Raw genomic sequence first — 71267 nt, 5'->3', positions numbered from 1 at the left:
CTGATGATTTGGTCTCAGTCATCGGGGGAAGAGAACGGGTCTTACCTAGACGTGTTTATTATCAACTGCTTTGAAAGTGCTTGAGTTCCCACAGAAGTTTTTGTACAGGCTGTAAATTCCTTCTAAAATAAGTAGTGAAATTCCTCACCTACCTTTTAATACTAGAACTTGAAAATGGAGGAAGACGTAGAGGTACTAGCTACTTCAGACACCTTTTGATAGAGAAATAAAAACTCAGCAAAAAGCCCTCACTTGTCTGCTGAAGCCTGTCTCTTCCCTCTATAGCCATAAAGGTTCTAAGTAAAGGCTGCAGCAAGGCAAGTAAATACAAAGGAGGCGCTGTTGGATGTGGTGAAAGCCATTACTTTACCAGTGTAGTGTACAATCCCTTCAGCGAGCTTTAATTCTACAGGTGATTCTTAAAGGTGATATTTGAATTTGCCGTGCCAGCCTGTGAAAATGTAGCGTTTTAAGGCCAGGAAGATAACTTTTTTCAGTTTGTGTTCTTCAGGTTATTCTTAATTTGAAAAGGTACTCTTCTTTTTGGAATAGAAGATGAATTTTTGTGGCCTTAAATCTGAAATGTCTCTCCTCCTTCTGCTTTAGATGCAAAAATGATTTAATACGGAATTTGGAGAAGTGTGCAATATTGAGTTGCCTGGTAGGGCAGAGAGAGCAGCCTTTTTTTGAGGACCTAATTCTAAATGAAGTGGCTAAGCCTCCTGTAAAGAAAAGAGGTGAGGAGGATATGAGAAGTACATCTAAAACTTTCCTATCGAAGTTACTAGCTCTTTGGGCTTTGCTTTGTTGGTCATTTTCTGTCAGTAATTTGTCATATGCTTGTATTTGAGTACTGATTAATTGAAGTTGATTGGACATTGGAAGTCGTGCCTGTAGCACCACCAGCTGAGCCTCAGAAGCCACAAGAGGAAGAAGTAGGGATGCTGGAGGAGGAAGTGGAGGATACCTTGCGTGACCTTTGAATTTTCTTGAGGGACGTTACTCGCAGACTTGCCACTGACAGACGTTTCAGGGAATTTGCAAAGCCCGTTGACCCACAGAAGGTAAAGTAGTGCTGATCCGTGTGTGTCTGTAACTTGTCAGTGTTCGTATTTCTCAGCGTTTTGGGGAAGGTTCAACTTTGTTTTTAGGGCTGCACTGTAAGGATTTTGCAAGAAGCAGAGGCAGTGCTTTTACTTCTGCTGACTCTCAAATGTCTCTTATGGGATTATTCGCTGAAAGCCCTGGTTTCATTCTAAAAAGCCAGTCCAAATGCCAACACAGTTTGCTCGTGAAAAGGCTTTGATATGTAGGCATGTCACAGCACTGAAAAGCACAGAGATCTTTCCTTATAATTACAAACAGTATTTACAGGACTACTTGAGTGAAGTCTGAAGCCCTTTCTTGGACTGTCAGTTCCTGTGGGAACAGGAATAGGAGCAGCAGTTTGTAAAAATAAGTTTTGAGATCCTGTTCTCTGTTTCATCTGGAACTCCTCAATAGGAATCAACCATAAGTGCAGTGTGTTTTCTTTTTCCTCCAATTGGCTGCTTAGATGCCTTTTTCTCCTTAATTTATGAGATAAGCCTAAACTAGGGGCGTATATTTCAAAGACAGGTGTAACTTGAATATACCTGGGGATCAGCAAAGTCGTCTTCATGTGGGCCTCCACTGGCTTTTCTTCCCCTTTTCTCCTAGGTTCTTGAGCTGTGAAAAATCTAGACAGATACATATGTCCTCATCTGAACTGGTCATTAGGCTCCTCTTCTGCTCTGAGGGAAGAAATGAGCACCTCAGGGCCCAGTTATCTCATTCTAAAGTAGATGCCTGCAATAGGTACTTCACAGGTGCAATTCATGCACCTTTTCCTCAATGTCGACAACAAAGAGAATGCCGGATGGCTTGCTCAGCTTTCACTGTTGTGATTTTCTGAAGCAAAGTGAAATGAATCTCCCACCCTCAGTGTTTCTTCTCTACCATGCACGTGCTTCTGACCTCCCTACTTCTTGTTGTCCTCTTGTGGCCGCTCTAATGAAAAATGAAAAAGCCCTTCCATTTTTGAGAAGCAAACTGGTTAATTTCAGCATCTTCTGATGCATCGCAAATGTTCAGAGTTTTTAGGAAGTCGTTTATTTAAAGTCTTCAGAATAATTTTGGTAGACAGTGTGCAAGGTTAAGAAAACCTCTGAATGCTTGTATTTGATCTGCAGGTACCTGACTATGCCACAAGGATTAAAGAGCCGATGGATCTTTCAACAGTTCTGACTCAAATTGACTCGCGCCAGTACCTCGCTGCAGGAGACTAGCTGAAGGACATCGATCTAATCTGTAACAATGCCTTAGAGTACTACCCGGATCAAAGATCTACAGGTGAGGACGTGCTTTTTAGCCCTAGTTTAAAAAATCTGTCGAACGTATAGATGGATAAATGCTGTGTGCGCACAATAGACTTCGGATGGATTAGATGATTTTGGACATCCACAGAGAACATCTCTTACCAAATTGTAAATATTTTATCATTTTGCTACTTGGGCATGGAATTGTGATATAAGTGTTCCCAAGGAACTTGTGCTTTTGTTTTAATTAACTTCGATGTTGTTATGCTGAAAATATTCACTGAGAGAACCTTTCGGAACCAACCTATAAAGAAAGCAATTTTCTTCTGTGATCAAAACAGTTTCATTGGTTGGTAGACAACATTCAGGTAAAGTGTGTAAAATTTCAGATCATCACAGCGCCTATGTTTTGCAAGACACTGCATATTCAATGGTGAGGAACGAAATGGATACAGAGTTTAGACGACTTTGTGAACAAATTAAAGAATCTCGTGAGAAAAGAGGTACGTGCTTTAACGCTAAGGATTTGAAGACTTGTCTCTGCATTTGTAACTGAAAATGCACGACGAAGATCTTTGGTATCTATTCTTTCTTGCAAGGTCGCACATCTGCAGCGTGTGCTCCATGCGACAACTCCAAGTCACCACAGCAGAACCCTGCTACTGAAGACGAGAAACCAGATGAAGAGAGTAATGAAAATGAGGAGATGCCAGCGGCACCTGTAGATGCCAGTACACCCATTTCTAATGGCAAGTTGCATTTTATTCAGCTGCTCTTGTCGTTCATACCTTCTCTGTTCTTGAGGCGCAACAGGTGTCTCTGATGCCTGGCTCTTTATGGCAGAGGTATTTTGTTTTCAAATTGACTTCCAAATGGGAGAGAGAAATCCAGAGGTCATTCATTCAATATAGTGATGAATTAAAGTTCAAAGAAAGTTGGTTCATTTGATGTACTCTTACTGGAACTTCATTTTGTAAACAGAACGACCCCTCACTCAAGGATATCACAGCTTCCCTCCCGTACTAAAAATGATAGTACTCACCCTTGTAGGAGCAGCAATGTGAAGAAGGTCAAGGGCAGTAAGAAGGGTTCGAAGCTTTGATATAACAAGCCTTACACTTTTTTTGACAGAGCTCCTAATAAGGATCTTTAGCAAGGTCTGGAGATGGGAGAAAAACTCAAACTAGGTTTTAATTCTAGGATGTAGAATGTCAAGCTTGACTGTTCCTCTGAACAGTCAATTGAATTTAATTTTTTTTAATTTAAATTAATTAGTTTAGTTTTTTTAATTTAAATTCAATTGAATTTAAAGTTTTGAATTTAAATTCCAATTGAATTTATTGAAAAAAATTCCAAATGAATGTAAAGGTTTTTTTGTTGTTGTTGTTTTTCACGAAACACTAAGTTTATGTGAAAGGTTTTGCTGCAATATCTTTTTTCCAAGGATATTAAGCTTAAGTTATCCACAAGAAAACGGTGGGGAAAGGGAAGCTTTAGTTTTGAAAGCTTTTTTTTTTTTTCTCTCCCGGTTTTTCTTGAGCACAGCAGCGTTTCAGTGTCTGCCTGCCATTAGTTGCCCCACTACCAAGTCAGGAGGGTCAATTAAACTTGCGTGAGGCAGAATTTCTTTATCTGAATCTACGTGGTTCACATAAATATATTTTTGTTTCCTTCTTTCCCTAGGATTATTCTTCTCCCAGTATTGAATGTTTCAACGGACACCGTTTAAGATCAATGAGCAAAAGCATCCTGCGGTGTTCAGTCTCCAGCTTTGAAGAAAGTATGGCGATACTGAGGGGAAATGTCAAGAGAAGATGCTTTTCAAGGTACTGTATTTCTATATGTTCAATCTCTGTTCGATTTGTAGATTGAAAAGCAAGAGAGAAAGCATGTGCAGTGAGTTGTGGCCTGATAAACCTCCGGCTAAAATCAGCAGAGGCCTATGAGCATGCTGATGGCGTACCAGTACCTTAAAACTAGCATCCCTCTTCTCAGTGAAAGTCTTCCGCTTTTCTAAAAAAACCTGTTTTTTTCCCCAACTCCTTTGAGGTGTTGTTGTGGTTTAACCCGGCCGGCAGCTAAACACCACACAGCCCTTCTGCAACCCTCCCACCTCCCTCTCTGGGATGGGGGAGAGAAACGGGACAGTGAAGCCCGCGAGTTGAGATAAAGACAGTTTATTAAGACAGGAAAATAATAATGATAATGATGATGATGATGATAGTACTGCTACTAGTAATGTGTACAAAACAAGTGATGTACAATGCAGTTGCTCACTACCCGCTGACCAGTGCCCAGCGTAACCCCTAGCAGCCCGGCTGCCCCGCCCTATCCATGGTGCAGCGTGTTGCCATAAGGCATAGAATTCTTTGGCCAGTTGGGGTCGGCCATCCTGAGTCTGTCCCCTCGCAGCTGTTGCTGTGCGCCGATTCTGATCGCCAGTAGGACAGTGAGACACCGAAAGGTCCTTGGCTTGTTGTAAGTACTGCTCTGCAGCAATTGAAACATCGGGGTGGTATCAGCACTCTTCTAAACATCCTTTCACACATTCTAAGCCAAAACATAGCAACCTACCTGCTACTAGGAGGAGAACTAACGCTGTCCTAACTGAAACCAGGACATGTATCTTTTCCACTTGGGTGCTATTGCTCATAATTTTGAGAATTCAACATGAGCAAGCTAGGAAATGTGGGTACATACAGAACCGCGTGTATATGGCACGCAACAGACTTGGGATGTGGATCCTGCGTGAGGCCTACAGGCTTCTCTTTGTATACCATGGAGCACTGGCTTGTAAACATGGTGAAATTTCCCATCCTTGATGGGTCTAATACAACAAGTCTTTTCTCCCTTCTCTGCCGTGTCCTCTTTCTTAATGTAGGCAGTTGAGAAAGCCAAAATTGGAACGAAAAAAAGAATATAGCACAGGTAAGTGGCTGTAAGTCCCCGGGATACCTATTTGCGCAGGTTACTGAAGAGGATGGCACTTGGTCACTCCATGGCTTTCATTTGGCCCCAAAGCCTTCTGTAGTCAGCTGAATTCACTCCTCAGTGACTTTTCTGTGAAGAGAGGTAGGTGCAAATAGGAGATTTTATGAATTCCTTGGGGAGGGAGCAGTGTGAATTGCAGCTTGGTAGGCACAAAGCAAACTGTTCTAATTGTGCAAAGTAAATCGACACTTGATAAGTTCAAACTCAGTTTTATAGCTGGCAAGCACAAAAGTAAACCTTAGCTGTGATCCTAGCAGCACAGCGGTGTAGCTCTTCCCTTCCCCTTGTCCTCTTGGCTCTTTTAATGACAGTGCAAGCAACCAACCTGTGCCAAAGGGTGCTGTATGGCAAACAATGGGCAGGCTTTTTTCTAAAAAGCACGAGTTTGAGTTATGTGGTGTTTGGGTGTTTCTCTTGAAACGATTCTTCCCTCCTTGAGCTGTTAGATCCTAATGCAGGAAATGGAAGTGCTGCATGCATAAACAGAGTAATCAAACATACACCTCTTAGGAAGAGGCTTGCAATGTCCTAGTGTTTGTTTTGAGCACTGTTAGATACAGTTTGACATGAATGGAGTGAAAACACCTTAGAGAAAGGTGTTGATTGTTCTCACTTTTCCAAGACAGAAATAAGTGGAGTAGATTTCCCTCCTGCATGGAACAAAAGTTGCACGTTTGTTTTTGTCTGTCTAGCTTTCAGTCTCTTTAAAAATTTCCCTACAGGTCCCAGTTTTAAGTAGACAGTTTAAACGTGCAGAGCGATAAAGAAGTGGAATGCAGTGGTTGTGACACCAACTTCTGACCTGAAATGTAAAGAAAACTCAATCCACTTCAGGGTGCCTTTTTTGTCTGTCTGTTTCCATTTTACAAGAGCAACGGTGAAATAAGGAGAATCCCATCTTCACTGTTTCAAAATCCTTTGTTTCTGCGTTTCAGTCACCAGAACATTGAGGAGTAGAGCTGGTGCAAAAACTGTGAGACGAGTCCACGGAGAAAACAGGGACTTGGAGCTGCGCTGCAGCTGTAGAGTCGGACACAGTCGGTACTCGACTACTAACTCGTCCATTCTATTTGACAAACTTATGACAAAGTAAGTCATCTTTTCTTGCAGACCTCTTAGAATGATCTTTCTTAGCAAGCCTTTGCACTATGGCATGATGTTGGCCTCGACTTGCTCTTTATTTTGACAGCAAAGAGGTATGGCTGCTCCTGGCATTTCCTTCCTGTTTACAGGGAGACACCGTTACCTGGCTAGATAAACAGATTTTCTTGAAGGTGCTATTTCAGCATATAAGAATTGATTTAAAAAACAACCAACAACAACAACAAAAGTGCTTCATGGCTTGCTAGTTTTGTAATCTCACATTTCTCCAGGAATACTTGATTTGCTGCATTTCACCATTACACTCGTCAGCGCCGCTGATTCTGGTTTATCACTATTTGCATTGCAAATCTCCTTGTCCAAAGCTTAAACTGATGTATGCACTTCTTGAAAACAAAACCTGAAGTTGCAGAGCAGAAGACTCAAGTCATTATGTTAGCCGCTGTGTAACCATACTGCTTTCCAAGCATAAGATGTCCAGCTTATTTTGTTTCTATGAAGAGTTTAAATGGCTCCCGTTAAGCAAAGATGTCCCCACACTGATACTTACTATTAAGCAAGGATTCCACCTCCTTTGGCTGAGGTCTGCTCCCTTACTCACATTGGAACATTCATCCAAGTAGCCTGCAATTCCACACTCTCGGGGGAAAGTCCATAGAATAGAAAAGGTTCCTCCAGTCTCTTCCTCAGCCTTTTTTTGAAGCATGCAATAAAGCAAAACATTCACAGGCTGCCCTTCCATGCAAAACAAGGCAAATTAGTAAGACAGGAGCCACAAAACTGATTGTCCTTTAAAGTTAAAATGAGATTTGAAATAGATCGAGTTAGCAAGTGTTGTAAGTCTGTAGCTAAGTCTGGTTTTGCCAATGCAGCACAATTCGCTATCACGTAGCCAGAGCTGCTTCTGTAGCTCCAAGAAGCAAAACTGCTTTGACAAAATACTGTGTCATCAAAGCATTCGTTGGCTCAGTAGGCACGGCTCAGGTTCAACAAGTTTGTGAAAAAATGAGTACTAACAGAAGCAGCAGGGTCCAAAGAAACACTTTATGTCCCCACTGCGAAATGAGGGGCTTTACCTTGAGTGTTAGGCACACTGTCAATAGAAAAGCACTGTAACAGAATCTGCCACGGCAGTTTGCATGTTATTGAAAGACCATCAGAGTGGGACTGCAGCAAGATCATTGCGAAGTTACAAAAAAAACCATGTGGGGGTGGGAGTTTAGTTGCGTTCGATAACACAATCTTAGATAAAGATTTTGGTCTTAACGTAAAAGTAAGGATGTCTACTGATCTCTTCAACTCCAACAACTGAAGCCCAAGTCTGAAAAATTGCCTTTAAGAACGCAAAGAAAATATTTAACTCTTCTGTATGTTCATACTTTGCTATCAAGCAAAGGAATGAATGCTGATGCCTTAACTATGTAGGGCTGTAGCTTACAGAGAGACTACACCTTCCTGTTTTTTTCCCTTTAAAAACGTTAAATGTACGTGAAATTATTTGGGGGTGTTTTCACATGCAAAGCCTAATGCAGTGCATGCAAGCCCTGTCATCTTCTTCGTCTAGTAGTGTCGCGTTAAGGGGTGTAGCCGATTGACCGTCATGGGTCCCGTCGGATTCAGGGTGCTGAACTATCACGGTCACGGATTCACCAACAACGCAGTACGGCCTCGCTCTAGTCGCATTCAAGGAGAACTCTCACAGCTAGGAAGAATGCAATTAAGTGCAATTTCTTACGGCGACAGGTACACAGGTTCTTTGGATTGTCAGTGATAAATTCACTGTCTGCAAAAGCAAGCTAGCATGCATGAAATGCACAGGTACACAGCCTAGGTATTAAGACATTAAAAAGCATCAAAACTCTAGAGATTTCTAAGATTCCACAGAGACGCCTGGTATAAGCAAGCGTTCAGATCTTACCCCACGGCGTCCCAATGGAGTGGGGGTGGGGGAGTGAGAGGCTCAGCCTGTCGAGTGATGTCAGAAGGAATCCTTCCTGATAGTATCTTCCCTAACATCCCCTTTCTCTTAAACCAATTGGTATTATTTTCTATCTTTAAGGTGGAGCTTGAGTGACTCTAGTCATGCATATCTTGGTTGTGCTTGGTAGAAATGATCTCACTTGCGTTTAAAGGTACAGGCTCTGAGAAATTCCAAGGGCGTGCTCAGTGAGGGGTGGTTGCACCTTGGAGGCGGGTAGCTTTTGGGATGGAGGTGTGCTTATGATGCCTAGTCGCTTAAGGCGATTACTCCACAAGTAGTAACTTAGTGTTGATTTAACTACAGCATATCTAAAACATAAGAAGGATGTTAGTATGGAAGAAGCCGATGAAACCAGTCCTTAAATCTTACTACTTACTGTGCGTGAGCAGACTGGCGTGAGTTTTAGCTATACTGGCAAATATCAAACCACACCTGTGTCGTCCAAAAGCTGGGAAAAAAACAAAAACAAAACCAAGGAAATGTTGAAGCAAATAGGGAGGCGTGTAGCTTGTGCAGTCTTTTAGCTGAGAAAATAAAGAAGGAGAGAGACAGGTAGCCTTGAGCTAGCAGAAGCAAGGAAGAGAAGGGCTAAAAGGGAAAAAACAGGAAGGAGAACACCAGCTCCAGACTGACCTATAGTAACCTTTTTCTCATTAAGGGTCATTAGCACATTAAAAATCACACCTGTCAAAATGCTAATCTATGCTAATGTGGGATTCGGTGTGTGTCCCCCCTCTCCTGTTCCCCCTCCCCCCCGGTATTCCTCTGTAATGCACAAGCTCAGTGGAGATAAGTTAGGTGAGCTGTAATAACCAATCCAAAGGAGCCAAAGAGAGAGTTTTCACAAGTTTCCTGTGTATAAATGACGGTGATTCGAGTCAGAGGTGTGCTTGCTTTGCGAAAGATGGCCAAGTACCTGACTCTGCAGAGTTCTATAAGTAATTATATAATTAAAAGACCTTCGTGTGCATTCCGACTCTGGGTGCTTATTGGCGCGGTGCACTCTGCACGAACCTGCAGACAACATCTGTACTCGGTGTCATGCCTACAGACAACCCTCTGCTGTTTATTTATTCCTGCATATTTTTCTGTGCATTCAACACAACCCCTTTGGCACAACTAGTTAACCACGTAGCTGCCAGTCCACCACTCAGTTGCACTTGTGAAGAGGAAAAGCTATTTCCGTCTACTGGAGGAGCACATCCTCTAAATGCAAGCTTCACTCAGCTGGTCATTTACTGCAGGACAAGATTTGAAAAGTGTTGTTGAGTTCTGGGTTTCCTGCTTACAGGAAAAATTAAGTGCTAGATCGCCCTCTACTCCGCTTTGTCTGCTGCATTTAATGGAGATTAAACTGATTTCATTTGCTCCTCCGTTTATGGACAATGAGCTGAAGGAACAGGTACAGCACATTAGCCTGGAATGCCTTCCCTCCCAACCAAAGTAAACTGGAGCTGTAACTAACACAAGCAGAAGCAAGGCTTCCGTGTTTTCAGCTGAATAAAGTTCCAACAAAATCATCCTCTGGGATTTGAAGCTTACTTCACATGACATGCCAACGACTCTTTTCCCTCCATTGTAAAGCGGATCCCTGCTGTTAGTTGCTCTAGAAGCAAAGGAATCATCGGTTTGGTTACCAAATAGCCGCTTCTGCAAACGAGAAGTGTTGTGCTCTCTCTTCCCTTTGAATGACTCCACACTTCTCATCAGCTACTGGATTGCTGACCTAGAATCAGAGAACATCCCAAGGTGGAAAGGACTCCCAATAATCACCAAGTCCAACTCGTGGCTCCACACAGGACCACCCCAAAGTGAGACCCGATGTCTGAGAGCATTGTTCAACACTTGTTGACCTCCGTCAGGCTCGGTGCCATGAGCAGTGCCCTGGGCAGCTGTCTCAGTAGCCAGCCACCCCCTCAGCGCAGCGCCTGAGGCGCACGGGGCTCGGCGGGGCGGCCCGGGAGGGGAGGACGGCGGGGCGAAGTGGCAGCTCCCTCAGAGCCGTCTCCCCGCCGCCTCGGCCGCATGTCGTGGCTTTTTCGTGTCGGGGCTTTTTCATGTCGTGCCCTCGGTCTCTCGCCGTGGGTGAGATGCTGCTCCCCAGCGCGGACCCCTTGCGCGCGGGGCCTGCCCGCGGCGGCGGCGGGAGGGAAACCCCAACCCCAAAGCCCTCCCGGCAGGGAGAGCTCGGGGTGAGGGCCGATCCGGCACCGACAGTAAACACACGCCGGAGGAAACGCTCTGGTTTTAGCCATGAGCAGCGCGGCCAGGTTCACAAGGCGTCACGCTGGAGCTCCGAGTTCGGCGGCGTTCCGAGGCCGTTGTGGCGGTTGTGGAGACGGCCCCGGCTGAGGTGGCTGCTGCTGTCGCTGCTGTCCCCTCTGTCCCTGCTGTTGCCGCTGTTGCCGCTGTTCCCGGACCTTGGAGACCCCCGGCGGCTCCCTGTGCCAGGCCCTGTGGCCCCGGGGAGCTGCCCGCCGCCTCGTCGGCCAGCCCGGCAGCAATCCTGCCAGCACAGAATAGCCCACTGCGTTTCAGGGTAAAGTGACGATTAATTTCTATTTCCTGGCCTGGGTGCTGCTTTCTTCTTTAAGGAAGCTTCAAGGTTAAAGGTTCAACTCAGTTATGTCAGGGTTCAACTCCGTTTCGTGAAGGGGCTCTTGTACGAAAGCTTAAGCTGGGATTGACTCTCTGCTAAGCGGAGGCCAAACGTGGACCTACTGAGAAGCAGGTCCTAAGTGATAACATTTTCTAAAGAGACTGCTAAACACATCTGAAGAGTGCTGCTGCAGAACTCTGAATGGGGGCATAGCAACTGTCTTAAGTGATCTGGAATCTTGAATTTACTTTTCAATGGACAAGAGGTGTGTCTCTCAAGGCAAACAAAGAGAGGAGTAACACCCTCTCTTGTCACTCATGTCAACATAAATTTATGCTCAGAACGTAGGTGTAGGAACAGCATCGGTATGTATATGGAACATCGGGAGAGGAAGCTCTATCGGTATTTACAGTTTTTCTACTACCTTGCCAGAGAGACGTCATCTCCAAATGAGAAATGGATGTATTTTGAAACAGTGGTGGTGGATCGGATTTCTTCTTTCTAGTGTTAATATTTGCTCTTGAATCGTACTTAATAGCTGGTAACACCTCAATCAGTTGTCAAAAATAAACTTAAAAATGTGTAAGGCTTATCTCATTGGTCAGTATAAAGATCAAGGTCTTCCCTTCCCTTCCCTTCCCTTCCCTTCCCTTCCCTTCCCTTCCCTTCCCTTCCCTTCCCTTCCCTTCCCTTCCCTTCCCTTCCCTTCCCTTCCCTTCCCTTCCCTTCCCTTCCCTTCCCTTCCCTTCCCTTCCCTTCCCTTCCCTTCCCTTCCCTTCCCTTCCCTTCCCTTCCCTTCCCTTCCCTTCCCTTCCCTTCCCATTTTCCCCAGTATTGTTTTTCTGTTCTCCTTCTCACTGCAGTCTTGATTTTGTTTCTTGTCCCTTAAGTATGTTTCCAATGTGTTGCTGAAACATTTTCCCTTTCAATCCTAAAAAAGGAGCTGTCACTGGTGAAGATCGGAGCTTATCCCTGAGCCCAGGAGCTGTCACCTTAGTCTTCCAATCGGACAAGGACGACTTCATTTCTCATGTAAATGCATTTGTCAGGTTTGCGTATTGTTTTTTCAGGAATGGAAAGTGTGTATAGAATGGATTTAAAATCAATTTTAAATGTAAAACGTCAAGGCAAAAAAGTTCTAATTACAACCTCTGCACACAATTTGCCAGCTGTGGGACTAGGAGTTTTCTTATTTACTGTGTTTTGTTTAACGTGTCTGAAGTTTAATGGACAGCAATCAAGGCGTGCTAGAAATCTGAAAGCACTTTATGCTTTGTTCTCTCCGTCATTTTGGTATAACAAACTAGCTTATGTTTTAAACCCTCCATGAGGTTAGTGGTTTCCCTAAAGGTAACAAGTCCCTGTGTGCTACAGTAAAACAGTAACAAAACATGAAGTATAGAAGTTCATCCTGTCATTATTCAGCTTCTGCCTATGGACACACAACTACGCTTATTTAAAGCGGTATCACCTTGAAACCTAATCAGCATTTTAAAAAGGACTTTGTAGCAGTTATTGGCTTTTGTCCTGGAGGGCTGAGGTTTGTTTTGTTTTGTTTTACATTCAGCATTTCCGTTTCTAGCTTACATTCCCCTGTTGTTTTGCATGAGGAAAGCGTGCAACTTTAGAAAGGAGAACGGAAAGAGCTGCTTTTTAGTCTAACTTTTCAGTTTGTCGTAGGAGTTTTAAATGTGGTAGGAGTAAAACACCAGAAGTACTGCTGCCAAAGTTATATTCAAACTCGTCTTTCTTGGAGAAGCAGAAGAAGCCCAGGGAGAAATAAATTTGCAAACATGCTCTTCATGCTCTCCTTTCCGAAGATTTCTCTGAGATATAGCCCATCCTCTGTGGGTTTTGAGGTATATGGTTCCCAGGAGTGAAAAGGAGGGCCAAACATCTCTCCTCTTGGATCTCAGCATGCCAGGGCTTTGGTGTACTGCCACTTACAGCTCCGCTTTTTCACCTGGAAAAAGCGACCGCATGATGTAGACTGAGGAGCCCTCACAGATTAACTTGCTATCACCAAGTGACGCCCAGAAAAGGTGTATTTAAAAGCTAGGCTCATTATAGAATCACAACAAACCCCTCATGACTGGTGCAGTAGACAGTGAGGTAGAGGGCGAGCCCTGGAAAGACAGAAGAAAAGTAGCAGTGAGTTCTGGGTACCTTTGTGCAGACGAAACAGAAAAACGCAGGCAGTGAAGTAATAGTGTTCCGTTACTAATGCCAGCAATAGATAATTGCAACAATTATCTATTAGATCATAGGTACTAATTAACAGATAATTGCGCAACTCCGGAAATCAATAAATAACTGATTCCCCTCAGAGAATGTCTTCTACATTTTTATATTAAAAAGACTCCAGAGTTGTAATGGATTAAAATCCTACGGAAGGGAAAGAAATGGCATCAGCCACTAGTTCTGCAGAAGCGAAAAGTAATACTGATAGAGTTTAGATGGAAATTTTCACTTTGTGTGTTTAGTTTGGGGATTCTTTTTAAATCATTCATACCAGCGATTTAGTTCTTAAGGCTGTTTCTTTGAGATTAAGTGACAGGACTTCTGTTACTCTTTTCTTCTTGGAGTGCTTCTTGATAGTCTTACGTCAACCAGAACTTCTGTCTCTGTCGCAGATGTGAACAATGACCGTAGCTAAGAAGCCCAAATCTTCAAAGCCTAAAAAGCCCTCTTCAAGGCGGTCTGGCAAATCCAAGAAACCAAGTCCTAAAATACTGATGTCACGCACCGCCAACTGGGGCCGGATAGTGCCTGCAGAAGATTCAAGCCAAGTCTCTGTGGCCCAAGGACGTGGAGGTGCTATTTACTGTAGATCATCTGAAAAATCTAAGGCTTTTGCCCCAAGAGATCTAAGTAAGTGTGCGTTCTATCCTGCCTCCATTGTCTTCAAAGCAAAAGTAGAAAATGCAGTTCTTACTTGTTGCACTGATAGAGAAGGGGACTACTGTGAAGAAAGACTTCAAAAGCGAATCCCCTAAGGCAACTGAAGTGACTGATGTTACAGAAATTAATTTTGATATATTTACAGTCAACAGAGAAATACGGGGAGCTTTTTGTAATGCACAGATTCCTCCATGTCTTTTCTGTTTTGCAGAGAAAAGTGTTTGATTGTTGCTATTCACAGCTTCCATTTTTCACAGGTTTTTTGAAGGATAACATTGCTCAGGAAAAGATCTGGTATCTGTAGGGGTACCGTCATTCCTAGTTCCTAGTTTTTACGTTTTTACCGTATAATTTCAAGTCTAAGTTTGTGGTTTAAGTTATAATAAGGAAAAAAACAGTAGTTGAGTTAATCAGGTTAAAGATTATAGATGGAGAGGAACTTGGCATTAGGTGCTACAAACAGAATGGCAGTTAGCCTTGCCTTAGAAAAATTAAAATGGTTGACTAAAGTTGTTTTTGTTTTTGTTTTTTTTTTCCCCAAAACATTGTGTTGACCAGCCAATTTGAATTTGGTGGTATTAAAGCTGTCTGCAATAAGTTTTTCTGGTTTGGATTGTAGCTAGCTCCTCTAGGTGCTCCTGCAGAATAGTATTTTTTTAAATACCTTTCTTCGAAACAAACAAACAAGATCTCTTTTTAAATTTAACTTTCTTGCAGTCGTTAATGATGGAATTGCTCCGCCACAGAGCATTCTTTTTCCACCTGAGAAGATTTGTATGGATTGGCGAGAAACACAAAGTGTTGGAGTTGGCCTGTACAATCTTGGCAACACATGTTTTCTTAATGCTACTCTACAGTGTTTGACCTACACACCCCCACTTGCCAATTACATGCTTTCTCTTGAGCACAGCCAGTCATGTGAGTACTTTCTAACAGTATTTTGAATCTGTTGGATAGCTCTGAAGGTGAAAGAACAGCAGTGATTCTGTGAGATAAGCTTATTTGCCTGATTTTACCTGTAGCAGCTGGCTTTGAGCACTGTATTAGCAGTGGGCTCCGAATAGCATATGGAGTGCAATTAATGCACCATGTTTTATTTATTTAGTTAGTTATTTGTTTGTTTGTTTGTTTGTTTATTAAAGGATTATTTATTGCTTCATGGGAATAATGAAGTGCATTGGACAGTAATGCATTTGGTAGTAATTTTAGAGAGTAATACATTTTGCAGCCTGTGGAGTTCACATTCCTGTCAGCCTTTACAACTGCGACTTTGCAGTAGTCTTTTAGATTTCTCATCACAACATGCATTTGAATACAGGCTTAGTGGATATTTTTCTTCTGTCAAGTTGTGTGAAATGAAATGTTACAAGACTGTTGGGACATTGGCATCTTGGGAGAATAGAATGTAGCAAGGAGAGTGGATATTGTATCTATAGTTTAAATTGTACTTAGATGTTTGTAGTTCTGGATATTTCGCTGGACTGGGATGCTTTGCTCTTTCACTCTTCAGGTCGTGAACAAGATTTTTGCATGATGTGCACGATGGAGACTCACATTAACCAGGCCCTGCGTTGCACTGTTGATGCCATCGAGCCTACGCATGTTATCAGTAATCTCAGTCGTAAGTGGCTTCAGATGTGTTTCTTTTCGATAGCTTGTAATCTTCAAATAATTATTTGATGTGTCTAAGTGGTTTTAACACTCCAATGAAGAGAGATTTTAGAAATACAAGAATGATTTCATTTTTAAATGAGGTCAATACTATCATCTTCTTATTTAGGAATAGGACAACATTTCCGTTTTGGCAGTCAAGAAGACGCACACGAGTTCTTGCGCTATACTGTTGATGCTATGCAGGAAGCGTGCTTGAACGGAAGCACCGAGTAAGCATAAACAAGTTCACTTTCATACATTCTCTAGCACCTTCTAGTCCTTTATTTACTCTCAGAAATGATCTCTAGCACCTTTTAGTGCCTTATTTACTATCAGCAACGCAAGTCTACATCATCCTTGGTTTTCATCAAACTCTTTGAAGAGTTAATTCTGTGCCTTAAATCTTCTGAGGTCTGATTATAATTTATTTCCAGATTGGACAGATCTTCTCAAGCTACCACCATCATTCATCAAATATTTGGAGGATTTCTAAGATCGAGAGGTACTTGAAAAAATATTCCTGTCCTTAGAACTGATCTGTGTCTTTTGTCGGTAGTAAAGCAGTCTGTAGTTTGTCTAAAGTAGTATCTGTCAACAACTTGAATTTGGACAGTTAGTCTCCTTCACATAATGTTAAGCATTTATATTTTGTTTCCAGTGAAGTGCTTGAATTGCAAAGCAGTTTCGGATACGTATGAGGCATTTCTTGATATCACTTTGGATATAAAGGTAAGATGTTTTCTAAATATAATTCATGATGTTTAAGTACATGCATAACTTTCTAAATTAAACTTGTTTAACTTAAAAAACCAAACCACATATAATGTTAAAACGTAAGAGCTTGGTGGTGCTAAGGAAGTGGATTGGACTTTGTCCTTCCGTGGAACCCATGTAAATAGTCTCCACATTTGCATTGGGTTTAAGGGGAAAGAATTCTCTTTCTGCAAAAATTATAATGCTGTCATACTTCTTTGTTGTTCTACCTCAATATCCATCTAATTGTTAGACTGATGAATTTGTCCCCAGTATTGATGACAAAGCACACTGTAGATGCTGTCTAGGCTACTGGAAAAGTATTTGTTCCAAAGTCAAATGCCTTCCAGGTGAGGTCAATGCTGAGCATGCTCTTTCTGCCTCCTTCTTCACAGTGCTCCTAGTAGATCGCTTGAGTATGTTAGTAAGATTCTCTTATAAACTACTAGTATGTCTCTGGAATTTTGAATTACGGTGACTTTGCGCTCTTCTTTCTCGCTGCTCTAGGCGGTTTCGTCTGTTAGCAGAGCTCTGGAACTCTTTGTGAAACCTGAAGAGCTGGATGGAGAGAATTGCTATAAATGTAGCGAGTAAGATTTTGACGTCAGTTTTCTATGTTGCATGACTCTGTTGGACTACCTCTAAACTTTGGATCTACTTACAAGTTTTGTGGAAGTTTATAAAAGACTTGGATTTTTGTTTCCTTGGAGGGGGGAAGTCTTGTTCATAGGCATTCCCTATGGGTTTGCAATTCTCTGGCTTGTATTTTGCCATCAGAATTCAAAAAGAGCTACTTTTGTTCTTTCTATTTATTAGCTCTCGACAGTACTTTTCTTGATGTAAACTGCCCAGTTTCCGTTGTTCTCTGGGCTAGTGGCTAATTTTCACTGCTTACACCGTAGGTCCTACCTTGGAGCGGGCAATGTGTCAAACTGAACTATTTTGTTTCAAAGGATGGCAGATGGTTTCAGTGTCTTTCCAGACAAGCTCAGTACATGAAGACTTCCTACTGTTAAATGTCTCCCTCCTGTAGAATGACCATGTGCTTCTGTTGTATTTTTGATGTTGATAGTCGACCTATGTTGGAGATTATTTGCAATTTCTAGCCCTGGGGACCAAGGCTCTCTCGTTCCGCTTTCAGTATTTGTATTCCCCTTGAAAGCTGAAAGAATGTTTCCAGGATTGGAGTTCAAATAGCCACTTTTGTAGACCAAGAAATGGTACCTTGCCATCCAACCTGGTCATACCCTTTTGTGAGAGATTCCTGTTCCCGCTATGCTCTGAGTTGTTGGGAAAATTGACCTTCTTCTGTGTATTAACAAACCTGACACGCAGTGCATGGGTTTATGAAAAGAAAAAAGACCAACCTATTATGCAAGTAAATATCATTCAAATAGCATAGGCATGCGTGAGACATTAAAAGGAGTTTGTTTTGGGGGCGAAAAAAGAAGATGCCTTCAAACACTTATCTCTGCTTGGTTTTAAGGTGTAAAAAGATGGTTCCTGCATCCAAGAGATTTACCATACACCGTTCTTCCAAGGTTCTCACAATATCACTGAAAAGATTTGCAGATTTCACAGGTGGAAAGATCAACAAGGTATATTTACCACTGTAATGCAACTATATCATTGTGTAATGGGACATCCCCCAAAGCTGAAAGTTGTTAATATTTTCAGACAATAATTGTAGACTAACGACTATGGCTTATTCTTTCTCTTAATATCAACAAAGTTCCCGCTTGACAAGAAGCATATGCTTTCCTCTGAGAAGGCTGATTCATCAGGAAACAGTTCTCTGCAACTTCTAGTCTTAACCGTTGTTTATGGGAAGACTTATTTGTAGTGAATCAGAAATATATTCTAGAAATATATTCTAGAAATCAATTCTAGTCTGTGTTTTTTGGAAGTGTTTTTCTCTGGCTAGTCCACGAAGTACTCTGGGATAATTTTTCTATCTTCTTGATGTCTCTTTAGGAGGTGAAATATCCGGAGTATTTGGACCTGAGAGCCTACATGTCGCAGTCAATGGGAGAACCACTGCTCTATGCCTTATACGCGGTGCTGGTACATCACGGTGTCAGCTGTCACTCAGGACACTATATATGCTATGTAAAGGTAGAAGTCAACAGCATTTCTAACAGGGTAAAGGTTGTGCTGGCAAACCAATTAAAGCATGACTAGCAGCTACTGTTTCTAGGGAAAAAGATTTCATTATATTTTTATTTGACATGTGTGTATTTTGTTCCTATCCGTGATTTCAAGTGGAAAACGTGCAATTCACCTAAAGAAATCGTTGTCTTTATTTGCAGGCTGGTAATGGACTTTGGTATCAGATGAATGATGCTAAAGTAGTGCGTACTGACATTAAAAGAGTTCTTGGTCAGCAAGCTTACATACTTTTTTATATCAGGTAATAACAAATCTTAAAATGTGTTCAGAAGAGATTTCCTTTCCTGTTATTGATATTTTTCTGTTTTGCAAGTGTTTTTCTTGCTATCCCGGGAGAAGATTATTATTTGTCTAATTCAGTTCTGTCTAACCTGAAATTCTCTGTGTCGTTTATTATCTTTTGTTGCTTGGCCTTAAACTGCAGCACTTGTGTAAATTGCTATCTATGTGTTATCTGTAGCTGGCTACTTTAGAGAAGGAGAGAAATGAAGGTCATCTGTGGTGTAAGAATGAATTATTGCTCTGCAAGTGATAGTCTTAGTAGGAAGACTGTTCTCTACTTTTCAGTCTGTAGTCTTGGCGAAGCCTTCTGTAGAGAAGGCTTCCATATCGTATGAGCTGTTCCTCTAAAATGATAGGATGGGATTTAATCCAAGAGTAGGCTGAAAGAAAAACTAAACTACGATCACTGCTCTTTTCTGAAGGCGCTATGATTTGACACTTGGAGAACGTGCGTTTTACTTGCCAGCACCATCTTATCCCTGTTCATTCCCTCCTGGTCAGCAGGGGGCTAATAGTAAGCAGGCTGGATTTCTGGGACCACGACTTCTTCCTCATATGATTAAGGTAATTCAGGGAAGCGGGAGGGCAGATAACGGCACCAAACTGCTAGTGGGTTTGGGGTTTGGTGTGGGGTTTTTTGTTTGGTTTTAAGCATCTTTTTAGGTGTTAAGACCATTTGTAGAAACACTCAGTAGGAGAGTTTTGTGTTTCAAAATGTTACATGCAGTGTTTGCGTTAATCCATCTTGCAATTTCTTCTTTTTAAATACAGAATTCAAGCCGTTTAAATGGAAATGGATCCATAAAAGAGGACACAAAGACCACTGGTGTCACCCTAAAAAGGCCATCTTCAGCACCACCAATGGCCTGTGTTCAAAACCAGGCAATTACCAGGCCTTCAATGACTGATACGTCAAGAAAACAGAAGATCACCATCAGTATTCACAATAAATTGCCTGCTCGTCAGACTGTGTCACAGCCTGACTTTCTTAGCAGTGCTGTGGAGGATGAAGATCTCTACCAGGCTGTTCCTTCATCCACAATTACAAATTCGGTAATGCAAATGAAGCAAATGCAAACAAACAAAAAAGTTTCTGATGAAATTTTTGTGGAGCCAACAGTGAATGAAAATCCTAAACTCAGCTCTGATAACACAGTCCCTTATGGTGCAGAATCTTCAGGAAAATCTGAGGAGGAGTCAAAGGGCTTATTTCAAAGGAATTTGAAATGCAATGCAATGTCCTCTAATGGAATTTTGGTTGGAAAGGTAGTCCGTACATTGCAGCATTCCGATTCTTCCTGTCAGAATGCTGACAAAGGAAGATCCCAGCATGAGCTGCCAAAAACAGATTCACTAAATGGTGCTATTAGGTTAGTTAATGAATCTAAAGAAAACGGACTGAAACTTGATGATTCCACTTGCCGAGTTGAACCTGATAAACCTTCTGAGATGTTCTTTTCTAAAACAAATGGATCGCTTGAAACATAGATTTGCTCCATCGAGAATTTCTCACCTACGATGTATTCGGGAGTGTTTATTGTGTTCCTAATTCAGGTGAAATACTGAGAAAACACAGCACACATGTGATCGTAAGGCTTTGTGGTATTATCCCCTTAGAATTTGCAGACCTGAGCTTACATTAGAACTTGTCAACTTAAGCTCAGCTGAGATAAAAATTCCTAAGTTTCATAAAGTAGATTTTGGGGGGTGAGTTGGGGTTATCTTTGAAGTGTAGATAATGCATACAACTCACAGCGGTCTTGCTTACCATTTAATGGAGACATTCTGACAAGACTAGTCCTCAGTACTACTACAAATAGTATTTTTTTGTCTGCTGACTTGTGCGTTTTAATTGCAGATGCCTGGAGCTATGCCTTCAGTCAATCGAGAAGTCATCACGGAGTCCTTCAGAGCCAGCCAGCTGAACAGCTTGTCAGAGGAAATGAGGTAAAATGAGCACAGTCTGATTAAGACAAGACTTTATGGAAGTTCGTTACAGTTTTATCTGTCTACTAATAGTATTTAATGGAAGGATTTAAATTAGTACAATTCCATACTGTGTGTCCAGTGTCACGAACAGAACTAATGATCAGCACTGAGCATATCACTCTGATGCAGGTTGGTGCCTCAAGGAGAACTTGTGTTCCTTTATAGAATGTTTTTCCATTTTTCTCCACTGTCTGGAGAAACACTGGCTGTTCCCCGCTCGCCCCTATGCCTTTTTTCTCAGAGCAGCAGGTGGAAGGAGACAGATGCGTTTGCTTTTTTAGTGCAATGGCTTCAGAAGCAAGAGGGGAAAAAGCACTTTCTCTGGGAGCTGAAGAAGGTGTCCTAATCACAGGAGAGGTTTCTAAATGGCATATCTTTGCGAGCGTTCCTGTAGTCCGGAGGTTTTTGTTTGTTTGTTTGCCTTTGGAAGGTTTTACTCTTAATATTCACGTCCTTCAGCAGAAGTGAGAAATGGGTTTTTATTTTATGCAGTGTTGCGGAACCTCCGAAATCTCCTGGGAATGATGAATACCTTGCCCAGTACCAATGTGATGACCGTGGAGACAAGGAGAAACCAAGAAGATCAAAAGAACGTGACCTCATTTCAAAAGAAAATGTTTTGTACGGCAAAGAGTCTTGTGAGCCTGGTGAGAAATTGCGGCAAACTTCCTCTCTCGAGTCTGACACTGAATGTAGCTCTAACAATCTTTCTTCCTTAGCTATTGCAGATAGACGCCAAGATACAAAGGACAAGACTAAAACCACTGAGAAAGAGCATTACCGAAGCAAGAGGGAACATGCTCCTAGTGAAGAGAAGGAGAGTCAAAAAGCAGGTCCTTCCAGCAAGAGGAGGTGTTCTCAGAGCGTGGAATTTGTTGAGCAAAAGAGTCACAAGCAGGAGTACTGGGAGGGAAGCAGGTACAGATCTTTCCCTCGTGAAAGAAACAGCCCTGAGAATGGCAGAAGAGCAGTCAAATATTCAAAGTACAGATCTGGCAGCGGAGGAAGATCAGAACAAGGTAGCAATAGGTACAACCGATCCAAAGGGGAAAGAAGTTGGAGCAGAGAAAGATACTATCGAGACGAAGCACGGAGATGGGAAAGATGTGGCTATTACAAGGATTACTATTCACCTCATGCGACAGGAGACAGTAGAGAGAGAAAGTTCTCTCACGGCGATTCAGCCTTTGACAGATCGACTGCAACTTACTACAGCAGGTCACATAAGCATTATCATTACAAAAGCGGATGGCCTCACGGTTCCCTCTTGAGAGAGGAAGATGTACGTCGCTTTGGCACACCCCGAGCAGACTTGCATCGTTGCTCGGTACCTCAGCAACATTCCAGAAGACATTCTCGTGAAAGACATGCGCTTCCACCTGTGTCAGCTCATTTGGAGAACTGTCGCCAGAAAACTGAAACAGAAGGAAACAGAAAAAGAAAATATACCCGTGCAGAAGGTAGTGAAAGTGAAATAGAAAGGAAAGACAGAAAGATAGAAAAGGAGCTTGTAGGTGGTGAAAAAAATGCAAAAATATCACAAGTTCTGGAAGAAAAAGAAGTCTAAGGATAAAGATGGAGAGAAGGATTCCAAGTAAGCAAGGATTCCAGCATACTCCGCATTTTTTATCCTAATTCTTTTCTGGGTGCTTCTCATGTCTTCCTTTTATTTTATTTATTTTTTTTTTTTTTTCTGGTAGTTTCTAAGTTCTTCAGATAGCACCAGCTGGCTGGGGATCATGTTGTTAGGTTGATCAGTGAAGACAGGAAAGCTCTTGCTGAATTGTGTCAGAGCACTAGCTTTGGACCACATAGTTCGAATCACATCCGTACACCATTCCAGATTAGGTTAAAAGATTTTTTCTGCTTGCACGTATTCCAGAGCTAGCCGTTGTTAATGATCTGTGTACAAACCAGGACCTATGGTCCTTCAATCTGACGGCTTAAGTTTGCTGCATCTAAAGTAAGTTGCGTGTGCACAAAGCACCACAAAATAGCTGACATGCTGCAAATCATCACCTGTGGTAAAATAAATCAGGTTTCATATAGGCAACAAGTGCCACATCTTTTTTTCCCTTTTTAACTTGCATGTTTCTTTCAGACTTCATGATTTGTGTTTCTGTGCGCTCCGCTTTGACAATGCCAATCGCAAGCGTAAGAAAAAGAAGAAAAAGGAGAAGAAAAAGAAGAAAAAGGAGAAACACCAGGAAAGCGAAAGGCTCCTTGGAACACTTAGATCCTCGTTTCCAGAAGATAACGCGGGAGAAGAAGGAAGAATGCCATCCTCCAGATGGCTCTTCATGTCAGTAATGCAGAAGTGAGAGCAGTAAACAACCTTACAAGGAAGGGAAGACTTCCAGTGCAGGCGAAAGCAAGAAATACTGCTCCATCGCATCCAACGACTATACTAAAGGTAAGCGGCCGCAGCGTGTGTGAGGAATTCCTTTTATATTAATCTCGAGATTATTTCAAACAGTCTTGAAGTGCTTGATGACTTAACAGTCTGCAGATTTATTATCAAATCAAAAAAAAACCCCACTTGGTAGACTATTTTTTTCCCAGTTTTGAATGGCCACTAGGAAAGAAGGCCTGAAATAAAGAGGTTAAAGGCAAATGGTTTTGCATTCATGCAATCTGTCCCATTATCAAGAACAAAATTAGGGACTGAACGGAGGTCTTTCAAATTCCAGTGTTGCAAAAATGGACTTTTTACGATACTAATGTCAAAAGAATCCTGATTGTACTAGACTGGAAGTATCTCTTCTAGCTGAAAAATCAGGAAGAGCACAGAAGAAAATGCCTCTGCTCTACTGCTCTTCGGGCTTCAGTGAATTCTCTGGCCAGCAGATGGCGAACTCGTTCTCTCTAAACCAGTCCAAAGTAGAGGAAGAAAGTCAACGTCTTGCATGCATTACACAAGTGCGGGGCATGGGGATCCCTGGGCTATATACGTGAAAGAGATGTTCGTTGATAAATACAGCAGTACCCGCCCCACTTGGATACACTGCTTGCAAGGTAAGCAGGATAGGAGGGCTGTGCAAAGCAATTCTGTTAAATTGAGGAATTCAAGTATTTCGTCAAGCCTGAAGATACTAATTAGTTTCCTTTTGGGGAAGGTCAGTCTTTCAAAGCAAAGAAAAAATGTCTCTTAAGCAGGATTTTCTGAATGGTGGAATCTAATCTGAAAAAAGACCACTTCCACACGTTAATTATTTGCTGGTTTATTATTTTTAATTTTCTACTGTATTGAACCTCTTAAAGAAGCTAGGGACAGACTAGGAGCAACGGAGGACTTGTTAGAGTGCCTTTTAAACCGGAATCATGTTCCTTTGAATAAATGAACAAGGATAGCTAGTGACAATTTGTGATTTAAGGAAATTGCAGATACGTGAGAGAAAGAGCAGCATTAAAGCAGTTAAATTCCTGCATTCCTAAGTGCTCTCTCTAGCAAGTTAGTGAACGCTTCTGTTCTGTGGCTAGGATTTGGTCAGCTTTGATCACTAGTAAACCAAGGATGCCGTCCAGTCAAACCTTCATATGACTGTAACTTACCTAAGGTCAACCGTTTGCTATCAAAGCAGGTAGCTTGGTCCTACTATTCTGTACAGCTCACCAATTTTAGCATAGAATTCAAATGTAGTCCGTTTAATGGGAGGACTTTGGAAGCCGCCTTCTCCAGTCAGTTCAGATGTCGGCGAGGGGCTGGTGAGCCGCTGGGACGGAACCCCCGTTGCCCGGGTTCCCCAAGCAACCGCCCCACTCTCCAGCCACCATGGCAGGTCCAGCAGCCGGCTCCCGCTCCTCCCGGGGCTGCGGCCCTGCTGGCGAGCCCAGCGCCCCAGAGCTCAGCCCAGCGCCCTTTTTCCCACAGAGGGTTTCCCCAGACGGCTTCCGCGGCTTGCGCAGACGCAAAACTCCCCCTTCGTCGTCCCAGCCGTGCCGCCAACGGTGGCTGCCTGGCTGCTGCCCTCCCTCCCCGGAGCGACGGCGCTGCCCTTGCAGCCCCCGCAGGTACCCACCCTCCCCTCCGCGCTGCCCCAGGCCACCGTCTGGCACGTGGTGCCGGGGGTCCAGGGGCAGGTGCTGCAGCTCCCCGCCGGGGTGCAGCTGCCACCTGGGGGGCACCTCCCAGCCCAGGGGCACCACCTGCAGCTTGGGCAGCTCCCCGCCGGGGGGCAGCTCCCTGCTGTGGGGCAGCTCCCCGCCGGGGGGCACCAGCTGCAGCTGGTGCAGCTCCCCGCTGTGGGGCAAAACCTGCAGCTGGTGCAGCTCCCAACCATGGGGCACCAGCTGCAGCTGGTGCAGCTCCCCGCCGGGGGGCAGCTCCCCCACACCGCTCCTCCCTGTGCCCCCGTCCATCAGTGGGGACAGCCCATGGTGACGGGGACACTGGTACCTCACCATGCGCTGGGGCTGGGGCCCAGGGCCGTGCTCCATGGGGAGCTCCTGCACCCCACAGGCACCTGCCTGTTGCAGGCCCCCGCCCAGCGCAACCCCCCGCCACCCCTCGTCCCGGGGCCTCCGCTGCGGGGGCAGGCGCTCCCCACGCCCCGCACCCTGAGCAGCAGCCGGGGGCAGCTGCCGGAGCCCTGCTTGCACGCCGTGGGGCTCAGCGAGGACCAGGGGCCCCCGCTGCCCGGCCCCACTGCCCCCAAGCCTGCCCAGGCTCCAAGGACCGCCAGCACCCAGACGGCGACGCCTGACGGTGAGTTTGGGGCTGGCACAGCCGGCCGCTGGGCGCCCCACACCCAGGGGCCATGGGAAAGCTGACATCGCCCGTCTTGGGGGATTTTCTTGCTTCGTCCTCAGCGGCGACAGCCCCGCAGGTGCCTGAGGAGCCCCCGCAGCTGCCCGAGCTGGGCCCTGATGCCTTTGCCGAGGCCTTTCCAGAGCTGGCAGGGGACAGCCAGCAGCTGCAGCACATGCAGGACGAGCTCCTGGCCGACCTGGACATCCCCATCCCCGGCATGGAGGAGCTGCTCAGCTGGCTCGATGCCGTGGAGCCCCAGGACGCCTTCCCCGATTTGCCCAGCAGTCCTGCCCTCAGCCGCTTCCTCTCGCAGCTGCCCGACCTCTGCGAGGACATCGAGGAGCCGAGCACGCAGGGACTGGAAGCCACAGGAGCCCTCGGTGAGGTCCCCTCAACCCCTGGGCTGCACCCCGAGAAGCTTGAGGGTGGGCTGTCGCTGCAGTCCCCCGTCGTGCCAGCAGTGAGCCCCCCGCTCAGCCCTGCAGCCAGTCCCCTGCCCAGTGCGCTTAGGAGCCCCCTACCCAGTCCACCCCTGAGTCCCCCCAGGAGCCTCCCTGACACCCAGCTCCTCAGTGCCCTTAGTAGACCCCTGCCCCAACCCCCCCAGCGTTCCCTCAAGACCCGCCCCAACCCCAAGGTCCCCAGTGCCCTTAGTAGACCCCAGCCCAAATCCCCCCCGAGTTCCCCCAAGAAACACCCCAACCCCAAGGGCCGCACTGACCATAGGAGACCCCTGCCCAAACGCCCCCTGGGTCCCCTCAAGAGCCCCCCGCCTGCCCCTGCGTCCACCGGCACCAAGCGGGGGGCCAAGCGCCCTGCGCCCAGCAGCACCCCCGGGACAGCGCAGAGCTGCCAGCACAGGAGGCCGACGACAGAGAACCCCCCCGGCAAGGAGAGGAAGACGCTGCTGGGCCAGGCTGGCCAAGGCCGCAAGAGACCGTGCCAGGGGAAGACGGGTGGCAGCAGCACGGTGGCTGGCAGCAGCAGGGAAGCAGGCAGCAGCGGGCAGCAGCTGGCGATCAACAGCACCACGGCACCCAGCAAGAGAGCGCGAAGCCCGGGGGCTGCAGGGGGGCAAGGAGCAGCGGCGCCACCTCCCCGCAGAGCGCGGCTGCTGCCGGAGACTCCGAGTGGGGAGCCCCGTGCCGTGCGGCCCCAGGACAGGCTCTGTCCCCAGGCCAGCGGGGCCAGGACGCTGCAGCGCCAGCAGCCGGGGACAAAGACTCCCAGCGAGACTTTGCAGCCGCTGGGGGCCAGGGCCAAGGCGCTGGGGCCAGCGTGCCAGCTGGCCTGTGTGCAGCCGCAGCCCACCTCCAGCAGCCCCAGCAGCATGCCCAGCGCCCCGCCGACAGTGCCAGGCTCCAGCTACCCGTGACCGACCTCGGGCTTCTCCTCGACGGCCCCCGCAGCACCCAGGCAGGCACAGAGACCTCTGCAGGCACCTGCTCCAGCTTCAGCCACGCTCCTCAGCCCTTGCCCCTCTCGCTTGCCCTCTCCCCTCTCTCGTGCTGGAGCTAGGGGATGGGCTTGCCACTCACAGGGATGGCAACAGCGCCAATGGCAAATGCGCGCGCGCCTCACCCAGGAAGGTGGCAATGGCAAGCTGGGGAGATGCTGGCAGCAGCTGGGCTGGGAAAGCTTGGCCATGGCAACTGCTGCTTGGGACACCAAAGGGCTGAGAGACAAGACTTGCTTCTTCTTTCGGGGCATTGCTCTTCTTTCCTGCCTTCTGGATTAAATTCCTCTCCTTAGGTGGTCACTCAGCAAGGCCTCTGCCTGCAGAGCACTTCTTCTTGCACTGGCATGCCAAGGGGATAAGAACTGGGAGGTCTTTGGGATAGCAAATGATCAGTGGGATGGGAAGTGATGATGGGGATAGCAATTCATTGGAATGGGACAAATGGGTTTTATTTGTATTAAATTTAAATTTTAAAATTTTCATTTAATTTATTGGTTTTCTTATTTATTTAATTAAATCCACTTTATTGACTGTGTTGTACAGTATGGCATTGTTTTATTATTATAAAATTATAAGTATTTAATAGCATTAAATATTTTTATATATTAATATCTTATAAACTGTAAGTATCATTATTTATTATTTTGTTGGTTTTTATTCCTTTTCTACCCTATTAAACTCTCTTTATCACAACGCACTGGTTTGGATTTTATTTTTCCTTCCGAGTCGTTCTGGATTCACTCCGGATGGGGGGACACTAGCGAACGCCTGTGTGCTTCAGATCCAAGGTCACCTTTGCCCTCATTCAAGATACATATTTGCATCTGTTGTTGTGAAACAAAATTAACAACAGGAACAATAAAGTTACCTACTTGCTAGCAGCAGCTCTACATTTGCTGGGGTCTGCTCTGTGCATTTTGAAGACCATTCCATGCTCTTCAGCCCCTTCAGGAGGAAATGTATGGTTCTAGGAAAATGCGTCTTGACCTGATGCAAAGCTGTGACGCAGCCTGCAGCTGCTGCAAGCCCTGGCATTTTACCTGCAGCCCCTCCAACAACTCTGATGTTCCCTGCATCGACTTCAACCACTGCGGCAGGACCTGAGGCCCCTCAAAGCCTTGTCACACACCCTGCGGCCCCTCGAGCCCCTGGCATGTTCCCTGCAGCCCCTCCAGCCCCTGGCATGTTCCCTGCAGCCCCTCCAGCCCCTGGCATGTTCCCTGCAGCCCCTCCAAGCCTGGCACAGGCCCTACAGCTGGCTCCGGGGACGACCCCGTTGCTGTCTCAGGCACCAATACACACAAGGGGAAGGAATGCATGCAGAAGTCATCTCGTTTCGGAAGGGCAGAAAGTCCTCCCAAGAAGAGGAAGGAGCAAGAGGAAGGCGAGGCAGCCTACCCCAAGGTAGGGCCATCCCAGGGCACAGGAGGCTGTTGGAAAGGAGATTAGATAGAAAAGCAGCAGGAAGCAGGTGATCCCCATCCCTGGGCGAGCTGCGAGCCATGGGACAAGATTGCAGCTGTCCTCCAGGCGAGCACATTGTCAGCTGGCTGCTGCGCTGCTGGGATAGCAGCTGCGGGAGCCTGGCAGCAGAGGGCAGGGAAGCCAAGCAGCTGGGATCCTTCTCTGGGGAAGGGGGCACTGAGAAAGCGCTTGCAAACAGGGCACAAGCCCTCAGCCTCTGGAGGCGTGAAGGAAAGGGATCCCTTCGGGGAAGATGCTGTGGGCTTGCTGAGGCTCGAAGAACAGACGGTGCTGGCTGCTACCAGCGTGCTGCAGCAGCGGCAAGACAGAGCCGTGGTGGTTTTCCTCAGCTGGGCAGCTGAGCTCCAGCACAAGCGCTCTCTCCCTGCCCCTCCTCCAACGCCAAGGGGAGAAAAGAGGCTGGCAAGGGCTCAAGGGCTGCCAGAAGGACAGGGAGATCACTCCACAAGGAGCGTCACGGGCAAAGCAGGCTCAGCACAGCCTGTTCCAGTCCAGCCCGGGGCCTGCTCCTGCGGGGGCTCTCCACAGGCCGCGGCCTCCTCCAGGCCACAGCCACCTGCTCCACCGGGGGCTCCTCCAGCCACAGGGGGGCTGCAGCGTGGAGATCTGCTCCACGGGGGACCCATGGGCTGCAGGGGGACAGCCTGCTCCACCAGGGGCCTCTCCCTGCACAGGCCGCAGGGGAACTGCTGCTGGGAGCCTGGAGCACCTCCTGCTGCACGGACCTTGGGGGCTGCACAGAGCTTTCTCACTCCTCCCTGAGCCAGACGCTGCTGGGCAGCAGCTTTTGTTCCCTTTCTTAGATGGGCTCTCCCCGAGGCGCAAACATCATCCTTTTGCTCTGCGTTCTGGGCAGCAGCGGGTGGGTCCCTCCTGGAAGGAGCCTCCTGGAAGCGGCCCTGAGCTCCCATGGGGCAGCTGCTGCATTCTCCTCACAGAGGACACCCCTGCAGCCCCCCGCTCCCACAGCCTGGCCACGCAAACCCAAGCCAAGACACCGAGCGAGCCTCCCTGATTGCCAGCCAGTAGCTGGCTCAGCCTGGGACCCCAGGCCAGTGCCCACAAGACTCTCCTGGGCCTTGAAAAGCAAGCCTTGTGGGGACGGAGCACCCACAAAGAACGGACTCACACAACAGGACTCCTTGCCAACACCGCCTCACAGACACCTGGGCCTTGAGCGGGTAGCTCACCTTGAGCGAGCTCATTTCCTTCCCAGTAGCTGAAATGTGCCCTTTCGGGGGCATTTGGGGGCTACAGCGTGCTGCTGAGAGGGATGTTGGAGCTCCTGCAGGGCAGTGCTTCCACTAAGGCAAGGCCTTTTCTGCATCTTCTACTGCCCTGCAAGCGAGGATGCTTGGGGCACACAAGAAGCTGGCAGGGGACACAGCTGCAGGGATTGCAGGGATTCCTAAAGTCATAGCCAAATACAAGAAAGACAGGAGGACGTGATGCTTCCGAGAGAAAGGAGCTCGCTTTGAGGTCAAAATGCATCCCTTTTTCAGGAAAGCAAGAGATTCTGTGCATTTCTCTCATCCCCCTGAGACAGCCACTGGGTGACGATGGTGCCAAGTGTCTGGAAAGAGACCTTGCTTTCTCAGGCCCAGGTGTCCAGCTGCACACCAAGGCCATCCCTGTCTTCCAGGCACAGTTGCCAGGCTGTCGTGGTTTAACCCGACCGGCAGCTAAACACCACGCAGCCGTTCGCTCACCCTCCCCCCTCCCTCTCTGGGACGGGGGAGAGAAATGGAAAGTGAAGCCCGTGAGTTGAGATAAAGACAGTTTAATAAGACAGGAAAAAAAAATAACAAAATAATAATAACAATAATAATAATGATGATACAATGGTGATAATACGAAAGTAATAATAGTATGTACAAACAAGTGATGCACAATGCAATTGCTCACCACCCGCTGACCGATGCCCAGCCTAACCCCGAGCAGTCCGGCCCCCTCCCCCCGGCTAGCCACCCCTATATATTGTTTAGCATGACGTCAGATGGTATGGAATACCCCTTTGGCTAGTTTGGGTCACCTGTCCTGGGTCTGTCCCCTCCCAGCTCTTACTGCACCCCCCAGCCTGCCCGTTGGCAGGACAGAGCAAAGGCTGAGATGTCCTTGGCTTAGTATAAGCACTGCTCTGCAACAATTAAAGCATCGGGGTGTTATCAGCACTCTTCTCATTCTAAGCCAAAACACAGCATTCCACCAGCTACTAGGAAGAAAATTAATTCTGTGCTAACTGAAACCAGGACACAGGCCCAAGGCTGAGCTCCCCTGCGAACCCCCAACCCAGCAGACCTTGCTCCTGGCATTGTGGAGCAGCCATTTCACGGCAGCCTTTTCTCCTGGCAGTCAGCTTAGCGCCGAAAGCTCTGTCACCGGGATGCCTGAGAGTTGTGGCAGCTCAGCAGAGAGTCACTGTCAGCCTTGGAGCTCACAAAGGTGGGTGGCCACAAGTGCCCTGAGTGTCCAGCTAGCATTGAGGACTGCTGTGGCACTCAAATTGTCACCTGTTTGCTGCGATGCTGGGATACCTGCTCTGGTAGCCTGGCATCAGAGGCCAGGGAAGCCAAGCAGCTGGGATCCTTCTCTGAGGCAGGGGACACTGAGAGTGGAAATGGAAATGGGGCACAAGCCCTCCGCCTCTCAAAGGAACCCCTCAGATGTTTAGGTATAGTAAACTTATGTATATCTGTGTGACTCTAGACCACAACATGTTAGTGTTCTGGTTTGTCCACTGCTTTGTTGTGGGGGCTTTGAGTTGGCCTCTACTCTTTAGGTGAATGCTGACTTCATATCTATGGTGCACTTTATTCTTAAAATGGGAAGTTTCTACCAATTTCCTGTCCAAAGTTCCTCATAAGCCAACTGCAATCATCATTTCAGATGTATCTCCCAACTTACACATTTCCTAATTCTCCTTGATATTTACTCAAGAAATGCATTTTCACAGAGACATCATATTTTTCTCTCAACTGGCATCTGGCTGAGCAGAATGATGTCCTTTAATTCCCTTCCACACAATAGGCAACTTGTTCCTTCTGTCTTCTGAACACTTCCTCCTAAGTTCAATGTGAATACAAGTGGCAGAATTTTGCCTCATGTCTTAAATGTGTGGCAGGGCTGCCCTGTCAGGTGTATTTATACTGGAGAAAAAAAAAAAAAGAATAGCCATACACATCATATAACCACTTAACTTTTTCAGTTCTTCTGTTAACAGTGCATGAACATGGGGTTTTGTTGTTTTATTGTTTATTTCAAACTCCTGACTGCCATATAGCAAACATGACAAAAAAAAACAAACAAACAAACAAACAAAAAAAAAAAACACTCTTGGTTGAGAATCTCTAAGCACAGACCAATATTACCCAGTACAGGAGGAAAATCTATCATTTGAAAAAGATTATGGTCTCTGATTATTAGTTTCAAAATTAGTTTTTTTCTTTGGATTTCCTCTGAACTTAAACTTAGTTTGGAATGCCTTTGGTTTTGAATAGTTCTGAAATTGTATTACTTCTCCTAAGTAAGTTGATAGTCTGTTCTATTTACGTGAAATTCAAATAATATAGTGAAGGATCTGCCATCACTTTTACTGTGTGCCAGGCTGAGAGCCTTCCTGTACTTAAAGGCAACCTATAGGAAAGCTGGGGAGGGGGTCTTTATCAGGGCCTGGAGTGACAGGACATGGACTAATAGCTTTACACTGAAAAGTTAGATTTCTGATATATGTTAGGAAGAAATTCTTTACTGATAGTACTTCACATCCAGCCACTCCAGCCCCTGGCATGTTCCCTGCAGCCCCTCCAAGCCTGGCACAGGCCCTACAGCTGGCTCCGGGGACGACCCCGTTGCTGTCTCAGGCACCAATACACACAAGGGGAAGGAATGCATGCAGAAGTCATCTCGTTTCGGAAGGGCAGAAAGTCCTCCCAAGAAGGGGAAGGAGCAAGAGGAAGGCGAGGCAGCCTACCCCAAGGTAGGGCCATCCCAGGGCACAGGAGGCTGTTGGAAAGGAGAGCAGAGAGAAAAGCAGCAGGAAGCAGGTGATCCCCATCCCTGGGTGAGCTGCGAGCCATGGGACAAGATTGCAGCTGTCCTCCAGGCGAGCACATTGTCAGCTGGCTGCTGCACTGCTGGGATAGCAGCTGTGGGAGCCTGGCAGCAGAGGGCAGGGAAGCCAAGCAGCTGGGATCCTTCTCTGGGGAAGGGGGCACTGAGAAAGCGCTTGCAAACAGGGCACAAGCCCTCAGCCTCTGGAGGCGGCGCCTGTCAGGCGTGAAGGAAAGGGATCCCTTCGGGGAAGATGCTGTGGGCTTGCTGAGGCTCGAAGAACAGACGGTGCTGGCTGCTACCAGCGTGCTGCAGCAGCGGCAAGACAGAGCCGTGGTGGTTTTCCTCAGCTGGGCAGCTGAGCTCCAGCACAAGCGCTCTCTCCCTGCCCCTCCTCCAACGCCAAGGGGAGAAAAGAGGCTGGCAAGGGCTCAAGGGCTGCCAGAAGGACAGGGAGATCACTCCACAAGGAGCGTCACGGGCAAAGCAGGCTCAGCACAGCCTGTTCCAGTCCAGCCCGGGGCCTGCTCCTGCGGGGGCTCTCCACAGGCCGCGGCCTCCTCCAGGCCACAGCCACCTGCTCCACCGGGGGCTCCTCCAGCCACGGGGGGGCTGCAGCGTGGAGATCTGCTCCACGGGGGACCCATGGGCTGCAGGGGGACAGCCTGCTCCACCAGGGGCCTCTCCCTGCACAGGCCGCAGGGGAACTGCTGCTGTGAGCCTGGAGCACCTCCTGCCTCCTGCTGCACGGACCTTGGGGGCTGCACAGAGCTTTCTCACTCCTCCCTGAGCCAGACGCTGCTGGGCAGCAGCTTTTGTTCCCTTTCTTAGATGCAAGATCTTCTTAAATTCAGTCCAGCCAAGTAGGAAAAGTAAATGTGGACAGCTGTATCTTGGCAAAGAAGATAGTAGGGAGCAAGGAGGTCCAGCAGTCAAGATGGAAGGTGATGCCATGAGGCTTACAGGCTAGTAATGTTCTAGTGAAACCCAGCCTTCCTAAAGAAACCTGCCTGACTACTTGATGTGAATAACAGACTCTATCCAGCTCTTTGCTATCATAGAAATGGTGCTGACTGCTTCTTCAGAGTAACAGAAGTTAGTGATACTACTGAAATAGTTATGATTCAGATGTAGATCTGATTTCTCCTAAGCACGCTGAATTCGCAGCTATTGATCCTCCAGAGGAGGCTTTGCAATTGAGCACCTGGAGAATAGGTGAATTTCCCGCTGTTGTTCTCCTCTCCTCTTGTTTTGTTTTGTTTTGTTTTGTTTTGTTTTCCTAGCAGCATAGGCTTAAGACTCTGAAGAAACAGGCTGCTTTTTTTTCATTTCCAACATTTGCTGTTCCCTGAGCCCTGCCTTCTATTTTTGCAGTCATAGGATATGTGAATGTAAATTCGTGGAGAGAGGTAGAAAACTGTTTCAACTGGTGTTTTTTCGGCTATGTGGGGAGAACAAATAGAGTGGTTTTGAATATTCTGGCTCTTATTCAGAGCAGCATGTGGAGGGAGACAGATGCGTTTGCTTTTTTAGTGCAATGGCTTCAGAAGCAAGAGGGGCAAAAGCACTTTCTCTGGGAGCTGAAGAAGGTGTCCTAATCACAGGAGAGGTTTCTAAATGGCATATCTTTGTGAGGGTTCCTGTAGTCCGGACGTTTTTGTTTGTTTGTTTGCCTTTGGAAGGTTTTACTCTTAATATTCACGTCCTTCAGCAGAGGTGAGAAATGTGATTTTATTTTGTGCAGTGTCGTGGACCCTCCGAAATCTCCTGGGAACGATGAATACCTCGCATAGTACCAATGTGATGACGGTGGAGACAAGGAGAAACCAAGAAGATCAAAAGAACGTGACCTCATTTCAAAAGAAAGCGTTTTGTCCGGCAAAGAGTCTTGTGAGCCTGGTGAGAAATTGCGGCATACTTCCTCTCTCGAGTCTGACACTGAATGTAGCTCTAAAAACCTTTCCTCCTCAGCTGTTACAGAGAGATGCCAAGATACAGAGGACAAGACTAAAACCACTGAGAAAGAGCATTACCAAAGCAAGAGGGAGCATGCTCCTAGTGAAGAGAAGGAGACTCAAAAAGCAGGTCCTTCCAGCAAGAGAAGGATAAAGTGGAATACAAAGAATACAAACTTGAGCTCCTGATTGGCTTCATGCTGAACTCTGTGCTGTTCTTGTCCTAATCTTGGTCTCTCCATAGATAATATGGTTTAAATCCAAATAGAATCGTGCGATGAGGAAGATCTCACTGCAACAAATTCAACATCTAAAATCAAAGTTGACATTTTCCGTGATTTTCTTCCTGAGCAGAAGTGTGCGGTACTCCTTTTATATTAACGTAGAGATTATTTCAAACAGTCTTGAAGTGCTTGATGACTTAACAGTCTGCAGATTTATTATCAAATCAAAAAAACCCCGACTTGGTAGACTATTTTTTTCTCAGTTTTGAATGACCACTAGGAAGAAGGTTATTCCGGCATCAAGAAAGTCATGTGGAATGTAACAAAATGTACTGAACCAGTAAGTAAAACTTATATTTTTCTATTATTTCCATTGTTTCAACTCTTCAGACGCTTATGGATGGCATAGATAACAGAGGGGAGATCGTGGTAATCGGAGCTACTAACAGACTGGATTCTATAGATCCTGCTTTACGAAGACCAGGACGCTTTGGCAGACACTTCCTCTTCAACTTGCCAGATAAAGAGGTGAGAACTTAAATTCAACGTTAGTGCTACCATGGCAAAGTCCAACTTTATAGGAAAAAAAAAAAATGACAACTTGAACAAAAGAGTGATACGTGGAGACACTGCGTTGTTCCATGGAGGGCAAATCTGGTACTGGATATATATGGTCAGGATGATACCACCAAGTAGTTAGTTCTATAATCAAACCTTTCATTCCCCAAGTTGTACCTGTTTGCTTAATTATTTAGTCCACTTGGGTGTTTTCATCATGAAGTTGTGTTTTTGGTCTCAATCCTTCACTTATGAATGAATAGGGGACGTGTTTGCATTTGATTGTGCCCCTGCTCAGTGGTAGTAGTTTGAGTCATAATTCTTTTCTTCTTTATAGTAATTGTAGCAATTGGAAGCATTGTGCCAGAAGTGCTTTCTGTGAATTTACTGACTGGAAAGCAAATGTGATGAAGTAATGAGACTGTCCCAATGAAAGCTTGCTAAGTTTTAGAGAAGTTTTTTGGACAGCAAAGAAATGTTTCTGGATAAATTTTTCATTACAGTATTTTCCTCTGGGTCCTTAGGTCTCGTAGTTTGGAAACTTGTTATTGAAGCTATAAATGCCTTTTCTTTCACTGTAGGTTCCTAGAAAAAGTTCAGTATAACAAATAAGAACTATTCAATTTCCTGGTTGACAATGCAGAGTGTATATTAAATAACTGTAAAATACTTGAAAGTTGAGCAAGTAAGAAAAGTGTATTATTAGATGAGGGGTTTTGAGGGAGGACTGTTTTGTTTTTTGTTTACTTGTTTGCCTTTTGGTTTGTTTGTTTCTTGTTGGTATTTTTAAGGAAAACTTGGGACAAGCTAAAATGCAATGATTTTGCTTCCAGGCTAGAAAAGAAATTGTCAAGATTCATACTCGTGACTGGACCCCTCAGCCACTGGACATGTTGCTTGATGAACTAGCTGAGAAATGCATTGGTAAGACTGAAATTAAAATGGATTCTTGCTTGTGACCAAGTTGTAAAGAACCTAGCTTGTACCAGGCAGTACCCATGCTCTTGTGCCTTGCTGCACAAGTAGTCAACGAAGCAGCTGGCACACCTTCATAGCAATCTGAGTGAGATGCTTTCATCTATTTACTCTTTATTGTCGTTCCTCTTGTTGTCTGAGAACATTAAATGGTTCTGGGGCATCTTCCTCAAGAGTATAGTTTTTGATGAGGAGTCTGCTTCAGCTGCATAAGCGCAGGATATCAGGCAGTGAGCAACATGAAACTTCCCTGCAGAGAGTGGTATAAATGGCTCAGGATTCAAATTAGGATTAAATAAAAAAATAGGATTTATTAGAAGAATATAAAAGAATAGAGGTAAGCAAACAGTGCTGGGTGCACTGAGAGTCTCCGCTCCACCAGGGCACACACCAGTTACATCAAGCAGCTGATTTTTATGCTCCTAGACTAATACATATTCATTACTACTTCCAAAAGAATTAGATTATTATAATTAGCCTCCGGGGTCCAGTCCCTCCTACTGGAGCATGCGCATCAGTCTCCTCTGGGGGTCTCTAGGGGTCTTTCATGCTGAAGGCTCGTAGTCTTCTTCTCCAAGTCCTTCCTGTTTGTACTCCTTTGGCACTGTACCAAGTTTATAGAACATTTTCTGCAGGTCTTGTCTGCCAGCCGTCCTTCAGCTTCTTTTTTCTTCCTCTTAATCTCTTGGCCCCCTGGCCAGATACCAAAGGTCTGCATAGTATCCCATAACAGTCACTAGTTGTTATCAGTTGTTATGAAACTCCCAGACATCAAACACAAACAGCTTTCTTATTGACACTTCACGAGTAATTAAAACATTCTTCCCCAGCCATTCACAGGGACAGTCACATCTATAGCAGTGTTAAGTTAATCTCGAAGAAGACAGGAAAAAAAAGGCTGTAACTGTTAGAAATAGAAGTCCGGAATAACAAAAGCAAACAGGTTCATAAATTTAAGGAGTATTTTCTGAAGACTTGATAAATTGACTAGAATGAGGGGGAGACTGGGACACACTGCATCTGTGGTTCAAGAATTAAATTGCCAGTGCAGGGCCCAGAGGCAGACAGGATTCAAACAGAATTGTTCTTTATGGACACGAAATGTTAAAACATTCCTCACAAGCGGTAGCACTTTGAATTCCCTGTTAAGCTGTTTGGTTTTGGCATTACAAATTCTTTAAATGTTGCATGTTGTAAACCTGGGCCTTGACTGATGTAACGTTTGATTTTTGTTTGTTAGGAGACTGTGGTGCAGATATCAAATCCCTCTGTACTGAAGCTGCGCTGTGCTCTCTACGCCGATGCTATCCTCAGATTTATGCAAGTAGGGAGAAGTTGCTACTAGACGTTAATTCTATTAAAATAAAAGCAAAGGACTTTTTCATGGCTATGAAGAAGGTTGTTCCAGCTTCAAACAGGATCGAGACTTCGCCCGTACAAGCACTCTCACCCATTTTCAAGCCACTTTTTCAAAGATCAGTAGAGAATATTTTACAAGTTGTGCAGAAGATCTTCCCGCATGCACAGCTTGCACTAAAGGAGGACCGACAGCAAGGTATAACCACAGCATCCACTTCTTTATAATTCTGCTAAAGCAAAAACTTGTGGTTTGTGCAATCAACTTACAGCTTTCAGACATAATGGTGGTAGAATTTTATTATTTGCATGTGCATGTCTTTCTTTTGGGCAAGTCTGGAATATAACGCATAGGTTTTATTGTGGATTCGAAACTGAAATGCCAAATGGAAGCTCTGAATGACTCAATACACAGTAAAGGACAATGCGTTCTCTACTGAAGCATGCTGCTTCTGAGGGCAGCTAAGATAATTAGCATTTGTAGAGGTTGACTTGAGGTTTGAAGTATAAGGCACCTATTTTTCTTTAAAAAATCAAAACTCAGATCTTTGGAGGGGAAGCATTTCTAGGTCAATGTTTCTAATTCCTTTCTGAAGAATGTCAGGACCAGGATACAAGTATAACTGGTCTAAGCTAAATATTGTTTTAGCTATCATCATTTTTAACCAGTCTCCTAATTTAAATGTTTGTGGATCGTACTATACACGTGCACGTGAGATCAATTAGCATTGATACTTACTAGATGAATGGAATTCTGTGGCCATCACATCCTTTATCCCTGTGCTTTCATTGTGGGAACCTCCTCCAGAAAGAAATGGTCTTGTTTGTTGTTGTTGTTGTTTTTTTTTTAAGCTATTTAGCAACTGCAGAAATTGTTCGTAATCTCCTTTATTCTAAGGGGGAGAAAAAAATCACCAAGAGTAGCGTACCTTACACGTACACATCAGTGGGATTTAGTACAGCTTTGTAGGGCCTTGTGCCATCTCCTTAGATCTGTGGTGGGATGAACTCTAGGAAATAACTTTCAGTGTGTGCTCTCAAATGAAGAAAGGGTTTTGGCACTGATTTAGAAGCTGTATTAATGGAAGAGAAAGAGACAAAGGCTATTCAGGAAAGTTAACAAACCTCTTTTGCCTTTCAGAGCATTTCAATCCTATTTTACAAGATGATATGTTTGACAGTGATGACGATGCATCCTTGGTTTCTGGAGATGAATTAAAAGATGGAATGCCTGACGGACCAGAGAAAAAATGCCTCTGTTTCAGCAGGTAAAGAAAGGTAGATCCCTGTTACATTTAAATTCTCAGGTCTGCTGAGTCTTTGTAAACAGTTCCAGCTGTTAAAAGTGCGAGGGGTGGTAGAGGAAGGGGCAACATCAAGTTTGTGTGTTGAAGGGGTGCTTGGTATTCACAAGAAGAAAGGGTGGAGGGACTAAAGTTATAATGAAGTTGCTCTGAATGACCAAATTGAAAAGCCCAGGCTTCTCTTCGTAAGCCAAAGTGATTAGTAGACTACCAGAACACGTTGACTTAATCCATGGCATTCTTTGAAAGACTCAAGACCACATAAATGTGCAGTCTGTCCTTTTAGCTAAAAATATCCCAACTTTATGGGTTTGTGTTGCCACCTTTTGCCCTTCTGTTTTCCAGGATTGTTAAACCAGTAGTGAATTATGTAGCAGAAAGAAAACAGAGAAAGGGCTTGTTAAAACACCTTGAGAAAAAATTGAATGGTGTCTTTATTTGTTAAGCCACCAAGTTGTGTTAATCTTGTGATATTTTAGTGTGGAAGTCATGCAAGCCCACAGTTGGAAAGTTAGATCATGTTGTCACAGCTGGATCAGTTATTTTTCTCCGTTTCTATTGCTGTGCTGTCCAGAAGATTTTCTGTGCTTTAGAGCAAGGCTAAGTCTCTAGCATCTTTGATTTAAGCCAGCAGAGGTACAGCCTGATTGTAGTGGGGAAACAAATGCTCCTCACCAATTTATTTTTAAATAAAAATAAATTTATAATAAAGTAAATAATAAATATATAATAAATAATAAATTTATAATAAAGTAAAGCAAGATTGCAGGGATATTAATTTGCAGTCTTGGTTTAGTAAAGAATAGGAAACACAAGGGAAGAAGGTGAAACAATTGGAATGAGTGAATAACTTAACTGGAAATCTTTCATGTATTTAATGTACCGCTGCCATCTGGATTATTTGGGGAGGGAAAAGAAAGTCTATAGGAAAATTACTTGGAACATCTGTGTGTCTATTCAGCACCTCATTTATAAGCTTGTTTTCTTAACTCTTGTTCTAGGAGTGCTTTCTGCGAACCAACATCATGCCAGCCCCGTCTGCTAATAGCAGGAAAAGAAGGGTACGGCCAGGTTTCTTACGTGGCACCCGTGGTGTTGCACGCTTTGGAGAAGTTTCCCGTTCACACCCTGGACCTTTCTGTTCTGCTTACAAACGTTGCATCGCCAGAAGAAATCTGCGGACAGGTACCTTTTTTTCTTTTTCTTCTCATCGGATTCACTGACTGTATGTAAAGGATCAATCGAGTTGCAAGTAAGGTGAGCAAAATTAATTGGTAATGGAGGTGGCCTTGTTTTAATGCGCTGGGATGTTTGCTTCTGTCTGAAAATCCCCTTTTCTTTTAGACAGCACCACAAACAATCTGGATGTTGTACATGTCCACATTTTCCATACCCAGTTTTACAGTGAGGCTGTTGCTAGCAGCTCAGGAAGCTGGGCGGTGTTGCTAATAAACATCTCTTTGTGGAAAGAAATGCTGTTCATGTCACTGGGATCCAGAAAGTAGTTCTCATTGCCTCCTAAGACTGTGTGCTCCCAGTAGATGGCTCTGTATCAGACTGCATGTCGGCTACTTTTTGTAGGCTTCTTCTAAATTATATTAGTAAGGCAACCGAGGTTTGGGGCTTCTGTTTATTTTGCTTTCGCACGGACATACACAACTTGTGCTGTTGCAGTATGTGCAATAAAAGCATTAACATTCAGAAAACACTTCATTTGCACAGTGATGTGGTTTTAACTAGAAAAAATGAACAGATTTGGTGTTTTTACTTTTAGGCAGGAAATCCATTTTCTTGTTTGGCATCACTACCTTAAAATATTTTTACCTTTAGTGGAAACGTTTGAGAGCCATACAAGTAAGGACAGACATGTTACACGACTGAATACTGATGTGTCCCTTAAGAGGGACATTTCCTTTCTTTGTTATGCGATGATTGTGGCTGTGGCCATATAGCTACGGTGTCTAGCCACTGCCTGAATATATCCTTCCCATCTTCTGACTAGAGTTCGCCGAATACTGACAATCTGAAAGGGTGCACAGAGAAATTCCTTATGTGAAAGGATGCTTGCCACTCTGTTCACGCAGTTTCATTTCATGGGGCAGTCAGATGGCTATGTAGCTATGTATTAAGAGGTTCTTGTACGTGTTTTAGTTTTCTTACGCAAGCTTTCCTTTTCACTAGCTGATCCGAAATGCTCAGAAGACAGCACCAAGCACAATTTATGTCCCAGATATCCATTTATGGTGGGACAACGCTGGACCTGCCTTGAAACTTACTTTTCTAACTCTACTACGTAACATTCCAGCATTTTTGCCAGTTTTGCTGCTTGCTCCCTCTGATGTACGTCACTCAGATCTCCCAGAAGAGGTATTTGTCAATACTTTCCTTACTATTTCTTCAGTGTCTTGTAATTTATGAATGCTTTCAGCATCAAAATGCTGTGCTTTCTTAAATGCATGCTGTTATTACTCAGGCACCCTAACAAATCACTTAAAATTTGCTTAGAGAAAAAGAATACTGTGAAAGCATCTGCTTAAGGTTTTTTCTGAGTCAAGCAAGTGACTTTCACCCCCTTCTCACACATGCAAAGAATAAATTAATACAATAATTCTGGTGGCTACAAAGTGGTTCAGTCAAGAATATGAAGTGCTTGAAATGACAAGAGGATGTTTTTACTGAAGAGATTTCTTCTGACAGTCTGCCATTCCATGCTACGTTGGGTAAACTGCTAATAATGCAATTTAGTAGAGAATTGAAACACTTTGATTAAAAAAAAATAAGTAAATCAGTTTCTTTCTTCATATAGGCCAAAGCTTTCCAAGCTGGAAAGCTGAGTTCCAATTTCTGCTAAAGTAACTTTGGAATCGAATTCTAGTTGTAATCCTAAATAAACTGTAGTAAAAGTACGTGCAGAACTTCATTGACTTCTGAGAGTTTACATTAAGGGAAGGTGCCCAAAACAGGACCACGCTGTTGTCATTCTGATGATTTGGTCTCAGTCACTGGGGGAAGAGAACGGGTCTTACCTAGACGTGTTTATTATCAACTGCTTTGAAAGTGCTTGAGTTCCCACAGAAGTTTTTGTACAGGCTGTAAATTCCTTCTAAAATAAGTAGTGAAATTCCTCACCTACCTTTTATTACTAGAACTTGAAAATGGAGGAAGACGTAGAGGTACTAGCTACTTCAGACACCTTTTGGTAGAGAAATAAAAACTCAGCAAAAAGCCCTCACTTGTCTGCTGAAGCCTGTCTCTTCCCTCGATAGCCATAAAGGTTCTAAGTAAAGGCTGCAGCAAGGCAAGTAAATACAAAGGAGGCGCTGTTGGATGTGGTGAAAGCCATTACTTTACCAGTGTAGCGTACAATCCCTTCAGCAAGCTTTAATTCTACAGGTGATTCTTAAAGGTGATATTTGAATTTGCTGTGCCAGCCTGTGAAAATGTAGCGTTTTAAGGCCAGGAAGATAACTTTTTTCAGTTTGTGTTCTTCAGGTTATTCTTAATTTGAAAAGGTACTCGTCTTTTTGGAATCGAAGATGAGTTTTTTGTGGCCTTAAATCTGAAATGTCTCTCCTCCTTCTGCTTTAGATGCAAAAATGATTTAATACGGAATTTGGAGAAGTGTGCAATATTGAGTTGCCTGGTAGGGCAGAGAGAGCAGCCTTTTTTTGAGGACCTAATTCTAAATGAAGTGGCTAAGCCTCCTGTAAAGAAAAGAGGTGAGGAGGATATGAGAAGTACATCTAAAACTTTCCTATCGAAGTTACTAGCTCTTTGGGCTTTGCTTTGGTGGTCATTTTCTGTCAGTAATTTGTCATATGCTTGTATTTGAGTACTGATTAATTGAAGTTGATTGGACATTGGAAGTCGTGCCTGTAGCACCACCAGCTGAGCCTCAGAAGCCACAAGAGGAAGAAGTAGGGATGCTGGAGGAGGAAGTGGAGGATACCTTGCGTGACCTTTGAATTTTCTTGAGGGACGTTACTCGCAGACTTGCCACTGACAGACGTTTCAGGGAATTTGCAAAGCCCGTTGACCCACAGAAGGTAAAGTAGTGCTGATCCGTGTGTGTCTGTAACTTGTCAGTGTTCGTATTTCTCAGCGTTTTGGGGAAGGTTCAACTTTGTTTTTAGGGCTGCACTGTAAGGATTTTGCAAGAAGCAGAGGCAGTGCTTTTACTTCTGCTGACTCTCAAATGTCTCTTATGGGATTATTCGCTGAAAGCCCTGGTTTCATTCTAAAAAGCCAGTCCAAATGCCAACACAGTTTGCTCGTGAAAAGGCTTTGATACGTAGGCGTGTCACAGCACTGAAAAGCACAGAGATCTTTCCTTATAATTACAAACAGTATTTACAGGACTACTTGAGTGAAGTCTGAAGCCCTTTCTTGGACTGTCAGTTCCTGTGGGAACAGGAATAGGAGCAGCAGTTTGTAAAAATAAGTTTTGAGATCCTGTTCTCTGTTTCATCTGGAACTCCTCAATAGGAATCAACCATAAGTGCAGTGTGTTTTCTTTTTCCTCCAATTGGCTGCTTAGATGCCTTTTTCTCCTTAATTTATGAGATAAGCCTAAACTAGGGGCGTATATTTCAAAGACAGGTGTAACTTGAATATACCTGGGGATCAGCAAAGTCGTCTTCATGTGGGCCTCCACTGGCTTTTCTTCCCCTTTTCTCCTAGGTTCTTGAGCTGTGAAAAATCTAGACAGATACATATGTCCTCATCTGAACTGGTCATTAGGCTCCTCTTCTGGTCTGAGGGAAGAAATGAGCACCTCAGGGCCCAGTTATCTCATTCTAAAGTAGATGCCTGCAATAGGTACTTCACAGGTGCAATTCATGCACCTTTTCCTCAATGTCGACAACAAAGAGAATGCCGGATGGCTTGCTCAGCTTTCACTGTTGTGATTTTCTGAAGCAAAGTGAAATGAATCTCCCACCCTCAGTGTTTCTTCTCTACCATGCACGTGCTTCTGACCTCCCTACTTCTTGTTGTCCTCTCGTGGCCGCTCTAATGAAAAATGAAAAAGCCCTTCCATTTTTGAGAAGCAAACTGGTTAATTTCAGCATCTTCTGATGCATCGCAAATGTTCAGAGTTTTTAGGAAGTCGTTTATTTAAAGTCTTCAGAATAATTTTGGTAGACAGTGTGCAAGGTTAAGAAAACCTCTGAATGCTGGTATTTGATCTGCAGGTACCTGACTATGCCACAAGGATTAAAGAGCCGATGGATCTTTCAACAGTTCTGACTCAAATTGACTCGCGCCAGTACCTCGCTGCAGGAGACTAGCTGAAGGACATCGATCTAATCTGTAACAATGCCTTAGAGTACTACCCGGATCAAAGATCTACAGGTGAGGATGTGCTTTTTAGCCCTAGTTTAAAAAATCTGTCGAACGTATAGATGGATAAATGCTGTGTGCGCACAATAGACTTCGGATGGATTAGATGATTTTGGACATCCACAGAGAACATCTCTTACCAAATTGTAAATATTTTATCATTTTGCTACTTGGGCATGGAATTGTGATATAAGTGTTCCCAAGGAACTTGTGCTTTTGTTTTAATTAACTTCGATGTTGTTATGCTGAAAATATTCACTGAGAGAACCTTTCGGAACCAACCTATAAAGAAAGCAATTTTCTTCTGTGATCAAAACAGTTTCATTGGTTGGTAGACAACATTCAGGTAAAGTGTGTAAAATTTCAGATCGTCACAGCGCCTATGTTTTGCAAGACACTGCATATTCAATGGTGAGGAACGAAATGGATACAGAGTTTAGACGACTTTGTGAACAAATTAAAGAATCTCGTGAGAAAAGAGGTACGTGCTTTAACGCTAAGGATTTGAAGACTTGTCTCTGCATTTGTAACTGAAAATGCACGACGAAGATCTTTGGTATCTATTCTTTCTTGCAAGGTCGCACCTCTGCAGCGTGTGCTCCATGCGACAACTCCAAGTCACCACAGCAGAACCCTGCTACTGAAGACGAGAAACCAGATGAAGAGAGTAATGAAAATGAGGAGATGCCAGCGGCACCTGTAGATGCCAGTACACCCATTTCTAATGGCAAGTTGCATTTTATTCAGCTGCTCTTGTCGTTCATACCTTCTCTGTTCTTGAGGCGCAACAGGTGTCTCTGATGCCTGGCTCTTTATGGCAGAGGTAGTTTGTTTTCAAATTGACTTCCAAATGGGAGAGAGAAATCCAGAGGTCATTCATTCAATATAGTGATGAATTAAAGTTCAAAGAAAGTTGGTTCATTTGATGTACTCTTACTGGAACTTCATTTTGTAAACAGAACGACCCCTCACTCAAGGATATCACAGCTTCCCTCCCGTACTAAAAATGATAGTACTCACCCTTGTAGGAGCAGCAATGTGAAGAAGGTCAAGGGCAGTAAGAAGGGTTCGAAGCTTTGATATAACAAGCCTTTCACTTTTTTTGACAGAGCTCCTAATAAGCATCTTTAGCAAGGTCTGGAGATGGGAGAAAAACTCAAACTAGATTTTAATTCTAGGATGTATAATGTCAAGCTTGACTGTTCCTCTGAACAGTCAATTGAATTTAATTTTTTTTAATTTAAATTAATTAGTTTAGTTTTTTTAATTTAAATTCAATTGAATTTAAAGTTTTGAATTTAAATTCCAATTGAATTTATTGAAAAAAATTCCAAATGAATTTAAAGGTTTTTTTGTTGTTGTTGTTTTTCACGAAACACTAAGTTTATGTGAAAGGTTTTGCTGCAATATCTTTTTGCCAAGGATATTAAGCTTAAGTTATCCACAAGAAAACGGTGGGGAAAGGGAAGCTTTAGTTTTGAAAGCTTTTTTTTTTTTTCTCTCCAGGTTTTTCTTGAGCACAGCAGCGTTTCAGTGTCTGCCTGCCATTAGTTGCCCCACTACCAAGTCAGGAGGGTCAATTAAACTTGCGTGAGGCAGAATTTCTTTATCTGAATCTACGTGGTTCACATAAATATATTTTTGTTTCCTTCTTTCCCTAGGATTATTCTTCTCCCAGTATTGAATGTTTCAACAGACACCGTTTAAGATCAATGAGCAAAAGCATCCTGCGGTGTTCAGTCTCCAGCTTTGAAGAAAGTATGGCGATACTGAGGGGAAATGTCAAGAGAAGATGCTTTTCAAGGTGCTGTATTTCTATATGTTCAATCTCTGTTCGATTTGTAGATTGAAAAGCAAGAGAGAAAGCATGTGCAGTGAGTTGTGGCCTGATAAACCTCCGGCTAAAATCAGCAGAGGCCTATGAGCATGCTGATGGCGTACCAGTACCTTAAAACTAGCATCCCTCTTCTCAGTGAAAGTCTTCCGCTTTTCTAAAAAAACCTGTTTTTTTCCCCAACCCCTTTGAGGTGTTGTTGTGGTTTAACCCGGCCGGCAGCTAAACACCACACAGCCCTTCTGCAACCCTCCCACCTCCCTCTCTGGGATGGGGGAGAGAAACGGGACAGTGAAGCCCGCGAGTTGAGATAAAGACAGTTTATTAAGACAGGAAAATAATAATGATAATGATGATGATGATGATAGTACTGCTACTAGTAATGTGTACAAAACAAGTGATGTACAATGCAGTTGCTCACTACCCGCTGACCAGTGCCCAGCGTAACCCCTAGCAGCCCGGCTGCCCCGCCCTATCCATGGTGCAGCGTGTTGCCATAAGGCATAGAATTCTTTGGCCAGTTGGGGTCGGCCATCCTGAGTCTGTCCCCTCGCAGCTGTTGCTGTGCGCCGATTCTGATCGCCAGTAGGACAGTGAGACACCGAAAGGTCCTTGGCTTGTTGTAAGTACTGCTCTGCAGCAATTGAAACATCGGGGTGGTATCAGCACTCTTCTAAACATCCTTTCACACATTCTAAGCCAAAACATAGCAACCTACCCGCTACTAGGAGGAGAACTAACGCTGTCCTAACTGAAACCAGGACATGTATCTTTTCCACTTGGGTGCTATTGCTCATAATTTTGAGAATTCAACATGAGCAAGCTAGGAAATGTGGGTACATACAGAACCGCGTGTATATGGCACGCAACAGACTTGGGATGTGGATCCTGCGTGAGGCCTACAGGCTTCTCTTTGTATACCATGGAGCACTGGCTTGTAAACATGGTGAAATTTCCCATCCTTGATGGGTCTAATACAACAAGTCTTTTCTCCCTTCTCTGCCGTGTCCTCTTTCTTAATGTAGGCAGTTGAGAAAGCCAAAATTGGAACGAAAAAAAGAATATAGCACAGGTAAGTGGCTGTAAGTCCCCGGGATACCTATTTGCGCAGGTTACTGAAGAGGATGGCACTTGGTCACTCCATGGCTTTCATTTGGCCCCAAAGCCTTCTGTAGTCAGCTGAATTCACTCCTCAGTGACTTTTCTGTGAAGAGAGGTAGGTGCAAATAGGAGATTTTATGAATTCCTTGGGGAGGGAGCAGTGTGAATTGCAGCTTGGTAGGCACAAAGCAAACTGTTCTAATTGTGCAAAGTAAATCGACACTTGATAAGTTCAAACTCAGTTTTATAGCTGGCAAGCACAAAAGTAAACCTTAGCTGTGATCCTAGCAGCACAGCGGTGTAGCTCTTCCCTTCCCCTTGTCCTCTTGGCTCTTTTAATGACAGTGCAAGCAACCAACCTGTGCCAAAGGGTGCTGTATGGCAAACAATGGGCAGGCTTTTTTCTAAAAAGCACGAGTTTGAGTTATGTGGTGTTTGGGTGTTTCTCTTGAAACGATTCTTCCCTCCTTGAGCTGTTAGATCCTAATGCAGGAAATGGAAGTGCTGCATGCATAAACAGAGTAATCAAACATACACCTCTTAGGAAGAGGCTTGCAATGTCCTAGTGTTTGTTTTGAGCACTGTTAGATACAGTTTGACATGAATGGAGTGAAAACACCTTAGAGAAAGGTGTTGATTGTTCTCACTTTTCCAAGACAGAAATAAGTGGAGTAGATTTCCCTCCTGCATGGAACAAAAGTTGCACGTTTGTTTTTGTCTGGCTAGCTTTCAGTCTCTTTAAAAATTTCCCTACAGGTCCCAGTTTTAAGTAGACAGTTTAAACATGCAGAGCGATAAAGAAGTGGAATGCAGTGGTTGTGACACCAACTTCTGACCTGAAATGTAAAGAAAACTCAATCCACTTCAGGGTGCCTTTTTTGTCTGTCTGTTTCCATTTTACAAGAGCAACGGTGAAATAAGGAGAATCCCATCTTCACTGTTTCAAAATCCTTTGTTTCTGCGTTTCAGTCACCAGAACATTGAGGAGTAGAGCTGGTGCAAAAACTGTGAGACGAGTCCACGGAGAAAACAGGGACTTGGAGCTGCGCCGCAGCTGTAGAGTCGGACACAGTCGGTACTCGACTACTAACTCGTCCATTCTATTTGACAAACTTATGACAAAGTAAGTCATCTTTTCTTGCAGACCTCTTAGAATGATCTTTCTTAGCAAGCCTTTGCACTATGGCATGATGTTGGCCTCGACTTGCTCTTTATTTTGACAGCAAAGAGGTATGGCTGCTCCTGGCATTTCCTTCCTGTTTACAGGGAGACACCGTTACCTGGCTAGATAAACAGATTTTCTTGAAGGTGCTATTTCAGCATATAAGAATTGATTTAAAAAACAACAACAACAACAAAAGTGCTTCATGGCTTGCTAGTTTTGTAATCTCACATTTCTCCAGGAATACTTGATTTGCTGCATTTCACCATTACACTCGTCAGCTCCGCCGATTCTGGTTTATCACTATTTGCATTGCAAATCTCCTTGTCCAAAGCTTAAACTGATGTATGCACTTCTTGAAAACAAAACCTGAAGTTGCAGAGCAGAAGACTCAAGTCATTATGTTAGCAGCTGTGTAACCATACTGCTTTCCAAGCATAAGATGTCCAGCTTATTTTGTTTCTATGAAGAGTTTAAATGGCTCCCGTTAAGCAAAGATGTCCCCACACTGATACTATTAAGCAAGGATTCCACCTCCTTTGGCTGAGGTCTGCTCCCTTACTCACATTGGAACATTCATCCAAGTAGCCTGCAATTCCACACTCTCGGGGGAAAGTCCATAGAATAGAAAAGGTTCCTCCAGTCTCTTCCTCAGCCTTTTTTTGAAGCATGCAATAAAGCAAAACATTCACAGGCTGCCCTTCCATGCAAAACAAGGCAAATTAGTAAGACAGGAGCCACAAAACTGATTGTCCTTTAAAGTTAAAATGAGATTTGAAATAGATCGAGTTAGCAAGTGTTGTAAGTCTGTAGCTAAGTCTGGTTTTGCCAATGCAGCACAATTCGCTATCACGTAGCCAGAGCTGCTTCTGTAGCTCCAAGAAGCAAAACTGCTTTGACAAAATACTGTGTCATCAAAGCATTCGTTGGCTCAGTAGGCACGGCTCAGGTTCAACAAGTTTGTGAAAAAATGAGTACTAACAGAAGCAGCAGGGTCCAAAGAAACACTTTATGTCCCCACTGCGAAATGAGGGGCTTTACCTTGAGTGTTAGGCACACTGTCAATAGAAAAGCACTGTAACAGAATCTGCCACGGCAGTTTGCATGTTATTGAAAGACCATCAGAGTGGGACTGCAGCAAGATCATTGCGAAGTTACAAAAAAAAACATGTGGGGGTGGGAGTTTAGTTGCGTTCGATAACACAATCTTAGATAAAGATTTTGGTCTTAACGTAAAAGTAAGGATGTCTACTGATCTCTTCAACTCCAACAACTGAAGCCCAAGCCTGAAAAATCGCCTTTAAGAATGCAAAGAAAATATTTAACTCTTCTGTATGTTCATACTTTGCTATCAAGCAAAGGAATGAATGCTGATGCCTTAACTATGTAGGGCTGTAGCTTACAGAGAGACTACACCTTCCTGTTTTTTTCCCTTTAAAAACGTTAAATGTACGTGAAATTATTTGGGGGTGTTTTCACATGCAAAGCCTAATGCAGTGCATGCAAGCCCTGTCATCTTCTTCGTCTAGTAGTGTCGCGTTAAGGGGTGTAGCCGATTGACCGTCATGGGTCCCGTCGGATTCAGGGTGCTGAACTATCACGGTCACGGATTCACCAACAACGCAGTACGGCCTCGCTCTAGTCGCATTCAAGGAGAACTCTCACAGCTAGGAAGAATGCAATTAAGTGCAATTTCTTACGGCGACAGGTACACAGGTTCTTTGGATTGTCAGTGATAAATTCACTGTCTGCAAAAGCAAGCTAGCATGCATGAAATGCACAGGTACACAGCCTAGGTATTAAGACATTAAAAAGCATCAAAACTCTAGAGATTTCTAAGATTCCACAGAGACGCCTGGTATAAGCAAGCGTTCAGATCTTACCCCACGGCGTCCCAATGGAGTGGGGGTGGGGGAGTGAGAGGCTCAGCCTGTCGAGTGATGTCAGAAGGAATCCTTCCTGATAGTATCTTCCCTAACATCCCCTTTCTCTTAAAGCAATTGGTATTATTTTCTATCTTTAAGGTGGAGCTTGAGTGACTCTAGTCATGCATATCTTGGTTGTGCTTGGTAGAAATGATCTCACTTGCGTTTAAAGGTACAGGCTCTGAGAAATTCCGAGGGCGTGCTCAGTGAGGGGTGGTTGCACCTTGGAGGCGGGTAGCTTTTGGGATGGAGGTGTGCTTATGATGCCTAGTCGCTTAAGGCGATTACTCCACAAGTAGTAACTTAGTGTTGATTTAACTACAGCATATCTAAAACATAAGAAGGATGTTAGTATGGAAGAAGCCGATGAAACCAGTCCTTAAATCTTACTACTTACTGTGCGTGAGCAGACTGGCGTGAGTTTTAGCTATACTGGCAAATATCAAACCACACCTGTGTCGTCCCAAAGCTGGGAAAAAAACAAAAACAAAACCAAGGAAATGTTGAAGCAAATAGGGAGGCGTGTAGCTTGTGCAGTCTTTTAGCTGAGAAAATAAAGAAGGAGAGAGACAGGTAGCCTTGAGCTAGCAGAAGCAAGGAAGAGAAGGGCTAAAAGGGAAAAAACAGGAAGGAGAACACCAGCTCCAGACTGACCTATAGTAACCTTTTTCTCATTAAGGGTCATTAGCACATTAAAAATCACACCTGTCAAAATGCTAATCTATGCTAATGTGGGATTCGGTGTGTGTCCCCCCTCTCCTGTTCCCCCTCCCCCCCGGTATTCCTCTGTAATGCACAAGCTCAGTGGAGATAAGTTAGGTGAGCTGTAATAACCAATCCAAAGGAGCCAAAGAGAGAGTTTTCACAAGTTTCCTGTGTATAAATGACGGTGATTCGAGTCAGAGGTGTGCTTGCTTTGCGAAAGATGGCCAAGTGCCTGACTCTGCAGAGTTCTATAAGTAATTATATAATTAAAAGACCTTCGTGTGCATTCCGACTCTGGGTGCTTATTGGCGCGGTGCACTCTGCACGAACCTGCAGACAACATCTGTACTCGGTGTCATGCCTACAGACAACCCTTTACTGTTGGGACCTGCATATTTTTCTGTGCATTCAACACAACCCCTTTGGCACAACTAGTTAACCACGTAGCTGCCAGTCCACCACTCAGTTGCACTTGTGAAGAGGAAAAGCTATTTCCGTCTACTGGAGGAGCACATCCTCTAAATGCAAGCTTCACTCAGCTGGTCATTTACTGCAGGACAAGATTTGAAAAGTGTTGTTGAGTTCTGGGTTTCCTGCTTACAGGAAAAATTAAGTGCTAGATCGCCCTCTACTCCGCTTTGTCTGCTGCATTTAATGGAGATTAAACTGATTTCATTTGCTCCTCCGTTTATGGACAATGAGCTGAAGGAACAGGTACAGCACATTAGCCTGGAATGCCTTCCCTCCCAACCAAAGTAAACTGGAGCTGTAACTAACACAAGCAGAAGCAAGGCTTCCGTGTTTTCAGCTGAATAAAGTTCCAACAAAATCATCCTCTGGGATTTGAAGGTTACTTCACATGACATGCCAACGACTCTTTTCCCTCCATTGTAAAGCGGATCCCTGCTGTTAGTTGCTCTAGAAGCAAAGGAATCGTCGGTTTGGTTACCAAATAGCCGCTTCTGCAAACGAGAAGTGTTGTGCTCTCTCTTCCCTTTGAATGACTCCACACTTCTCATCAGCTACTGGATTGCTGACCTAGAATCAGAGAACATCCCAAGGTGGAAAGGACTCCCAATAATCACCAAGTCCAACTCGTGGCTCCACACAGGACCACCCCAAAGTGAGACCCGATGTCTGAGAGCATTGTTCAACACTTGTTGACCTCCGTCAGGCTCGGTGCCATGAGCAGTGCCCTGGGCAGCTGTCTCAGTAGCCAGCCACCCCCTCAGCGCAGCGCCTGAGGCGCACGGGGCTCGGCGGGGCGGCCCGGGAGGGGAGGACGGCGGGGCGAAGTGGCAGCTCCCTCAGAGCCGTCTCCCCGCCGCCTCGGCCGCATGTCGTGGCATTTTTGTGTCGGGGCTTTTTCATGTCGTGCCCTCGGTCTCTCGCCGCGGGTGAGATGCTGCTCCCCAGCACGGACCCCTTGCGCGCGGGGCCTGCCCGCGGCGGCGGCGGGAGGGAAACCCCAACCCCAAAGCCCTCCCGGCAGGGAGAGCTCGGGGTGAGGGCCGATCCGGCACCGACAGTAAACACACGCCGGAGGAAACGCTCTGGTTTTAGCCATGAGCAGCGCGGCCAGGTTCACAAGGCGTCACGCTGGAGCTCCGAGTTCGGCGGCGTTCCGAGGCCGTTGTGGCGGTTGTGGAGACGGCCCCGGCTGAGGTGGCTGCTGCTGTCGCTGCTGTCCCCTCTGTCCCTGCTGTTGCCGCTGTTGCCGCTGTTCCCGGACCTTGGAGACCCCCGGCGGCTCCCTGTGCCAGGCCCTGTGGCCCCGGGGAGCTGCCCGCCGCCTCGTCGGCCAGCCCGGCAGCAATCCTGCCAGCACAGAATAGCCCACTGCGTTTCAGGGTAAAGTGACGATTAATTTCTATTTCCTGGCCTGGGTGCTGCTTTCTTCTTTAAGGAAGCTTCAAGGTTAAAGGTTCAACTCAGTTATGTCAGGGTTCAACTCCGTTTCGTGAAGGGGCTCTTGTACGAAAGCTTAAGCTGGGATTGACTCTCTGCTAAGCGGAGGCCAAACGTGGACCTACTGAGAAGCAGGTCCTAAGTGATAACATTTTCTAAAGAGACTGCTAAACACATCTGAAGAGTGCTGCTGCAGAACTCTGAATGGGGGGATAGCAACTGTCTTAAGTGATCTGGAATCTTGAATTTACTTTTCAATGGACAAGAGGTGTGTCTCTCAAGGCAAACAAAGAGAGGAGTAACACCCTCTCTTGTCACTCATGTCAACATAAATTTATGCTCAGAGCATAGGTGTAGGAACAGCATCGGTATGTATATGGAACATCGGGAGAGGAAGCTCTATCGGTATTTACAGTTTTTCTACTACCTTGCCAGAGAGACGTCATCTCCAAATGAGAAATGGATGTATTTTGAAACAGTGGTGGTGGATCGGATTTCTTCTTTCTAGTGTTAATATTTGCTCTTGAATCGTACTTAATAGCTGGTAACACCTCAATCAGTTGTCAAAAATAAACTTAAAAATGTGTAAGGCTTATCTCATTGGTCAGTATAAAGATCAAGGTCTTCCCTTCCCTTCCCTTCCCTTCCCTTCCCTTCCCTTCCCTTCCCTTCCCTTCCCTTCCCTTCCCTTCCCTTCCCTTCCCTTCCCTTCCCTTCCCTTCCCTTCCCTTCCCTTCCCTTCCCTTCCCTTCCCTTCCCTTCCCTTCCCTTCCCTTCCCTTCCCATTTTCCCCAGTATTGTTTTTCTGTTCTCCTTCTCACTGCAGTCTTGATTTTGTTTCTTGTCCCTTAAGTATGTTTCCAATGTGTTGCTGAAACATTTTCCCTTTCAATCCTAAAAAAGGAGCTGTCACTGGTGAAGATCGGAGCTTATCCCTGAGCCCAGGAGCTGTCACCTTAGTCTTCCAATCGGACAAGGACGACTTCATTTCTCATGTAAATGCATTTGTCAGGTTTGCGTATTGTTTTTTCAGGAATGGAAAGTGTGTATAGAATGGATTTAAAATCAATTTTAAATGTAAAACGTCAAGGCAAAAAAGTTCTAATTACAACCTCTGCACACAATTTGCCAGCTGTGGGACTAGGAGTTTTCTTATTTACTGTGTTTTGTTTAACGTGTCTGAAGTTTAATGGACAGCAATCAAGGCGTGCTAGAAATCTGAAAGCACTTTATGCTTTGTTCTCTCCGTCATTTTGGTATAACAAACTAGCTTATGTTTTAAACCCTCCATGAGGTTAGTGGTTTCCCTAAAGGTAACAAGTCCCTGTGTGCTACAGTAAGACAGTAACAAAACATGAAGTATAGAAGTTCATCCTGTCATTATTCAGCTTCTGCCTATGGACACACAACTACGCTTATTTAAAGCGGTATCACCTTGAAACCTAATCAGCATTTTAAAAAGGACTTTGTAGCAGTTATTGGCTTTTGTCCTGGAGGGCTGAGGTTTGTTTTGTTTTGTTTTACATTCAGCATTTCCGTTTCTAGCTTACATTCCCCTGTTGTTTTGCATGAGGAAAGCGTGCAACTTTAGAAAGGAGAACGGAAAGAGCTGCTTTTTAGTCTAACTTTTCAGTTTGTCGTAGGAGTTTTAAATGTGGTAGGAGTAAAACACCAGAAGTACTGCTGCCAAAGTTATATTCAAACTCGTCTTTCTTGGAGAAGCAGAAGAAGCCCAGGGAGAAATAAATTTGCAAACATGCTCTTCATGCTCTCCTTTCCGAAGATTTCTCTGAGATATAGCCCATCCTCTGTGGGTTTTGAGGTATATGGTTCCCAGGAGTGAAAAGGAGGGCCAAACATCTCTCCTCTTGGATCTCAGCATGCCAGGGCTTTGGTGTACTGCCACTTACAGCTCCGCTTTTTCACCTGGAAAAAGCGACCGCATGATGTAGACTGAGGAGCCCTCACAGATTAACTTGCTATCACCAAGTGACGCCCATGAAAGGTGTATTTAAAAGCTAGGCTCATTATAGAATCACAACAAACCCCTCATGACTGGTGCAGTAGACAGTGAGGTAGAGGGCGAGCCCTGGAAAGACAGAAGAAAAGTAGCAGTGAGTTCTGGGTACCTTTGTGCAGACGAAACAGAAAAACGCAGGCAGTGAAGTAATAGTGTTCCGTTACTAATGCCAGCAATAGATAATTGCAACAATTATCTATTAGATCATAGGTACTAATTAACAGATAATTGCGCAACTCCGGAAATCAATAAATAACTGATTCCCCTCAGAGAATGTCTTCTACATTTTTATATTAAAAAGACTCCAGAGTTGTAATGGATTAAAATCCTACGGAAGGGAAAGAAATGGCATCAGCCACTAGTTCTGCAGAAGCGAAAAGTAATACTGATAGAGTTTAGATGGAAATTTTCACTTTGTGTGTTTAGTTTGGGGATTCTTTTTAAATCATTCATACCAGCGATTTAGTTCTTAAGGCTGTTTCTTTGAGATTAAGTGACAGGACTTCTGTTACTCTTTTCTTCTTGGAGTGCTTCTTGATAGTCTTACGTCAACCAGAACTTCTGTCTCTGTCGCAGATGTGAACAATGACCGTAGCTAAGAAGCCCAAATCTTCAAAGCCTAAAAAGCCCTCTTCAAGGCGGTCTGGCAAATCCAAGAAACCAAGTCCTAAAATACTGATGTCACGCACCGCCAACTGGGGCCGGATAGTGCCTGCAGAAGATTCAAGCCAAGTCTCTGTGGCCCAAGGACGTGGAGGTGCTATTTACTGTAGGTCATCTGAAAAATCTAAGGCTTTTGCCCCAAGAGATCTAAGTAAGTGTGCGTTCTATCCTGCCTCCATTGTCTTCAAAGCAAAAGTAGAAAATGCAGTTCTTACTTGTTGCACTGATAGAGAAGGGGACTACTGTGAAGAAAGACTTCAAAAGCGAATCCCCTAAGGCAACTGAAGTGACTGATGTTACAGAAATTAATTTTGATATATTTACAGTCAACAGAGAAATACGGGGAGCTTTTTGTAATGCACAGATTCCTCCATGTCTTTTCTGTTTTGCAGAGAAAAGTGTTTGATTGTTGCTATTCACAGCTTCCATTTTTCACAGGTTTTTTGAAGGATAACATTGCTCAGGAAAAGATCTGGTATCTGTAGGGGTACCGTCATTCCTAGTTCCTAGTTTTTACGTTTTTACCGTATAATTTCAAGTCTAAGTTTGTGGTTTAAGTTATAATAAGGAAAAAAACAGTAGTTGAGTTAATCAGGTTAAAGATTATAGATGGAGAGGAACTTGGCATTAGGTGCTACAAACAGAATGGCAGTTAGCCTTGCCTTAGAAAAATTAAAATGGTTGACTAAAGTTGTTTTTGTTTTTGTTTTTTTTTTCCCCAAAACATTGTGTTGACCAGCCAATTTGAATTTGGTGGTATTAAAGCTGTCTGCAATAAGTTTTTCTGGTTTGGATTGTAGCTAGCTCCTCTAGGTGCTCCTGCAGAATAGTATTTTTTTAAATACCTTTCTTCGAAACAAACAAACAAGATCTCTTTTTAAATTTAACTTTCTTGCAGTCGTTAATGATGGAATTGCTCCGCCACAGAGCATTCTTTTTCCACCTGAGAAGATTTGTATGGATTGGCGAGAAACACAAAGTGTTGGAGTTGGCCTGTACAATCTTGGCAACACATGTTTTCTTAATGCTACTCTACAGTGTTTGACCTACACACCCCCACTTGCCAATTACATGCTTTCTCTTGAGCACAGCCAGTCATGTGAGTACTTTCTAACAGTATTTTGAATCTGTTGGATAGCTCTGAAGGTGAAAGAACAGCAGTGATTCTGTGAGATAAGCTTATTTGCCTGATTTTACCTGTAGCAGCTGGCTTTGAGCACTGTATTAGCAGTGGGCTCCGAATAGCATATGGAGTGCAATTAATGCACCATGTTTTATTTATTTAGTTAGTTATTTGTTTGTTTGTTTGTTTGTTTGTTTATTAAAGGATCATTTATTGCTTCATGGGAATAATGAAGTGCATTGGACAGTAATGCATTTGGTAGTAATTTTAGAGAGTAATACATTTTGCAGCCTGTGGAGTTCACATTCCTGTCAGCCTTTACAACTGCGACTTTGCAGTAGTCTTTTAGATTTCTCATCACAACATGCATTTGAATACAGGCTTAGTGGATATTTTTCTTCTGTCAAGTTGTGTGAAATGAAATGTTACAAGACTGTTGGGACATTGGCATCTTGGGAGAATAGAATGTAGCAAGGAGAGTGGATATTGTATCTATAGTTTAAATTGTACTTAGATGTTTGTAGTTCTGGATATTTCGCTGGACTGGGATGCTTTGTTCTTTCACTCTTCAGGTCGTGAACAAGATTTTTGCATGATGTGCACGATGGAGACTCACATTAACCAGGCCCTGCGTTGCACTGTTGATGCCATCGAGCCTACGCATGTTATCAGTAATCTCAGTCGTAAGTGGCTTCAGATGTGTTTCTTTTCGATAGCTTGTAATCTTCAAATAATTATTTGATGTGTCTAAGTGGTTTTAACACTCCAATGAAGAGAGATTTTAGAAATACAAGAATGATTTCATTTTTAAATGAGGTCAATACTATCATCTTCTTATTTAGGAATAGGACAACATTTCCGTTTTGGCAGTCAAGAAGACGCACACGAGTTCTTGCGCTATACTGTTGATGCTATGCAGGAAGCGTGCTTGAACGGAAGCACCGAGTAAGCATAAACAAGTTCACTTTCATACATTCTCTAGCACCTTCTAGTCCTTTATTTACTCTCAGAAATGATCTCTAGCACCTTTTAGTGCCTTATTTACTATCAGCAACGCAAGTCTACATCATCCTTGGTTTTCATCAAACTCTTTGAAGAGTTAATTCTGTGCCTTAAATCTTCTGAGGTCTGATTATAATTTATTTCCAGATTGGACAGATCTTCTCAAGCTACCACCATCATTCATCAAATATTTGGAGGATTTCTAAGATCAAGAGGTACTTGAAAAAATATTCCTGTCCTTAGAACTGATCTGTGTCTTTTGTCGGTAGTAAAGCAGTCTGTAGTTTGTCTAAAGTAGTATCTGTCAACAACTTGAATTTGGACAGTTAGTCTCCTTCACATAATGTTAAGCATTTATATTTTGCTTCCAGTGAAGTGCTTGAATTGCAAAGCAGTTTCGGATACGTATGAGGCATTTCTTGATATCACTTTGGATATAAAGGTAAGATGTTTTCTAAATATAATTCATGATGTTTAAGTACATGCATAACTTTCTAAATTAAACTTGTTTAACTTAAAAAACCAAACCACATATAATGTTAAAACGTAAGAGCTTGGTGGTGCTAAGGAAGTGGATTGGACTTTGTCCTTCCGTGGAACCCATGTAAATAGTCTCCACATTTGCATTGGGTTTAAGGGGAAAGAATTCTCTTTCTGCAAAAATTATAATGCTGTCATACTTCTTTGTTGTTCTACCTCAATATACATCTAATTGTTAGACTGATGAATTTGTCCCCAGTATTGATGACAAAGCACACTGTAGATGCTGTCTAGGCTACTGGAAAAGTATTTGTTCCAAAGTCAAATGCCTTCCAGGTGAGGTCAATGCTGAGCATGCTCTTTCTGCCTCCTTCTTCACAGTGCTCCTAGTAGATCGCTTGAGTATGTTAGTAAGATTCTCTTATAAACTACTAGTATGTCTCTGGAATTCTGAATTACGGTGACTTTACGCTCTTCTTTCTCGCTGCTCTAGGCGGTTTCGTCTGTTAGCAGAGCTCTGGAACTCTTTGTGAAACCTGAAGAGCTGGATGGAGAGAATTGCTATAAATGTAGCGAGTAAGATTTTGACGAATTAGGTCTTAATCCTAGATGTCAGTTTTCTATGTTGCATGACTCTGTTGGACTACCTCTAAACTTTGGATCTACTTACAAGTTTTGTGGAAGTTTATAAAAGACTTGGATTTTTGTTTCTTTGGAGGGGGGAAGTCTTGTTCATAGGCATTCCCTATGGGTTTGCAATTCTCTGGCTTGTATTTTGCCATCAGAATTCAAAAAGAGCTACTTTTGTTCTTTCTATTTATTAGCTCTCGACAGTACTTTTCTTGATGTAAACTGCCCAGTTTCCGTTGTTCTCTGGGCTAGTGGCTAATTTTCACTGCTTACACCGTAGGTCCTACCTTGGAGCGGGCAATGTGTCAAACTGAACTATTTTGTTTCAAAGGATGGCAGATGGTTTCAGTGTCTTTCCAGACAAGCTCAGTACATGAAGACTTCCTACTGTTAAATGTCTCCCTCCTGTAGAATGACCATGTGCTTCTGTTGTATTTTTGATGTTGATAGTCGACCTATGTTGGAGATTATTTGCAATTTCTAGCCCTGGGGACCAAGGCTCTCTCGTTCCGCTTTCAGTATTTGTATTCCCCTTGAAAGCTGAAAGAATGTATCCAGGATTGGAGTTCAAATAGCCACTTTTGTAGACCAAGAAATGGTACCTTGCCATCCAACCTGGTCATACCCTTTTGTGAGAGATTCCTGTTCCCGCTATGCTCTGAGTTGTTGGGAAAATTGACCTTCTTCTGTGTATTAACAAACCTGACACGCAGTGCATGGGTTTATGAAAAGAAAAAAGACCAACCTATTATGCAAGTAAATATCATTCAAATAGCATAGGCATGCGTGAGACATTAAAAGGAGTTTGTTTTGGGGGCGAAAAAAGAAGATGCCTTCAAACACTTATCTCTGCTTGGTTTTAAGGTGTAAAAAGATGGTTCCTGCATCCAAGAGATTTACCATACACCGTTCTTCCAAGGTTCTCACAATATCACTGAAAAGATTTGCAGATTTCACAGGTGGAAAGATCAACAAGGTATATTTACCACTGTAATGCAACTATATCATTGTGTAATGGGACATCCCCCAAAGCTGAAAGTTGTTAATATTTTCAGACAATAATTGTAGACTAACGACTATGGCTTATTCTTTCTCTTAATATCAATAAAGTTCCCGCTTGACAAGAAGCATATGCTTTCCTCTGAGAAGGCTGATTCATCAGGAAACAGTTCTCTGCAACTTCTAGTCTTAACCGTTGTTTATGGGAAGACTTATTTGTAGTGAATCAAGAAATATATTCGAGAAATATATTCTAGAAATCAATTCTAGTCTGTGTTTTTTGGAAATGTTTTTCTCTGGCTAGTCCACGAAGTACTCTGGGATAATTTTTCTATCTTCTTGATGTCTCTTTAGGAGGTGAAATATCCGGAGTATTTGGACCTGAGAGCCTACATGTCGCAGTCAATGGGAGAACCACTGCTCTATGCCTTATACGCGGTGCTGGTACATCACGGTGTCAGCTGTCACTCAGGACACTATATATGCTATGTAAAGGTAGAAGTCAACAGCATTTCTAACAGGGTAAAGGTTGTGCTGGCAAACCAATTAAAGCATGACTAGCAGCTACTGTTTCTAGGGAAAAAGATTTCATTATATTTTTATTTGACATGTGTGTATTTTGTTCCTATCCGTGATTTCAAGTGGAAAACGTGCAATTCACCTAAAGAAATCATTGTCTTTATTTGCAGGCTGGTAATGGACTTTGGTATCAGATGAATGATGCTAAAGTAGTGCGTACTGACATTAAAAGAGTTCTTGGTCAGCAAGCTTACATACTTTTTTATATCAGGTAATAACAAATCTTAAATTGTGTTCAGAAGAGATTTACTTTCCTGTTATTGATATTTTTCTGTTTTGCAAGTGTTTTTCTTGCTATCCCAGGAGAAGATTATTATTTGTCTAATTCAGTTCTGTCTAACCTGAAATTCTCTGTGTCGTTTATTATCTTTTGTTGCTTGGCCTTAAACTGCAGCACTTGTGTAAATTGCTATCTATGTGTTATCTGTAGCTGGCTACTTTAGAGAAGGAGAGAAATGAAGGTCATCTGTGGTGTAAGAATGAATTATTGCTCTGCAAGTGATAGTCTTAGTAGGAAGACTGTTCTCTACTTTTCAGTCTGTAGTCTTGGCGAAGCCTTCTGTAGAGAAGGCTTCCATATCGTATGAGCTGTTCCTCTAAAATGATAGGATGGGATTTAATCCAAGAGTAGGCTGAAAGAAAAACTAAACTACGATCACTGCTCTTTTCTGAAGGCGCTATGATTTGACACTTGGAGAACGTGCGTTTTACTTGCCAGCACCATCTTATCCCTGTTCATTCCCTCCTGGTCAGCAGGGGGCTAATAGTAAGCAGGCTGGATTTCTGGGACCACGACTTCTTCCTCATATGATTAAGGTAATTCAGGGAAGCGGGAGGGCAGATAACGGCACCAAACTGCTAGTGGGTTTGGGGTTTGGTGTGGGGTTTTTTGTTTGGTTTTAAGCATCTTTTTAGGTGTTAAGACCATTTGTAGAAACACTCAGTAGGAGAGTTTTGTGTTTCAAAATGTTACATGCAGTGTTTGCGTTAATCCATCTTGCAATTTCTTCTTTTTAAATACAGAATTCAAGCCGTTTAAATGGAAATGGATTCATAAAAGAGGACACAAAGACCACTGGTGTCACCCTAAAAAGGCCATCTTCAGCACCACCAATGGCCTGTGTTCAAAACCAGGCAATTACCAGGCCTTCAATGACTGATACGTCAAGAAAACAGAAGATCACCATCAGTATTCACAATAAATTGCCTGCTCGTCAGACTGTGTCACAGCCTGACTTTCTTAGCAGTGCTGTGGAGGATGAAGATCTCTACCAGGCTGTTCCTTCATCCACAATTACAAATTCGGTAATGCAAATGAAGCAAATGCAAACAAACAAAAAAGTTTCTGATGAAATTTTTGTGGAGCCAACAGTGAATGAAAATCCTAAACTCAGCTCTGATAACACAGTCCCTTATGGTGCAGAATCTTCAGGAAAATCTGAGGAGGAGTCAAAGGGCTTATTTCAAAGGAATTTGAAATGCAATGCAATGTCCTCTAATGGAATTTTGGTTGGAAAGGTAGTCCGTACATTGCAGCATTCCGATTCTTCCTGTCAGAATGCTGACAAAGGAAGATCCCAGCATGAGCTGCCAAAAACAGATTCACTAAATGGTGCTATTAGGTTAGTTAATGAATCTAAAGAAAACGGACTGAAACTTGATGATTCCACTTGCCGAGTTGAACCTGTTAAACCTTCTGAGATGTTCTTTTCTAAAACAAATGGATCGCTTGAAACATAGATTTGCTCCATCGAGAATTTCTCACCTACGATGTATTCGGGAGTGTTTATTGTGTTCCTAATTCAGGTGAAATACTGAGAAAACACAGCACACATGTGATCGTAAGGCTTTGTGGTATTATCCCCTTAGAATTTGCAGACCTGAGCTTACATTAGAACTTGTCAACTTAAGCTCAGCTGAGATAAAAATTCCTAAGTTTCATAAAGTAGATTTTGGGGGGTGAGTTGGGGTTATCTTTGAAGTGTAGATAATGCATACAACTCACAGCGGTCTTGCTTACCATTTAATGGAGACATTCTGACAAGACTAGTCCTCAGTACTACTACAAATAGTATTTTTTTGTCTGCTGACTTGTGCGTTTTAATTGCAGATGCCTGGAGCTATGCCTTCAGTCAATCGAGAAGTCATCACGGAGTCCTTCAGAGCCAGCCAGCTGAACAGCTTGTCAGAGGAAATGAGGTAAAATGAGCACAGTCTGATTAAGACAAGACTTTATGGAAGTTCGTTACAGTTTTATCTGTCTACTAATAGTATTTAATGGAAGGATTTAAATTAGTACAATTCCATACTGTGTGTCCAGTGTCACGAACAGAACTAATGATCAGCACTGAGCATATCACTCTGATGCAGGTTGGTGCCTCAAGGAGAACTTGTGTTCCTTTATAGAATGTTTTTCCATTTTTCTCCACTGTCTGGAGAAACACTGGCTGTTCCCCGCTCGCCCCTATGCCTTTTTTCTCAGAGCAGCAGGTGGAAGGAGACAGATGCGTTTGCTTTTTTAGTGCAATGGCTTCAGAAGCAAGAGGGGAAAAAGCACTTTCTCTGGGAGCTGAAGAAGGTGTCCTAATCACAGGAGAGGTTTCTAAATGGCATATCTTTGCGAGCGTTCCTGTAGTCCGGAGGTTTTTGTTTGTTTGTTTGCCTTTGGAAGGTTTTACTCTTAATATTCACGTCCTTCAGCAGAAGTGAGAAATGGGTTTTTATTTTATGCAGTGTTGCGGAACCTCCGAAATCTCCTGGGAATGATGAATACCTCGCCCAGTACCAATGTGATGACCGTGGAGACAAGGAGAAACCAAGAAGATCAAAAGAACGTGACCTCATTTCAAAAGAAAATGTTTTGTCCGGCAAAGAGTCTTGTGAGCCTGGTGAGAAATTGCGGCAAACTTCCTCTCTCGAGTCTGACACTGAATGTAGCTCTAACAATCTTTCTTCCTTAGCTATTGCAGATAGACGCCAAGATACAAAGGACAAGACTAAAACCACTGAGAAAGAGCATTACCGAAGCAAGAGGGAACATGCTCCTAGTGAAGAGAAGGAGAGTCAAAAAGCAGGTCCTTCCAGCAAGAGGAGGTGTTCTCAGAGCGTGGAATTTGTTGAGCAAAAGAGTCACAAGCAGGAGTACTGGGAGGGAAGCAGGTACAGATCTTTCCCTCGTGAAAGAAACAGCCCTGAGAATGGCAGAAGAGCAGTCAAATATTCAAAGTACAGATCTGGCAGCGGAGGAAGATCAGAACAAGGTAGCAATAGGTACTACCGATCCAAAGGGGAAAGAAGTTGGAGCAGAGAAAGATACTATCGAGACGAAGCACGGAGATGGGAAAGATGTGGCTATTACAAGGATTACTATTCACCTCATGCGACAGGAGACAGTAGAGAGAGAAAGTTCTCTCACGGCGATTCAGCCTTTGACAGATCGACTGCAACTTACTACAGCAGGTCACATAAGCATTATCATTACAAAAGCGGATGGCCTCACGGTTCCCTCTTGAGAGAGGAAGATGTACGTCGCTTTGGCACACCCCGAGCAGACTTGCATCGTTGCTCGGTACCTCAGCAACATTCCAGAAGACATTCTCGTGAAAGACATGCGCTTCCACCTGTGTCAGCTCATTTGGAGAACTGTCGCCAGAAAACTGAAACAGAAGGAAACAGAAAAAGAAAATATACCCGTGCAGAAGGTAGTGAAAGTGAAATAGAAAGGAAAGACAGAAAGATAGAAAAGGAGCTTGTAGGTGGTGAAAAAAATGCAAAAATATCACAAGTTCTGGAAGAAAAAGAAGTCTAAGGATAAAGATGGAGAGAAGGATTCCAAGTAAGCAAGGATTCCAGCATACTCCGCATTTTTTATCCTAATTCTTTTCTGGGTGCTTCTCATGTCTTTTTTTTTTTTTTTTTTTTTTTTTTTTCTGGTAGTTTCTAAGTTCTTTAGATAGCACCAGCTGGCTGGGGATCATGTTGTTAGGTTGATCAGTGAAGACAGGAAAGCTCTTGCTGAATTGTGTCAGAGCACTAGCTTTGGATCACATAGTTCGAATCACATCCGTACACCATTCCAGATTAGGTTAAAAGATTTTTTCTGCTTGCACGTATTCCAGAGCTAGCCGTTGTTAATGATCTGTGTACAAACCAGGACCTATGGTCCTTCAATCTGACGGCTTAAGTTTGCTGCATCTAAAGTAAGTTGCGTGTGCACAAAGCACCACAAAATAGCTGACATGCTGCAAATCATCACCTGTGGTAAAATAAATCAGGTTTCATATAGGCAACAAGTGCCACATCTTTTTTTCCCTTTTTAACTTGCATGTTTCTTTCAGACTTCATGATTTGTGTTTCTGTGCGCTCCGCTTTGACAATGCCAATCGCAAGCGTAAGAAAAAGAAGAAAAAGGAGAAGAAAAAGAAGAAAAAGGAGAAACACCAGGAAAGCGAAAGGCTCCTTGGAACACTTAGATCCTCGTTTCCAGAAGATAACGCGGGAGAAGAAGGAAGAATGCCATCCTCCAGATGGCTCTTCATGTGAATAATGCAGAAGTGAGAGCAGTAAACAACCTTACAAGGAAGGGAAGACTTCCAGTGCAGGCGAAAGCAAGAAATACTGCTCCATCGCATCCAACGACTATACTAAAGGTAAGCGGCCGCAGCGTGTGTGAGGAATTCCTTTTATATTAATCTCGAGATTATTTCAAACAGTCTTGAAGTGCTTGATGACTTAACAGTCTGCAGATTTATTATCAAATCAAAAAAAAACCCCACTTGGTAGACTATTTTTTTCCCAGTTTTGAATGGCCACTAGGAAAGAAGGCCTGAAATAAAGAGGTTAAAGGCAAATGGTTTTCATTTGGTTTGATGATGAAGTGGCAAACAAGAGGAAGAGTTGCAAGCTCCCTTCTTAAATTCAGTCCAGCCAAGTAGGAAAAGTAAATGTGGACAGCTGTATCTTGGCAAAGAAGATAGTAGGGAGCAAGGAGGTTCAGCAGTCAAGATGGAAGGTGATGCCATGAGGCTTAGAGGCTAGTAATGTTCTAATGAACATGGCCAAGTCTTGCGCTGGGCAGCCTGCTTGGGTCCAAAGCCTGCAGTCCTCCCCAAGATGTCGGTGAGGGGCTGGTGAGCCGTTGGGACGGAACCCCCGTTGCCCGGGTTCCCCAAGCAACCGCCCCACTCTCCAGCCACCATGGCAGGTCCAGCAGCCGGCTCCCGCTCCTCCCGGGGCTGCGGCCCTGCTGGCGAGCCCAGCGCCCCAGAGCTCAGCCCAGCGCCCTTTTTCCCACAGAGGGTTTCCCCAGACGGCTTCCGCGGCTTGCGCAGACGCAAAACTCCCCCTTCGTCGTCCCAGCCGTGCCGCCAACGGTGGCTGCCTGGCTGCTGCCCTCCCTCCCCGGAGCGACGGCGCTGCCCTTGCAGCCCCCGCAGGTACCCACCCTCCCCTCCGCGCTGCCCCAGGCCACCGTCTGGCACGTGGTGCCGGGGGTCCAGGGGCAGGTGCTGCAGCTCCCCGCCGGGGTGCAGCTGCCACCTGGGGGGCACCTCCCAGCCCAGGGGCACCACCTGCAGCTTGGGCAGCTCCCCGCCGGGGGGCAGCTCCCTGCTGTGGGGCAGCTCCCCCACACCGCTCCTCCCTGTGCCCCCAGTGTCTCCCAGTGGGGACAGCCCCTGCTGACGGAGACGCTGGTGCCCCAGGATCCCCTCTGCTTGGGGCCCAGGGCCGTGCTCCAAGGGGAGCTCCTGCACCCCGCAGGCACCTGCCTGCTGCAGGCTCCTGCCCACCCCGGCCCCCCCCCACTCCTCGTGCCGGGGCCTCCGCTGTGGGCGCAGGCGCTCCCCGCGCCCCGCACCCTGAGCAGCAGCCGGGGGCAGCTGCCGGAGCCCTGCTTGCACGCCGTGGGGCTCAGCGAGGACCAGGGGCCCCCGCTGCCCGGCCCCACTGCCCCCAAGCCTGCCCAGGCTCCAAGGACCGCCAGCACCCAGACGGCGACGCCTGACGGTGAGTTTGGGGCTGGCACAGCCGGCCGCTGGGCGCCCCACACCCAGGGGCCATGGGAAAGCTGACATCGCCCGTCTTGGGGGATTTTCTTGCTTCGTCCTCAGCGGCGACAGCCCCGCAGGTGCCTGAGGAGCCCCCGCAGCTGCCCGAGCTGGGCCCTGATGCCTTTGCCGAGGCCTTTCCAGAGCTGGCAGGGGACAGCCAGCAGCTGCAGCACATGCAGGACGAGCTCCTGGCCGACCTGGACATCCCCATCCCCGGCATGGAGGAGCTGCTCAGCTGGCTCGATGCCGTGGAGCCCCAGGACGCCTTCCCCGATTTGCCCAGCAGTCCTGCCCTCAGCCGCTTCCTCTCGCAGCTGCCCGACCTCTGCGAGGACATCGAGGAGCCGAGCACGCAGGGACTGGAAGCCACAGGAGCCCTCGGTGAGGTCCCCTCAATCCCTGGGCTGCGCCCCGAGAAGCTTGAGGGTGGGCTGTCGCTGCAGTCCCCCGTCGTGCCAGCAGTGAGCCCCCCGCTCAGCCCTGCAGCCAGTCCCCTGCCCAGTGCGCTTAGGAGCCCCCTACCCAGTCCACCCCTGAGTCCCCCCAGGAGCCTCCCTGACACCCAGCTCCTCAGTGCCCTTAGTAGACCCCTGCCCCAACCCCCCCAGCGTTCCCTCAAGACCCGCCCCAACCCCAAGGTCCCCAGTGCCCTTAGTAGACCCCAGCCCAAATCCCCCCCGAGTTCCCCCAAGAAACGCCCCAACCCCAAGGGCCGCACTGACCATAGGAGACCCCTGCCCAAACGCCCCCTGGGTCCCCTCAAGAGCCCCCCGCCTGCCCCTGCGTCCACCGGCACCAAGCGGGGGGCCAAGCGCCCTGCGCCCAGCAGCACCCCCGGGACAGCGCAGAGCTGCCAGCACAGGAGGCCGACGACAGAGAACCCCCCCGGCAAGGAGAGGAAGACGCTGCTGGGCCAGGCTGGCCAAGGCCGCAAGAGACCGTGCCAGGGGAAGACGGGTGGCAGCAGCACGGTGGCTGGCAGCAGCAGGGAAGCAGGCAGCAGCGGGCAGCAGCTGGCGATCAACAGCACCACGGCACCCAGCAAGAGAGCGCGAAGCCCGGGGGCTGCAGGGGGGCAAGGAGCAGCGGCGCCACCTCCCCGCAGAGCGCGGCTGCTGCCGGAGACTCCGAGTGGGGAGCCCCGTGCCGTGCGGCCCCAGGACAGGCTCTGTCCCCAGGCCAGCGGGGCCAGGACGCTGCAGCGCCAGCAGCCGGGGACAAAGACCCCCAGCGAGACTTTGCAGCCGCTGGGGGCCAGGGCCAAGGCGCTGGGGCCAGCGTGCCAGCTGGCCTGTGTGCAGCCGCAGCCCACCTCCAGCAGCCCCAGCAGCATGCCCAGCGCCCCGCCGACAGTGCCAGGCTCCAGCTACCCGTGACCGACCTCGGGCTTCTCCTCGACGGCCCCCGCAGCACCCAGGCAGGCACAGAGACCTCTGCAGGCACCTGCTCCAGCTTCAGCCACGCTCCTCAGCCCTTGCCCCTCTCGCTTGCCCTCTCCCCTCTCTCGTGCTGGAGCTAGGGGATGGGCTTGCCACTCACAGGGATGGCAACAGCGCCAATGGCAAATGCGCGCGCGCCTCACCCAGGAAGGTGGCAATGGCAAGCTGGGGAGATGCTGGCAGCAGCTGGGCTGGGAAAGCTTGGCCATGGCAACTGCTGCTTGGGACACCAAAGGGCTGAGAGACAAGACTTGCTTCTTCTTTCGGGGCATTGCTCTTCTTTCCTGCCTTCTGGATTAAATTCCTCTCCTTAGGTGGTCACTCAGCAAGGCCTCTGCCTGCAGAGCACTTCTTCTTGCACTGGCATGCCAAGGGGATAAGAACTGGGAGGTTTTGGGGACAGCAAATGATCAGTGGGATGGGAAGTGATGATGGGGATAGCAATTCATTGGAATGGGACAAATGGGTTTTATTTGTATTAAATTTAAATTTTAAAATTTTCATTTAATTTATTGGTTTTCTTATTTATTTAATTAAATCCACTTTATTGACTGTGTTGTACAGTACGGCATTGTTTTATTATTATAAAATTATAAGTATTTAATAGCATTAAGTATTTTTATATATTAATATCTTATAAACTGTAAGTATCATTATTTATTATTTTGTTGGTTTTTATTCCTTTTCTACCCTATTAAACTCTCTTTATCACAACGCACTGGTTTGGATTTTATTTTTCCTTCCGAGTCGTTCTGGATTCACTCTGGATGGGGGGACACTAGCGAACGCCTGTGTGCTTCAGATCCAAGGTCACCTTTGCCCTCATTCAAGATACATATTTGCATCTGTTGTTGTGAAACAAAATTAACAACAGGAACAATAAAGTTACCTACTTGCTAGCAGCAGCTCTACATTTGCTGAGGTCTGCTCTGTGCATTTTGAAGACCATTCCATGCTCTTCAGCCCCTTCAGGAGGAAATGTATGGTTCTAGGAAAATGCGTCTTGACCTGATGCAAAGATGTGACGCAGCCTGCAGCTGCTGCAAGCCCTGGCATTTTACCTGCAGCCCCTCCAACAACTCTGATGTTCCCTGCATCGACTTCAACCACTGCGGCAGGACCTGAGGCCCCTCAAACCCTTGTCACACACCCTGCGGCCCCTCGAGCCCCTGGCATGTTCCCTGCAGCCCCTCCAGCCCCTGGCATGTTCCCTGCAGCCCCTCCAAGCCTGGCACAGGCCCTACAGCTGGCTCCGGGGACGACACCGCTGCTGTCTCAGGCACCAATACACACAAGGGGAAGGAATGCATGCAGAAGTCATCTCGTTTCGGAAGGGCAGAAAGTCCTCCCAAGAAGGAGAAGGAGCAAGAGGAAGGCGAGGCAGCCTACCCCAAGGTAGGGCCATCCCAGGGCACAGGAGGCTGTTGGAAAGGAGATTAGATAGAAAAGCAGCAGGAAGCAGGTGATCCCCATCCCTGGGCGAGCTGCGAGCCATGGGACAAGATTGCAGCTGTCCTCCAGGCGAGCACATTGTCAGCTGGCTGCTGCGCTGCTGGGATAGCAGCTGCGGGAGCCTGGCAGCAGAGGGCAGGGAAGCCAAGCAGCTGGGATCCTTCTCTGGGGAAGGGGGCACTGAGAAAGCGCTTGCAAACGGGGCACAAGCCCTCAGCCTCTGGAGGCGTGAAGGAAAGGGATCCCTTCTGGGAAGATGCTGTGGGCTTGCTGAGGCTCGAAGAACAGACGGTGCTGGCTGCTACCAGCGTGCTGCAGCAGCGGCAAGACAGAGCCGTGGTGGTTTTCCTCAGCTGGGCAGCTGAGCTCCAGCACAAGCGCTCTCTCCCTGCCCCTCCTCCAATGCCAAGGGGAGAAAAGAGGCTGGCAAGGGCTCAAGGGCTGCCAGAAGGACAGGGAGATCACTCCACAAGGAGCGTCACGGGCAAAGCAGGCTCAGCACAGCCTGTTCCAGTCCAGCCCGGGGCCTGCTCCACCGGGGGCTCCTCCAGCCACAGGGGGGCTGCAGCGTGGAGATCTGCTCCACGGGGGACCCATGGGCTGCAGGGGGACAGCCTGCTCCACCAGGGGCCTCTCCCTGCACAGGCCGCAGGGGAACTGCTGCTGGGAGCCTGGAGCACCTCCTGCCTCCTGCTGCACGGACCTTGGGGGCTGCACAGAGCTTTCTCACTCCTCCCTGAGCCACACGCTGCTGGGCAGCAGCTTTTGTTCCCTTTCTTAGATGGGCTCTCCCCCAGGCGCAAACATCATCCTTTTGCTCTGCGTTCTGGGCAGCAGCGGGTGGGTCGCTCCTGGAAGGAGCCTCCTGGAAGCGGCCCTGAGCTCCCATGGGGCAGCTGCTGCATTCTCCTCACAGAGGACACCCCTGCAGCCCCCCGCTCCCACAGCCTGGCCACGCAAACCCAAGCCAAGACACCGAGCGAGCCTCCCTGATTGCCAGCCAGCAGCTGGCTCAGCCTGGGACCCCAGGCCAGTGCCCACAAGACTCTCCTGGGCCTTGAAAAGCAAGCCTTGTGGGGACGGAGCACCCACAAAGAACAGACTCACACAACAGGACTCCTTGCCAACACCGCCTCACAGACACCTGGGCCTTGAGCGGGTAGCTCACCTTGAGCGAGCTCGTTTCCTTCCCAGTAGCTGAAATGTGCCATTTCGGGGGCATTTGGGGGCTACAGCGTGCTGCTGAGAGGGTTGTTGGAGCTCCTGCAGGGCAGTGCTTCCACTAAGGCAAGGCCTTTTCTGCATCTTCTACTGCCCTGCAAGCGAGGATGCTTGGGGCACACAAGAAGCTGGCAGGGGACACAGCTGCAGGGATTGCAGGGATTCCTAAAGTCATAGCCAAATACAAGAAAGACAGGAGGACGTGATGCTTCCGAGAGAAAGGAGCTCGCTTTGGGGTCCAAATCCATCCATTTTTCAAATTAAAATATTTTCATATATTTTATTTGGGGCCTCCTCCTCCACCTTCACTTCCTCCAACACATCCTCCCCCTCCTCATTTTCTAGGATTTTTCTGTTTTTTATTTTTTGGCCTCCTCCTCTCCCACCTCCTTCTCCTCACCCACTTTTTTTGTATTTGTGATTTTTTTGGCCTCCTTCTCCACAACCTCCTCCTCCTCCACGTCCTCCTCCTCCTCTTTTTTTGTCTTTTACATTTTGGCCTCTTCCTCCTTTTCAACTCCTCCTCCACCACTTCCTCTTCCTCCTCCACCACATACTACTATATATATATATATATATATATATTTTTTATTATTATTATTTTGGACTCCTCCTCCACAACCTTCTCCTCCGCCACCTCCTCCACCTATGCTTCCTTTGTCTGGATTCTTTTTTTTTGGCCTCAACCTCAAACACCTTTCCTTCCGCAACGTCCTCCTACTATTATTTTGTTATTTTTTCGATTTTTTTTGCCTCCTCGTCC

The 71267-nt window shown here is 45.4% G+C and overlaps 2 protein-coding genes across 2 annotated transcripts; both read left to right on the top strand.

Moving 5' to 3' along the window:
• Positions 1 to 55451: 55451 nt before the first annotated feature.
• LOC309891276 (ubiquitin carboxyl-terminal hydrolase 42-like) lies at positions 55452 to 62082 on the top strand (the record flags this gene model as incomplete). Its single annotated transcript, XM_082785646.1, has 12 exons — positions 55452 to 55680; positions 56428 to 56628; positions 57225 to 57335; positions 57495 to 57597; positions 57802 to 57869; positions 58026 to 58096; positions 58628 to 58710; positions 59629 to 59740; positions 60118 to 60258; positions 60453 to 60553; positions 61017 to 61158; positions 61366 to 62082. 12 exons carry the CDS (start codon positions 55452 to 55454, stop codon positions 62080 to 62082), a joined length of 2079 nt encoding a protein of 692 aa, XP_082641772.1.
• A 30-nt stretch (positions 62083 to 62112) lies between these two features.
• On the top strand, positions 62113 to 64181 carry LOC309891275 (uncharacterized protein; the record flags this gene model as incomplete). Its single annotated transcript, XM_082785645.1, is given in 3 exon segments — positions 62113 to 62126; positions 63526 to 64105; positions 64107 to 64181. Coding segments are annotated over 3 exon segments (669 nt in total).
• Positions 64182 to 71267: the final 7086 nt, after the last annotated feature.

The sequence above is a fragment of the Aythya marila genome, assembly GCF_965140915.1.
Source record: "Aythya marila genome assembly, contig: HAP1_HAP1_SCAFFOLD_171, whole genome shotgun sequence".
Lineage (NCBI taxonomy): Eukaryota > Metazoa > Chordata > Aves > Anseriformes > Anatidae > Aythya > Aythya marila.
Note: the sequence above shows the minus strand (reverse complement) of the source record. Positions and strands in the feature narration are given on the sequence as shown.